A 72089-nucleotide genomic window follows, 5' to 3' on the forward strand; every position below is an offset into this window, starting at 1 on the left:
CTACTTTCTCCCACATACAAAATGTTACTCACACTGCTGAGAAAAGCACATCTAACATCATTAATATTTCAGTCATGGGAGACTAGTAGAAAGTTTAACAAGCTTTAATGACACAACAAATTAATTTGCGCGTATGACTCCATGATATGATGATGCTCTCCTGAGATGATGAGAGGGCGTCGTCAGTGAAGAATAGGATAGGAAATCCCCCATAGGGAATTCTTCAATCAGGAGTCATGACGATGGTGGTGGTCAGGGGAGGAGGTGGGGCGAAAACAACTGCTTCAGCGATGATGATCAGCAGCTGAGAATGACACATGGCACATACACAGCACATAGCAAACATGGACCCTGATATACTATGCTGATTAGGTGATTGGGATCAGCTGGAGAGGAATAGCTTGGGCTGATTGGTTATTGCCACATGTGTGGTAAACTGTGAATGGGTGAGGAGACAGCATCAGAGAAAGGGGGCGAGCCTAACAATGGGTTATACAACCTCAAAGAAAGGGGGCGTGCACTGTGATATGACGAGAACTGGGGGTTGGCTGTTAAGTAGTCTTCATTATTGAAAATAGTCCAAGACATTATTAGAAAAGCGCATCTACATCGTTAATATGATAGAAAAGCACACCTACATTCTTAATATTAGGGAAAATTGGTGGTTTAAGTGACACCACTGTGATGCCACTCAAACCAATCTTCAATAACCCCCCTCCTCACAACAGCTGTTGATTGATCATCATCATCGACCCCTATCTTCACTAAGACCTTTGGGACTTTATCAGAATAATGTGTGGAAAAAACGGTCTAGATTTGGCTTGGCTAGCGAGACCAAAAGACGCCCAGACGATCCAATATGTTGTTTTATCTGACTCTGTCCAGGCTGCAGCCACTGCCCCCACCACCGCATCAATCACCACATGTCTCCTATCAATATCAATTCAAATCATCCAATCTGATGAGGCTGTGGCTTATGATTTAGCAATCGACTGTCTGTGCAAACGATGCTGTGAAAGGTCATTGGTTTATTATTGCCAAGACTCGAGCAGCGAGCTGAGGGGATGAGTTGACTCTACAGTGTAATTTAAATTTAAATTGTAATTTAAAAGTATATATATATATATATATAGAGAGAGAGAGAGAGAGAGAGAGAGAGAGAGAGAGAGAGAGAGAGAGAGAGAGAGAGAGAGAGAGAGAGAGAGAGAGAGAGAGAGAGAGAGAGAGAGAGAGGACAACGGATGGAAATTAGCCTCGTGCTAAATCCGGCAATTTTTACACTTTTACTATGTTCCAGGTTTTATTAATTGTTCTATATATATATATATATATATATATATATAAAGATATATATAAAAAATAAAATAAAAGTGATTTACATTTTTGATGGCAGCACATTACCAATCAGTAACAGGGTTGGATGAATATTGAGCGTAACTTTGAAAATGTGTTGCGTGTCCCTGTCACTCTGAAAATGACTGTACATCTCTCAACATTCCTAGGTCATTATCAACCTTTCTGTCAAATCTGAGAATAATTGTTTTGCTTGTTATGATTTTGTCCAGAATTCCACTATCTCTATACTGTAGGAACAGATCTGTATACTGTAGGAACAGAACACCTGAGCCAGGGTATTACACCTGAAATGACCAATCTGTATACTGTAGGAACAGTGAAACTATGATCAAACCAACATTCTCTAACTGTCTTTCTTATAAACGAAGTAATGGTGAATTTTAACAAATCACATCGATTTGCTGGGGACCCCCTGGAACTCCCTGGAGGACCCCTGGACGGTCCCCGGACCCCATGTTGAGAACCAGTGCTAGGCTATTTAAGTGAGTCTGATTTGTGGCATTATTGGCAACATTTAACAAATCCCCTATTTCTGACTGGTTGAACAAATATTGTTGTAGTACAATCAATCATATTACACACACACTGTAATAAGGATATCTATCTCTCTCTCTCTCTCTCTCTCTCTCTCTGCTCTCTCTCTCTCTCTCTCTCTCTCTCTCATTTATTTATTTATTTTTGCACATACTCCTGATAGCCATCTGTATTTTATCAGAGGGTCAGAGAACAGTGACAGCTCATATAGGCAATAAACAGGGCTCAGTGTCTTATTAGAAGACACTTGAAGAAGAATGACACATCTGTTGTAGTTTAGATAATTTATAGGCCTATTACAAGAATAGAGAGAGTTTTGTTGTTTTGAGGCATTGAAAACTTCAAAACTCCAACCTGTACCTTTTACTACTTCACAAGGGAAGATAATTTCTGATGAATTACGGTAATACAAATGGCTTTTAGCTATAGGCCTATATGGATACTATACTTGTGAAGCTTGATCTTCTGCTTTATCACACAGACAGAAAATCCACACTTATAGCCAACACGATCACAATGAATGGTTGTCAATGAGCAGTGCATTGTTTGTGAGTGCCTTGTGTGATTTGCTCAAAGGCACTGCAGAAGCTAGTGGCGAGAGAGAGATAGAAAACAAACACTATATTCAATCACTCTCCTTATTGTTGTCACCTTATTTAACACTTAACCTGCAAGAAATATAAATACATGACTTGACTACAGAAAAAGACCTGATTTATTGAACATTACAGAACAGTTTAAGGGACATGGATCTTCAATCCAACAATCACAGCTTTATGCATATGGGATATTTTAATAGTGATACTAACTGGTGATGACCAACAATAATAATTATAATAGCTCGTTTATGCATCATTCTTTACTCAAAACAATATCACATTTTTTATGTCACTTTAGCCTATTGATGGAGTGTGTTGGCATGTATGCCCTCGTTAAAATTGAAATAAATAATTTCAGTGATCCGGCCTTATGAGAATAGATGAAAGTCCGCCGCGCCGCGCAAAGGCTAAATCATTTGTGTGCTCACGGTCTGCAGAAGTGACACTTGATTATTTTCTTGAACGCGCTTTGGAAGTCTTTGTTGAAGTATGCGTAAATGATGGGATTCAGTAAGGAGTTGGAGTAGCCCAGCCAGTTGATGACATCGTGGAGCCACGGGGGCATGTAGCAGGACTCCTGGCAGAAGGGCATCACCAGGGCGACGATAAAGAACGGCAGCCAGCACAATATGAATGTGCCCATAATGATGCCCAGTGTCTTCACCGTTTTGCGCTCCCGTGCCAGAGCAATCTTTCTCTTCGACGCCTCGTGTCTGCTCTCAAACAGCGGGACGGAGTTCGCTGTGTCAATAGGCAGCGCCAGGTGGTTTTTCGAGTTACTGTGAACTTCGATTATTTCCAGAGACTCGCCGTCCTCTGCGTGTTTCACCGCACCGTTTACGCACGGCAGCGGCGTGGGCTCCACGCTCCTTTTCCAACTTTTACCCGCGTCTCCGGTGGTCTTTTTGTGAATCAGGGCGGGCGACGGGGACAGAGCCAAGCAAGTCGAGTCGGACACTCGTTTCTCCGTTTTACGCACGGTTCTCCTGATCCGGAACCTGGCAGCTTTGAATATCCGCCCGTACAAAACCAGCATCAGAATCAACGGGATGTAGAAGGCGCAGAACGTGGAGTATATTGTGTACCAGGGGTCTTGATTGATCTGACATTGCTTGGGGTTTGCCTTGTCCTTGGCCACGCTGCTGGGCTGCGAGCGCATGATCAGCATGGGTGGAACTGAGATGGAGGTGCCGACGAGCCAAGTGACACTGATGAGGACCGCAGCCCTTCTCGGGGTCCTTTTCTTCATGTAGTCTATTGGCTCGGTTATTGCCCAGTACCTGTCCAGAGCGATGGCGCACAGGTGCAGGATGGAGGAGGTGCAGCACAGCACGTCTAGAGAGATGAAGATGTCGCAGGGGATTTGTCCGAGAGTCCAGCGGTTTAAGACTTGGTAAAGCGCCGCCATGGGGAGCACCAGCACCGACACCATCAGGTCGGTGACAGCTAGAGAGCCGATCAGGTAGTTGGCCACATTCTGGAGAGTCCTCTCCAAAGCTATGGCTGCGACGACGCACGCGTTCCCAAATATGGCACACAGGATGAGCGCGGCCAGGAGGAAGGATGTGACTATTTGAGAACTCAGTTTCACCGCCTCCTCTTCTGGTTTTGGAGTTTTGTTGGAAAGGTTGTCAAACTGAGACAAGGCGGCCGTCGTGTTGTTTGTCGCCTCCATGTCGGTAAACTCGTGTTTCAGTTGGCAAGAAGAGAGCCGGTGCGCAACACACCGCCAAACCCTGAAGAGCGCATAGCCGACTGTCAGCGCGGTGCCACTCTAGCAGCAGAGAATGGCCTTATGCCTCTCAGTCTGTGACGAAATATGATGCTGAATATATACTGGTGATCATGCGTCACTGGCTGCGAGTGTTGATCGAAGTCTGTCCGTGTCCGCGATCAGTTCGTTTCAGCTCACACGGTGAATATATCAGAATTTATTATTATTTATTTATAATAATAATAATACTAATAATAATACTAATAATAATAATAATAATAATAATAATAATAATAATAATAATAATAATAATAATAATAATATTCTTATTATTCTTATTATGTTCCATACAAGTCATTATTTGCAGTCTGAAAATCTTATTTTTCTTGCAACGAAATGACAAAAAAAAATGCCAGTGAGCTAAATTAATCGCGTTTTCTAATTCAAATAAACGTTTTTCGATAACTGCAGGACCTTTCCAGGAAAAAATCAGTAAGACCAATCTTACAATTTCAGCAGTAGGCTATACTCTTAATCAAAACGAACAAACTTAATCAGGACCACGGGCAGCGCACTATGGCGACAAGCAAGTAATATGATAGGCTACTGCCACCTGGGCGACTAGCTCTCGCATAACTATAATGTGATCATTCTACCCTTAGGGAACAGCTAGGGATTATCAGGATTTTATAAATAGCCTACGTGGATCACCACAATGCTTCTAAAACAAGCATCTCCTTTAAGACACCTCTTGAAGTTGTATGCAATTAATTTAATGATTATAACAATGTTTAATTTAGCCTTGTCCTCAGAGCTTACCAGTCTTCTAGACATTCTCGCCTAAACTAAAGGGGGATAGGCCTACTACTACTTACAGCTACACGTTATTATGCAACTGTCGTTTTTACAGCAATCTGACATGTAAGATACTACCAAACTGTAAACTTGATTTGCTTTTCTATGCTATAGTAAATAGCATAGAAAATAGTAAATGCATACACGTATATAATGCATTAAAGTTTGTTGCAAGTTTGTCTCCAATAATTTTGGCATCCCTGATTTCAGCCCATTTCCCAGCCAACCAGCCAACCAGCCAACCAGCAACCAGCCACCAGCGAGCAACGAGCACTTTTGGCCCATCTGCGTTTCCGTAGTTTTCCCACATTTCAGACGTCACACACAGCTGCACAACTTGTTCTGTTTCATTGTTTTTAAACAGCTTTTCTTTATTTTTTGCAAGTACCGAGGATCTTTCCAGCTAGCAGGTTGGTTATTTTATATCACGGAGGCATGGATGTGCCGACTGTCATTATCTGAAGTAATGCGTATGTTTTGCTCTCGTGTTGTTGTTAAACTGCTAACCTAGCATGCTAGTAGAAGTAGAGCAGGGAGAGCATTCCTGTCTGCTCTGTTTTGTCCGTCTCCTTTCCTGTCGGTGCTAATGTTGAAAAACAGAAATAATATCCATGTTGAAACCACGATAGCTAATAAGAAGTCATATTAAATAATATCCATGTTGAAACCACGATAGCTAATAAGAAGTCATATTAAATAATATCCATGTTGAAACCACGATAGCTAATAAGAATATAATAATATAATAATAAGAAGATAATAAGAAGTCATATTGTGGGTCGGTCTCCAGTGTTTGTGTCCATGCTATATGTTGTTATAATGGAATAGTGCCTATTATTAAACTATCTCTCTCTCTCTCTCTCTCTCTCTCTCTCTCTCTCTCTGCCTCTCTCTCTCTCCCTTTCTCTCTGTCTCTCTCTCTCTCTCTCTCTCTCTCTCTCTGCCTCTCTCTCTCTCCCTTTCTCTCTGTCTCTCTCCTCTCTCTCTCCTTTCTCTCCTCTCTCTCTCCTCTCTCTCCCTCTCTCTCTCTCCTCTCTCTCTCCTCTCTCCCTCTCTCTCCTCTCTCTCTCCCTTTCTCTCTCTCTCTCCCCCTCTCTCCCTCTCTCTCCCTCTCCTCTCTCTCTCTCTCCCTTTCTCTCTCTCTCTCTCCTCTCTCTCTCTCTCCCTTTCTCTCTCTCTCTCTCTCTCTCTCTCCCTTTCTCTCTCCTCTCTCTCTCTCTCCCTTTCTTTCTCCTCTCTCTCTCTCTCTCCCTTTCTCTCTCCCCTCTCTCTCTCTCTCTCTCTCTCTCTCTCCCCTCTCTCTCTCCTCTCTCTCTCTCTCCTCTCTCTCTCTCCTCTCTCTCTCTCTCTCCCTCTCTCTCCCTTTCTCTCTCTCTCTCCCTCCCCCCCTCTCTCTCTCTCTCTCTCTCTCTCTCTCTCTCCCCTCTCTCCTCTCTCTCTCTCCTCTCTCTCTCTCTCTCCCTCTCTCTCCCTTTCTCTCCTCTCTCTCTCTCCTCTCTCTCTCTCTCTCCCTCTCTCTCCCTTTCTCTCTCTCTCTCCTCTCTCTCTCTCTCTCCCTCTCTCTCCCTCTCTCTCTCTCTCTCTCTATGCACTGGCATGACTTCAACAAGTAGCTGATGTTACTTATATCACAGGCTCAATAAACCTGAGAGCTAAATTAAGACGCTGTTTTGTTTTTGCATAGCTCAATGGGAAGAAGAACGTGGGTCTGCTAACTAAGGTTAGAGATGCAGTTCCTTCTGGAGCCACTGAGGGCACTGACTGTGAGGACACCGAGGAGCTCTGGAAGTGCCCAACTAATGGCATGTGTGTGTGTCATATTTTATTATGACAGTATTATTAGACCTTATATATATATAAGCCTTTCTGCCAGTGTGCATGTTGCTGTATTTATGTTAAGCTACTTGACTGCGGTTGTCATCAACAGAATTGGACTGAAAAGGAATCCTTGGAGTCTGGAGAGCCCCAGAGGGATGAGCATGAGGGAGGGATGAGCCCCAGAGGGATGAGCATGCTGCTCCGCTGCAGGAGGTGTCGCAAAAGCTTTATGGACTCCACATGTTTGTATCCGGTGGGTGACCATTTTTCAGACATGCACACACACAAGTAAACAACTCCTGTTTCTTTGCTCTCTTTTTCTTATACCAACATATATACATTATGTACAGTATTCTTATACATTACTAGAAATTTACCTCGCCCGCAGCCTCACCTGCTCAACTGCCGTGCACTTTGTGCAGGCTCAGTCGAGCGGTTGTGTGCCATCCATGCGCATCGCTGCTCAGTTATATTACCGGTAGTAAGATTATATTTTTTTTTTTCCTGGCTTCCCTGACCAGTGACACTTGTAACAGGACGGGTTAGGTTGAGAGCATTGAGTTGTACAGTCATCAAACACACACATACAAAGTAGTGAGTTCTCCCCAGTTGAGTGGAGTCAGGTCTGGTTGTCCTTGCTCAGCTCTCTCTCCTCTGAGCCTCTTTGCTCTGCTGCTTCTCTTCTCAATGAGTGTGTCCCTCTGCACAAAGGCCCAATTCCAATCCGCCCCCTTACTGCCTCAAGCCCTTAGAGGCGCGTTCACGTGAAGGGAGTGAGGGTTTAGGGATGTCCCACAGTGAAATCGCAAAGTGAATGAGGGCTCAGAGTGAGCCCTTTCTGCCCCCTTACCGTAAGGGAGCAGCTATGGCCACTTACGGAAAGGGAATTGCCCACAATGCATAGCGTTGTGACGTATAAAACGGGGAAGGCTGCAAATATCTGTCAAAAAAATAAAACAACACGCGCGAAACGAACGGGGTGTTTGCGAGTGCGCTGGAATGCCTTAATTGACAATGAAACATTACATTAATAGGGGTTTCAGATTAGACAAACATATTATATCAGAGGAATGCAAGTAGTTATTTTACACAATCCTAGAATAATCATCGATCATTTCTATTACAATTGCAATCCACAACTTTTTTGATGAATGAGAAATAGTTTTACCGAATCTGTAGGCTATTGTACAGTATTGACATTGTGTATAATGTTGGGTGACATGTCATTATTATGCTTATTTTAATTATAATTACACATGTTGCAGATTGCAGATTTTGCAGTAGGCTACATTTATTTTTAAATGACACTCTGTAGAGCCAGAGCCTGGATGAGAACAGACTCATCAGGGAGTTTATCCCTCAAAGCGTCTTGACAATAAACAATATATAGCGAGCCCCAAACGTGCCAGAGTCAACATCATCTTGTCAAGTGCAAAGGGCTCTGCTGTCCCAATCCTCTTATTTAGCCAATGTGGATCCCTTCCACACTTGATGACTCAACCACTTTCAGATGGCGGCCATTAGAGGGACTGAGGGTTCAGGGCTTGAGTCTTTAGGGGGCGGATTGGAATTGGGCCTTAGGCCATGTCCACACGGAGACGGAAGCTATCTTTTTTTTTTTCGTTTCAGAAAAGTTTTCCATAAACATGGAAACGTTTCAAGAAATGTGTGTATCCACATGAAACCACTGAAACCGCTGTAGAATAACAGAGAAAGACAATCTCGTCAATAATGGCATACAACCTCTAGGGGCGCACAGTCTATAATGTGTATCTCACTGTAGCAGCAGCTTAAACCCTTGGCTTTGCGGGGAGGTTTGGTTTGCCATGTCGATGAATAAAATGATGAAACCTACAGTATACAGGCAAATGCAGAGCTGTTCAGCAGGGCTGATGGTCTCCCTGTAGCCTACAATATAAAACGTTAACTATGGTGACATTCCTGATATCATCCACTTCCATGATCTTTAGACATGTTGCAAACACATCCCAGCGTATTGGCCGCTCCTGCACATCACAGCACAGGCTAAATGATGCAACATAAATATACATTATATAAACTCATGGCATAAATGTGTTTTTATTGGAAAAAGTCGCGTCAAGTAAGCTAAAGTCTTGTTGAAGTGGACACGAGCGGATATCACAGACATCACAGTGCAACCGCGTGTTCCTCAAACCTCTCACTTCCCTATTCACGTTGTATTTATGAGGGCTATATATAGGGCAAGAGAGTATGTTGGTTACACTCAGGGTTTAGATTTTACTTCATTTCATTTTGTCCAATATTAAAATATTCCAGAATTGCATGTTGTATTAAAAATAAATATAATTTCTATCTAACACGTTAAGCCTGATTTTGTTTGTGTTATTGTAAAAATGTAGCCGCCGCTAAGCCTTCTGGGAAATATCCGATGAAGGGAGGGGAGGGGTGGATGGGAAGAGTCAGCTGTGTGGAGCCCTGAGGATGTTGTAGGCTACACGCTGTTCTCCGTGTCCACTTGTTGCTGACGGTGGTAATAGAGGAGCATTATATTTTGCTGCAAGATCCCCACTGCTGTAGCACGAACGCTACTGCCATGATTGTTGCTGGTGGAGAGAGGTGGGGCTATGGCGTCATCGTTTCAGGAAAGATGCGTATGGGTTGTAAACACGGAAATGCAAGGGTGGCGTCTTCAGATTTAATCACTCTGGGACCCGTTTTGAAAAATTAGCGTATACGGCCAGAACGTATAGTCCCAGAACGCGGTTCCATCTGGACGAAACGGCTATATGACAAAAAACTTTAGCGGATACACCTAAAGTCGTCTCCGTGTGGACATGGCCTTAGTCTCCTCTGGGCCTAATCAGGTGGATGGGGACAGCTGGGTGAGTTTGGTCAGGTACACCATCCTCCTGAGACCACATGATGGAGCCAACGGGCAGGGACATAGCAACCCTCAATCACCATGCCCATCATCCCCTTACACACTTAGGAATATCACCATGCCCATCAGCCCCTTACACACTTAGGAATATCACCATGCCCATCATCCCCTTACACACTTAGGAATATCACCATGCCCATCAGCCCCTTACACACTTAGGAATATCACCATGCCCATCAGCCCCTTACACACTTAGGAATATCACCATGCCCATCATCCCCTTACACACTTAGGAATATCACCATGCCCATCATCCCCTTACACACTTAGGAATATCACCATGCCCATCAGCCCCTTACACACTTAGGAATATCACCATGCCCATCATCCCCTTACACACTTAGGAATATCACCATGCCCATCAGCCCCTTACACACTTAGGAATATCACCATGCCCATCATCCCCTTACACACTTAGGAATATCACCATGCCCATCAGCCCCTTACACACTTAGGAATATCACCATGCCCATCATCCCCTTACATACTTAGGAATATCACCATGCCCATCAGCCCCTTACATACTTAGGAATATCACCATGCCCATCATCCCCTTACACACTTAGGAATATCACCATGCCCATCAGCCCCTTACATACTTAGGAATATCACCATGCCCATCAGCCCCTTACATACTTAGGAATATCACCATGCCCATCATCCCCTTACACACTTAGGAATATCACCATGCCCATCAGCCCCTTACATACTTAGGAATATCACCATGCCCATCATCCCCTTACACACTTAGGAATATCACCATGCCCATCAGCCCCTTACATACTTAGGAATATCACCATGCCCATCAGCCCCTTACATACTTAGGAATATCACCATGCCCATCAGCCCCTTACACACTTAGGAATATCACCATGCCCATCATCCCCTTACATACTTAGGGATATCACCATGCCCATCAGCCCCTTACACACTTAGGAATATCACCATGCCCATCAGCCCCTTACACACTTAGGAATATCACCATGCCCATCAGCCCCTTACACACTTAGGAATATCACCATGCCCATCAGCCCCTTACACACTTAGGAATATCACCATGCCCATCAGCCCCTTACACACTTAGGAATATCACCATGCCCATCAGCCCCTTACACACTTAGGAATATCACCATGCCCATCAGCCCCTTACACACTTAGGAATATCACCATGCCCATCAGCCCCTTACACACTTAGGAATATCACCATGCCCATCAGCCCCTTACACACTTAGGAATATCACCATGCCCATCAGCCCCTTACACACTTAGGAATATCACCATGCCCATCAGCCCCTTACACACTTAGGAATATCACCATGCCCATCAGCCCCTTACACACTTAGGAATATCACCATGCCCATCAGCCCCTTACACACTTAGGAATATCACCATGCCCATCAGCCCCTTACACACTTAGGAATATCACCATGCCCATCAGCCCCTTACACACTTAGGAATATCACCATGCCCATCAGCCCCTTACACACTTAGGAATATCACCATGCCCATCAGCCCCTTACACACTTAGGAATATCACCATGCCCATCAGCCCCTTACACACTTAGGAATATCACCATGCCCATCAGCCCCTTACACACTTAGGAATATCACCATGCCCATCAGCCCCTTACACACTTAGGAATATCACCATGCCCATCAGCCCCTTACACACTTAGGAATATCACCATGCCCATCAGCCCCTTACACACTTAGGAATATCACCATGCCCATCAGCCCCTTACACACTTAGGAATATCACCATGCCCATCAGCCCCTTACACACTTAGGAATATCACCATGCCCATCAGCCCCTTACACACTTAGGAATATCACCATGCCCATCAGCCCCTTACACACTTAGGAATATCACCATGCCCATCAGCCCCTTACACACTTAGGAATATCACCATGCCCATCAGCCCCTTACACACTTAGGAATATCACCATGCCCATCAGCCCCTTACACACTTAGGAATATCACCATGCCCATCAGCCCCTTACACACTTAGGAATATCACCATGCCCATCAGCCCCTTACACACTTAGGAATATCACCATGCCCATCAGCCCCTTACACACTTAGGAATATCACCATGCCCATCAGCCCCTTACACACTTAGGAATATCACCATGCCCATCAGCCCCTTACACACTTAGGAATATCACCATGCCCATCAGCCCCTTACACACTTAGGAATATCACCATGCCCATCAGCCCCTTACACACTTAGGAATATCACCATGCCCATCAGCCCCTTACACACTTAGGAATATCACCATGCCCATCAGCCCCTTACACACTTAGGAATATCACCATGCCCATCAGCCCCTTACACACTTAGGAATATCACCATGCCCATCAGCCCCTTACACACTTAGGAATATCACCATGCCCATCAGCCCCTTACACACTTAGGAATATCACCATGCCCATCAGCCCCTTACACACTTAGGAATAGACTAGGTGACAACCAGGTATAGATTGGTGACAAGCTGGAGAGACAGGCCTCTGGATGCCTTTGCCCCGGGAGGGCCTGGTGAGACGAAGGAGGTGAGCGGCCGGGAGACAACCCATAACGCCTTAGAGCCTCCATGCACCAAAGGGTCTTGCTATGCTGCGATGCAGCACTAGCTCTATTGCAGCGGATTGGGCGTGATCAACCCTTCCGCGGGCAACGTTGCAGACAGAGTAGGAGGGCTGATCCGTGAGCGGCTGCTTCTGGGACGCGGGTCGGGGTCTTAATCGGCCTCGGCTGGGTCTACTGGGCGAGGGTGTATGATGTGTGACAGACCCGAAACACCTTACGCCCCCAGTTAACATCACTGATGACGCGTCCCAGCGCATGCTGAAGTATGTATTTGTAACAACATTTTAGTTCAGCAAATTCATGATGTTCCCAAAGTCAACAAGTAATCATGTTAAATAATTGTGATCTCAATATTGATCAAAATAATCTTGATTATCATTTTGATCCTACTCATGCAGATGCAGCCCTAACTTAAAACACTACATTTTTTAAATCCTTACTTAGTAACATTTGTGTCATGAATGATCTCTCCACCCACTAGACTCTGACAGAGACACTGGTGAACTCATCTGAACACATGATAGATTACAAAGTGCTTAGAGGACAACAGTGGTGGGAAAAAGATAGCAGCACATGTTGTAAGTAACAGTCACAAATGCCTAGATCCTCTGTTTTGGGAACATTATTGGGTTGCAATTACATGTTGGTCCACTGTGTGGCGCTCCTTGTTATTGTATTGGCTTTACGGGCAAACAACTTATTTTACGTTACTTCCTTCTCAGTCTGCCTCCATGCGAGACGCAAGTCAAACCCTTTTCTCTCTGTGACAACTTGGTGTGTGCGAACTACTCTGTATTGAGCTTCTACATGTGTGTAGAGAATTAGTGCCGTAGAGACTAGGGCTGGGCGATATGACGATATATTTCGTCTGGACGATAGAAAATGTATTTCGTATGATATGATGCTCTATCGTTTATATCGTTGTGTTGCAAATCACTCTTTACGGCAATATTGTCCGTCACGCTGTGCTTTCTTCATTCTGTTTCCTTTTTTACTCACGTCCACAGTCCACACAAGCACCAGACTCTGTGTCAACAAGCCCATTGTGTCCCTTTATAATTGGCACAAATCAGCCGTGAGTAGGCTAAAGAGCAGGGAGATGTTACCTCCACTCCGTCCGCCTAGCCTACCCAGGCATTTGCGCTGTGTTAAGTCCGTGTTTGATCCATATTTGCGTGTGTCCTCCTAACGTTAAACCTGGCAAAACATCTCCTCTCATCATCCCAAGGAAATCACTTGAGGGCTGACAACAAAACGTCTGTCGTTAGCTTTAGCTTTTAGCTTTCCCAGTGTGAGTTGTGAAGTTAACGTTGTTCTTCTTCTTCTACCGTTTTATTCTTCTTCTACTGAACATGTAGGTATTTTGCCGTTGACTAAAGAAATACTGCCGCCTAGTGTCCGCTTTTAGATATGATTCCAAATTAGTGCTTAAATCAAACACATCAAATGCTAGTGTCCTCTTTGAAAATCGAACTGGTGGCATGGTTCAGTTTGTGTTACATTCTACTGCCCTGCAACTAATTATTATTATTTGTGTTGTAAAGAATAGCCATGCTTATCTGTATTCTGAATGCATGTATCCTTTGTGAGGTTTGACAACATTTTAACTGGTTCAACTGCTACATAAATAAATGGCCATGTGGTCATTTTATATAAACTATAAATAGAATTTACAGAAAATATGCTATATCGTGATATATATCGGTATCGGGATATGAAATGACTTATATCGGGATATGAGATTTTGGTCATATCGCCCAGCCCTAGTAGAGACCAGGGCCCAGTTGCACAAAGCACCTTAGGTTAAGATTTTGCTTAGCGTCAGAGTTAAGGTGTCCATAAAATAGAATCGGCTGCACAAAACACCTATAAATCTTGTGCTTATGTTTTCCTTAAAATGTTTAACTTTATGGAGAAGATTTTAAGGGTGTTTTGTGCAGCCGATTCTATTTTATGGACACAATAAACTCTGACTCTGAGGGAAATCTTAACCTAAGGTGCTTTGTGCAACTGGGCCCAGGCTTCATATGGTCAACATCTTAGTTAGCAATGAATAAACAGTCTCTGTGCAATCCCACAACTGCCGTGGCTTTGAGTGAGTCATGACGTTAGCTGGCTATCCAGGAGGCAGAAGCTACACAATGAGTCATGACGTTAGCTGGCTATCCAGGAGGCTAACAGAAGCTACACAACACCACCAAACTTGTTACAATGTCTGTGTAGAACAAGACAGAGATTTGCTGCTGGCGTCAGCAGCATTGGGAAACTGGCTCTGGCAGGGATTATTTGCCCTGGCTGTGTTTTTCCTGTATGTTGAAGCAGATTGCTGACATGGATGATATATCAGGGACTCCAGATGGAAAGTAGCTTATGGCTAAATCTGTTGCAAAGCATCTCTTCCCCTATGGGGTTTAATGTTTCTTGTATATGTCCCTGCCAAATAAACTAATAAAATAAATAAATGTTTTCTTTTATGTTGAAGCAGATTGCTGACACAGATGAGAGCACAGCTGCTCTCTGCAATATTTGGCACGTCAATGTTGACACACTGCCGGAGTGGATACTGACCTCAGTCAATCAGGTGTGCGTGTGTGAGTGTGTGTGTGTGTGTGTGTGTGTGTGTGTGTGTGTGAGTGTGTGTTTTACTTTACTTTTAATCTCTTTTGACTTCCTTCCAGTTTTTATTTTCATTGTAGCGTACAAACAATAGTTATTTTGTTTTATCTAAGGTTTTAGTTTTTCAACTCTTGTACCTGTATGGAGTGTGTCGCTAAAGAAACCTGGCAGATAATTTTGCTTGGATGGCCATCGTTGATCTAGGGCTGTGTTCAGTATTAAGATTATTCTCTCCCCTTCACTTACTTTATGTACATATTTTAGAGATTAGTACTTTTTATTTGAATGTAAATCAAATCAAATTGAATTTAGTTGTTTATTTTTATTTTACATTGGTAAAGTAGGCTGTGTTTTCATACCTGTCTTTTTTCTTTATTAACTAACAATCTTGCTTATAATACTAATAATAATATAATAATGTAGGGTTTATGTAAATATTGGATTCATAAACATTTAGTTTGCGTGCAAATAATGAAATCATGCTTTTTCAGTGAATATTGCTTTTTCTCTGCACTCCTCATACATCACCGTCGTGGTACTATTTGCATTGCACATCCTGGACCCATTACTATTTGTTAATTCACTGTGGATCTGAAACAGACCAATGAAATGTCTTGTACATATTTGTTTATACAAACCAATCAAAGTTGTTGTCATTTGTTCTGTTGGTTTCTTTCTAGGCCCAGTGGACTGTAGGGAAACTGAACTGCCAGAACTGCGGTGCTCGTTTGGGCGGCTTCAACTTCATTAACCACGGCAGGTGTCCCTGCGGCCAGGACATCACCGTCCACCTCAGCAGAAGCCGCGTGGATCATGACCACAAATGCTCCGTTCACATGGTCCAGGCCCGGAGGACGAGGCCTGAGACGGGACCGGGGACAAGGCCTGAGACGGGACAGGGGACGAGGCCTGAGACGGGACAGGGGGGTGTGCAGAGTGGGACAGAAGGCTCCCAGAATGAAGAGGAAAGTCCTGGACTCAACAGGGACACACCTGATGGTTTGCAGGTGAACCGTGCTGCCACGTCCCACATGGAGCCTGAGACACACACAGGCCCCGCCCATCAGCTGACTAACAGTGAAGCCACGCAGCCGTTTCATCTCAAGCCTCTGTACAGCGTCTCTCATCCCAAAAGGTACAGTTTAGGAGATGATGCCGCCAGTAGTAGTCTTTGCCCAGCAAGCCCTATGGACGAGTCACGTGTGGAGGTGATGAGGACAGGGACCGATGAGTCTGAACACCTTGCCACTGATGTTGGAGCTCCAGCCAACAGCCTCGCCTGCCATTCATCTGTTTCTAGAGAGAGGCGGTCGATGCTGGATCAGCAGCAGCCTCCTACTGTGGAGGGCCTTGCTTCTTCACCTGACCACCAGGAGGTTCCTGACTCGCTCATGTTCCTCAGAGGGAGAGCCATCTCTGACAGCATTGCAGAGCAGGATGAGGTAATGAGGGTATGAGGCTCCTCCTTACAGCGAATTAGAAACCAATAATACCTTCAAAAGTGGTTTATTCAGCCATGATTTGATCTGAGATGGTCTTCATCTGGCATGTGACAAAATCGAAATGAAAACAGAGACGCACATCCAAAACATAGGTGCTGTATCAAAGAAAATACGATACGATACGATCGATACAATATGATAATACGAAAAAACTTCTTTCTCTCTCTCTCTAAAAAATAAAATAAATAAATAAATAAAAAATACTAACCTAAACTAAACTTGTACCACTGTTCCTTCAGAATTTGTAGTTGTCATAGACTGTGCTCCATAGTTGATTGCTCTATTGCTGACAAAAATGTGTTATTGTAAGTCGCTTTGGATAAAAGCGTCTGCCAAATGACGTAATGTAATGTAATGTAAAATACAGAGTGAATTCTGAGCTTGAATTGTATTCCTGCATTTGTTTTAGTTATTTATTTAGCACATCAAGAAGGAAAACAAACAATCAAAATACAGAAAGCAGTGGATAGTGCTGAGAGAGAAGGGAAACTTTCATGATTGTCACTTTGCAACAGGTGTGTTTGGTCACGTGACTTCCTGCTAGGGTTTATGGGTATTTAGGATGGCAACTTGACAAGTCTCTATAGTAAGTTTGAGGAAGAGCTACTTGCTCAAACATCACTACTTTATTACATTTGCATTTTTGTTTGCAGATCTTCTGTTGTAGTTCAATTCATCTGGCATATATCTCAGGCTTGATGAAGCAGTTCGGCCTACATAAATCATGATTACCATTTGCATAAGCCACCTGGCGAGCATTAGGCCTTGGCCACACTGATCCGTCAGAAAATGGACAGAATTATTGAACGGACAGATGTCTGTCCGAAAGCGCCGGGGCTGCTCCGCGGCCGGCGAGCCTGCCTGCGCAGCCTGCGTGCAGCTCCTTGGAAATGTGACTCGATGCAAATGACATGAACAGCGCGAGTATAATATAATGTAGATCATGTGCAGATAACCGGAAAGAAGTATATGCACCTACATTCTCCCCTTGGACTAACTTCTAGTCACTGAAATCCTAGTGAAATCACACAATTCTACTCATTTTGCTGGGGAATCCCTTATAGCCTCCTTCACCGCCTCGGCCGCCATCTTCTTTGAAAAGTTGAAACAAATCTCGGAACGCCTCCTCTCGAGACCTCGACTCTGATTGGCTAAACGGACAGTGACTATCCGACCATCCGATACGTCCGTCCAGAAAAAGTTCATCCCTCTTCAACTTTCTGTCCCATCAAAACGTATGCAAATCTTCTGGATACGTACGCTTCTGAGTGCTCCACGGACAGTCGGACAGCTGTCATTGAAAATGAATGGAAGTGAACAGAGAAATGAACGCACACGGACAGACACCACGGATCAGTGTGGCCAAGGCCTTACTGTAATCTAGCTCGCAGTCGTCTTTTCCTTTTCGTCCTTTCACCTTTTGTATCGGTGATCTGGTTCAGGATGAATGACGTGCCTAACCTCCTCGCTCGCCCTGCCTAACCTCCACACTCGCCCTGCCTAACCTCCACACTCGCCCTGCCTAACCTCCTCGCTCGCCCTGCCTAACCTCCACACTCGCCCTGCCTAACCTCCACACTCGCCCTGCCTAACCTCCTCGCTCGCCCTGCCTAACCTCCACACTCGCCCTGCCTAACCTCCTCGCTCGCCCTGCCTAACCTCCACACTCGCCCTGCCTAACCTCCTCGCTCGCCCTGCCTAACCTCCTCGCTCGCCCTGCCTAACCTCCACACTCGCCCTGCCTAACCTCCTCGCTCGCCCTGCCTAACCTCCACACTCGCCCTGCCTAACCTCCTCGCTCGCCCTGCCTAACCTCCTCGCTCGCCCTGCCTAACCTCCACACTCGCCCTGCCTAACCTCCACACTCGCCCTGCCTAACCTCCACACTCGCCCTGCCTAACCTCCACACTCACCCTGCCTAACCTCCACACTCGCCCTGCCTAACCTCCTCACTCGCCCTGCCTAACCTCCTCGTTCGCCCTGCCTAACCTCCACACTCGCCCTGCCTAACCTCCTCCCTCCACACTCGCCCTGCCTAACCTCCTCACTCGCCCTGCCTAACCTCCTCGCTCGCCCTGCCTAACCTCCACACTCGCCCTGCCTAACCTCCTCGCTCGCCCTGCCTAACCTCCTCGCTCGCCCTGCCTAACCTCCACACTCGCCCTGCCTAACCTCCACGCTCGCCCTGCCTAACATCCTCGCTCGCCCTGCCTAACCTCCTCGCTCGCCCTGCCTAACCTCCACACTCGCTCTGCCCTAACCTCCTCGCTCGCCCTGCCTAACGCTTCGTTCACACAGACAACCTACGCCTTGCCTTGCCTCAACCCACGCCTACGCCGAGCTGGGCGTGAACCTGTTACACGCTTTTGCGATCACACCGCACGCCTTTTGCACGCCGAACCTGGAGCCGAGTCACAAGCGCCTCTGCTCTCTCCCGACTGTATTTTTTAACGTGTTGTCCAGAATTGTCATGGGTAGCCTCTACTCTAGGTAAAATAAATCGGATATATTTAATGTTCTATTGATGCTGGATATGTATAACCAGGTCTGACTATAGTCGGACATTTTAGAGAGGTGATCTTGCAAGAATATGTGCTGGCACAACAACATTGTCCATCTTGCTTCTTCGGTCGCTATTCTCTCTCATGAAGATTTGTTTGCCGACGGGGAGAAAGCCCCACGTGATAGCTACCCGTCAATCTCTCTGTCTCTCTGCTCAACATGTTGTAGTAACTCCATTTTATTTTGAAATTCAGTTGACTTTGCCAGTTCCCACGGATATTGTCGCGTTTTTCTTTCATGGCTTGACAGAAAAGCCTGCCTGCACGCGCCTTGTCGGCTTCAAAATAGAACTCACGCCTATTCGATAAAATCGGCAAGGCACAGGCAAGGCGTGGGTACACGCAGGGTTCACGCTCAGGCGTCCGGTGTACACAGCCTCGTTGACTAAAACGGACGCCTATTAAAAAGCGTGGGTAAAGGCAAGGCATAGGCAAGGCTTGGGTCGCCGGTGTGAATTCAGCCTAACCTCCTCGCTCCCCCTCACACCACCAGGCCACCACCACCTCTCCGGCCTCAAACAGACGGAGCAGGAGGGAGAAGAACCGTCTGAAGAGTCACAGGAGGAAACAGAGGAGGCGAGAGCGCTGGATCCACACTCAGCTGGAGCAGCAACAGGTGAGAGAACTAGCATCACGTCTATGAGTCACTGCACACAGGTGGGGTTAGGGTTAGCATAGGCACTAACACTGGCAATGTCAGGGTCAAATACCAAATTGCTATCACCAAATACAAGACCACATGCTTCTACGCAGGCCTGTAAAGCCGGGAAAAATCTGGAAAATCATTTTAAGACCCTTTAGTGCAAGGCAAGGCAAACATTATTTACCGTATAATTAGTACATTTCATACAAAAAAAACAAAAAAAACATCATTTGTCAGGTAAATGACATTATCAACTCATAAAAAGATAAAGAAAAAAACGTATAAAGAGAAGAAAGAAAGCCAGTTTCTATTGACTCCTTTTGTATCTGTGAATCTCCCCTGCCTGATTCAATGCAGGGTTGCTGGCCTGTAGCTCAGTGCTTCCCAGCCATTTCATTGGCTTATCTTGGTAAAAAAAAAAAAGTATTAAAGGGGAGTCATTCAAATAATTTCCATTCAATAATCAGATGTGTTAGAGATGCCTATAAAAGTGTAATATGTAATAATTTAGAACAAATTTAGGAGAATCATCGACACTGCTGTAGCTGACCCCCTGCACTCTGACCTCCCACAAAACAAATAGTGTCGTCATTCAATCACAGCAAATACAGTGACATTATAGAATAGATGAAGAGAAGAGCGCTGCGTGGACTTAAAAATATGAGAGCCAGGTGCACGTGGATGCGTTAACTTAAAGTAATTGATAGAAAAATAAAGTTTGTCTTTAGCTTAGCTGCTATAAGCTTTTAGTAGCTTCTTTGGAGACCTGGCACTCCACACATTTGTATCTTGGTGTTGATTGAACATGTTAATTGTTTGTGTGTGTGGGGGGCGAAATAAAATCTGAATCTGAATCTGAATGTCTCCCGCAAGAAAAAACCTTTGGTGGAGAGTGGAAGCGAGCAAACCTTAAAAAAATCCCACAGCAACACTGGTCTTTTTAGTAGAAAATGTTAAAAAGCCTTTATTTTAAACATGGCAATAGATTAAAAAACACCAACATGTTTCTGCTCACACAGGAGCCTTCATCAGGGAGTAAGAGGACATGTGAATTTAAGACAGCCCTTATGTAGACAATCAGCAAGATTACATCATTGGATGGCCATCCAATCAGAATTCCACAATTATGCAAATAGGGAAAGAGAAAATGCAGTCATCTTGGTGCTTAAAGGTACAACAACCAAATGCAGGCCAAGAACCATATAGAAAAGACCACATGAAAGTTTAAATAGGAATTGCAACAACATTTACAGCTGGCATCGACTTATACCAGAAATAACTAAAGCATCAGCACACATCATGCAGAGAAGAACCCATGAAAACACTGATGTGACAATGTTTGCGTGCGTGCGCGTGCGTGCGTGTGTGTGCGTGCGTGTGTGTGTGTGTGTGTGTGTGTGTGCGCGCGTGCGCGTGTGTGTGTGTGTGCGTGCGTGCGTGTGTGCGCGTGCGTGTGTGTGTGTGTGTGTGTGCGTGCGTGCGTGTGTGCGCGTGCGCGTGTGTGTGTGTGTGTGTGTGCGTGCGTGCGTGCGTGTGCGTGCACAGGCTCTGGGTGTGAGCAGCTCATTGACAGACAGCGAGGAGGACAACAGAGAGGGGTACACCTGTGCTGTGTGTCTGGACGTGTACTACAGCCCGTACAGCTGTCAGCCCTGTGGCCATGTGTTCTGCGAGCCGTGCCTCCGCACCTTGGCTAAGAACCAGCATAGCAACACCCCCTGCCCCCTCTGCCGCACCCTCATCTCACACACACTCTTCCAGAAAGGTGAGCTTCTGACTGACACTCCAACTGTCACACCTGTCACACCTGTCAGTGTCACACCTGTCACACCTGACTTTGCACCACACTCGCACGGCATGCAAATTCAATGCAGGCCACCCGCTGCCTCACTGTCATTGATCAAGCTGCAGTAATTAGGAAAAGAGGGCATATCCAACAATCTAATTCAAATTTGGTCTTTAAAGTTATAATCTCAAAGATTTTCACGTCAATAAATGTGAAGTCACTATCTATCACAGACTGAGTTAACACAATGCTGCTGATTGAGCCTATGGCCCATTGATGGAAGCCTTTGCATTTTCAGTATTGTGTCTGTGGTGACACCCCTTGAGAGGGTAGGCGGAGCTAACGCAGTAGACTCTTCAACTGCCGTGTAGGTTCCCGACAACTGTTGCGTGAAGTAGGATAACAAGTGACTTTTCTCCAGTCTCTGCTAGGCTAGCATTGCATTGCGAGTGGTTACTATGGCCGAACAAACTGACTATGCACATTATGCAACACTGTTTGGATCTCACCTGCAATTGCCGCTCATCGCCATAGGTGTCGCCAAAGAGAACGAAACGGAAATCCTCGAGGTTGTCTGAAACCTACACGGTAGTTGAAGAGCGACACACAGTTCATGCAGTAAATGCTGCTCAATCTGAGATAGATAGTGACTTAACAGACATTTATTTACATGAAAATCTTTGAGATTATAACTTTAAGTACGCAGCAATTTATCCTTTACTGTAAGTATTGTTTACATTCCCTTTCAGAGCTCAACCACACAGCAAAGACCTTCTTCCCTAAGGTCTACCACACCCGCAAGCAGAACTTCCAGAAAGCCACTTGTGCAAAATGGCCTCTTCCCAACTGTCGCAAACGCTTTCGCATCTTCTGGGGTGAGATGTGTTTCTTGTGTCATGGTCTAAATCAGGGGTGCCCAAATTCTTTCCCATGAAGGGCCAAAACTCAATCTGGGTGGAGGGCCGAGGGCCAAAAACAAACGTTGTGGAATTACATTATTTAAAAAAACATCTGCATTTGTGGGGAGCTTAAACATTTAATCAGTAAACACCCCGTTAAAAACAGTTGTATTTTCCACCTTTGTAATCAAGAGAGAAATTTGACTTAATTCACAACTTGAAAAATCCTCAAGGTACTTTGAAAATCAGCTTTATTGTCCATCTGTTGTAAACAATTTGCCATGACAATTTGACAAAAACATGCAATATCCTGGTTGCTAATAACCTCCCACGTGCTACGTGTCCTACCGGTGAAGCTTCCCCTGTCAGGTGAAAAGAAGCGGCTGGCTAACTGCCCATGTCTCGGAGGAAGCATGGAGCCAATTTCGGCTCTCCTCAGATCGGCAGAGGGTGGAGTAGCAACCAGGATAAATAAATTAAGTTAGCACTAATGGGGGATAAAAAATGGGATAAAAAAATCGGGGGGGAATATATATATATATATATATTTTTCCCCCTCCCAAATCCGTGGCGGGCCAAAACAAACAGAGCGTGGGCCAAACTTGGCCCGCGGGCCCCAAATTGGTCACCACTGGTCTAAATCTTCTGGGGTGATCTGATACTCACCACCCTTTCCTCTATCATTCAAGCCAGCGTTCAAGATAAGCACTCATCTCATCCTAGTTTTATGATAGGAAAGTGACATCAGATCTTGTTTATTGGTTAAAAAATGATCTACCAAGGCCCCCATGCTAAAAATACATTAATGCATGGACCCTCCACATGACAATACATTTCAATAGATTTCAGGCTGTTTTATGGTTATTAGAGTTCCTACATTATTACCGTATTGGTCTGAATATAGGACGACCCTGTTTCAGGACTCATTTTTTGAAAAATGACTTTTTGAAGGCCAAACCTTGTTTTTTATAAAGAATATAAACAATTTTATTTGAAAATTGTAATAAAACACATTGAATAAGAAGGTTTAACAAAAACAACAACAAAAACATTAGCAGAGTAGAAACAGTGTAAAAAGTGTGTCGTTGCAGTGCACACTTGCAGTGTGTAGCTGGCCATCCTAACCTTGTGCCTTCCTGTTGAACATCTGGGGGGCCACATTATAGAAACTCCCTATCTTATGTCTTAATTTAGGATAGGACTAGTTTAAGATAGGATTTTTTCTGATTTGGTATTACAGAAGCAAATCCTAACTAACTTTAGGAATCCTATCTTATCTTGCTAAATCCTATCTTATGTCTTGTTAGGAAATCCTAAATACTCATCCAGCATCGGTTATCAACTTTTCTGTCTGTTACCCTAGCAACCACTAGCAACAGACACCTCCTCCTTTCTCAACTTGCGGGGGAAGTAGGAGCGCTAGTAGCCTGCTATTAGCTAGTAGGCTAACGATGTGTGTTGTTGTTGTCGAACATTTTTGAGATTGTGGGGCAATGGACCAAAAACGAAGGGCATTTAACTTCAAGGCAGATGAGTTGGAGGTCTTAGTGACCGCCGTAGAAAAGGTTAAAGACGTGCTTTTCTGAACATTTTCAGCCACCCTCACGCGGGAGGTGAAAGAGAGGGAATGGGCTAAAATAGCAGAAACCGTCCCTGCCGCATCAGGCATTCCTCCCCCCTTGGAAACTATATGTACCGAGGAGCCAAATTGCTGATGGCTGTTGCTACCTCAGTGCATTTGTAAGTTGTACTACAACCGGCAGAGCCCCGTGTCACCTAGTCGGTCTCTCCAACACAGGTCTCAGCTCCTCGGCTAGCTGCAGTATCATGTCCCGGGGCAGTCTGTATCGATTAACGAGCGTTCTGTCATCAAAATGCAAAACGTCATTCGGGTCCCGCACAAGCCTTTCGGCAAATACATTGCGCCTGTTGACATTTTGTTGGTTTTGCAAATGTAATAACAGCGCAGCCATAACGTAGGTAGGTAGGCTATAAATAGGCTATAAATTATAACCAGATGGCTGTTGTTCCAGTTGAAAATAGCGTAAATTAGTTAGGACAGCATAGCTGGCATCTTAAAGTTTAGAGCTTTTTTAAGATTTTGGGGAGTTGGGAAGCTTCTGTAATACGCTTTTCCCATTTTAAATTAGGATGAGAATATTGACTTAGGAACTGTTGTTCTGTAATGGGTGTTTTCCTAAATCAAGTCCTAACTCTAATTACCATGGTTACCAATCATTTAGGATAGGATTTGGAATTTAGGAAGTTTCTGTAATGTCGCCCCAGGATACCAGAGGCAGGCAGCGACAGCGGGGAGAGGCTGGCACCTGGCCCCTGCAGGCTTCACCCTGGATGCTCTGGACCTGGCTGACATGCGCGGCTGGCTCTTTGACATCGACCTGGTCATCATCTACATCCACTCTGTCAACTGGATCCTTGCTCTGCTCCTCCTCTGTTTCCTCGTCTACTTCTTCTTCTGTTGAGACCGCTGTGTTCAACAGCTAAAGACGCTGCAATGCTGCTTTGTTTGGTCTGCTTCTTCTTAAGGAGAGTGGGCCTTTTTTGATCAGTTTAGAGAGAGAACACAGTACATAGAAGTCAAACATGTACACAGTAAACACATGTACACATGTAAACAGAGAACACAGTACATAGAAGTCAAACATGTACACAGTAAACACATGTAAACAGAGAACACAGTACATAGAAGTCAAACATGTACACAGTAAACACCAGTACACATGTAAACAGAGAACACAGTACATAGAAGTCAAACATGTACACAGTAAACACATGTAAACAGAGAACACAGTACATAGAAGTCAAACATGTACACAGTAAACACATGTACACATGTAAACAGAGAACACAGTACATAGAATTCAAACATGTACACAGTAAACACATGTACACATGTAAACAGAGAACACAGTACATAGAAGTCAAACATGTACACAGTAAACACATGTACACATGTAAACAGAGAACACAGTACATAGAAGTCAAACATGTACACAGTAAACACATGTAAACAGAGAACACAGTACATAGAAGTCAAACATGTACACAGTAAACACCAGTACACATGTAAACAGAGAACACAGTACATAGAAGTCAAACATGTACACAGTAAACACATGTAAACAGAGAACACAGTACATAGAAGTCAAACATGTACACAGTAAACACATGTACACATGTAAACAGAGAACACAGTACATAGAAGTCAAACATGTACACAGTAAACACATGTACACATGTAAACAGAGAACACAGTACATAGAAGTCAAACATGTACACAGTAAACACATGTACACATGTAAACAGAGAACACAGTACATAGAAGTCAAACATGTACACAGTAAACACATGTACACATGTAAACAGAGAACACAGTACATAGAAGTCAAACATGTACACAGTAAACACATGTAAACAGAGTACACAGTACATAGAAGTCAAACATGTACACAGTAAACACATGTACACATGTAAACAGAGAACACAGTACATAGAAGTCAAACATGTACACAGTAAACACATGTACACATGTAAACAGAGTACACAGTACATAGAAGTCAAACTTGTGATGATGAAGTTAAAATATTGTAAAGAACCAGAGTAGAGCCAAGACATGGGGGTCTGGAGGGGGCATGGTGGAGCAGTGGTAAGCGATGTCGCCTCACAGCTAGAAGGTCCTGGGTTCGATTCCCACCTGGGACGCTGTGAGCGCTGAAGGAGTGCGTGCCCGTCCGCATGTCCTCGAGTGCCCACCGCCCGGGTGGGGTCGTCAAAAGGGCCTTTCTGTGTGGAGTTTGCATGTTCTCCCCGTGCCTCCCGGGGGTTTCCTTCATATAGGAACCCCTTCACTAAAACATGCAATATCCTGGTCACTGAAGTGGTGCCTCCTCTGGTCGTTAGGGGCGCCTGTTCGGAGAGAGGTGAACTCATTGGAATAGCGTGATCCTTCCATGTGCTATGTCCTACCGGTGAAGCTTCCCCTGTCAGGTGAAAAGAAGCGGCTGGCTAACTGCCCATGTCTCGGAGGAAGCATAGAGCCAGTTTCGGATCTCTCCAGTAGCCTGTACTACGAAGCTGTCTTAACAGACCCGCGATCTGTCACTTTGATCTGGTTTGACTGAACAGGATCAAAGCTATCTAGTTTAACGATACTACGACGCTGGTTTTCTACTCGATAACTGAAGCTGGCTTTATCTGGGATCTGCCTGTGCACGCGCACGTTTTTCGCTCGTGCACAGGCGCGCGTCCACGCGAAAGAGGTGCGCTAGCCAATCACATTATGAACAGCTGAGTTGATCCACGCCCACACCCATTTCCTCATTCAATGAAAGCGCAGTGCGTGATCAGAGTTTTAGCGGATATTTAATGTAACCTATGTCAGAATGAAAATCCGCGTTGGATATAATCTGCTGAAGGACTGCTAAAGCTGCCGCTTGTATTCACATCAGTCATTTGATTTACTTTGATCAGCGATTTCTGTCCCCTAAATGTGTAATCTCAGCCTATAAATTTCCACAATCTGTAAACCTAAATTTTAGACCATAGATTTAGAAACGCATGCTCAATGAATAATGATCTCTATCACTCATTATGTGTGTAGTTGCACTGATCGAATAATTAATATATAAAATAATGATAATGCTGATGCCTAATATAAAAGAGAAAACTGCTGAACTGAATTGAGACGATGCGGGCATAGTTTTCATTGATAAAAACTAGCCTATTTTTGCTCATATATTGGCATACAGCCTACAGGACACAGTTCCAGCTGAAACATGCAAGAGCCTGCATATTTAGTAGCCTATTGGGGCTATCCCATATTTATCCCATATCTATATTATATGTAGGTATAGGCTTTTCTGGCATGTAGGAGAATATCACCCTCACTCCATTTGAGGCTCCGTGTATGATATGCGCTGCGTGATTAATAGTGATCATATTTCTCCACGCATCGTTGAGCTGTTAAGACATAAAGTGGTAAGTAGGCTTAATTTAATTATGTAGCCTACAGAGCCACAAATGTTTTTCTTGTTCTATTCTCAGTTGACTGCAATCTATTTTTCATATGGCGATCTTATATGAATGGTGAGTGACTCCAGAGAGCCGATTATATGGGTCTGTCATGGATTTTGATCTTATCCTCTGAAGCTAACCTGGTCGGGACCAGGTTAGCTTTGCAGCATGAGTTGCCATGGTGATTAGAAGTTAACTTGCTTTGTAGTACGGCTAAACCAGGGTTAAACCTGAAGTTACCTCGCTAAACCACTAATCTTGCTTTGTAGTACAGGCTACAGATCGGCAGAGGGTGGAGCAGCAACCAGGATAAATAAATTAAATTAGCACTAATGGGGCATAAAAATGGGATAAAAAATCTGGAAATAAGACATGGGGGTCTGGTGCAGGACGGTCTGGAAGACAATTTGATCATCGTGTGTGTGTATGTGTGCGTGTGTGATATATATATATATGTATATATATATGTATATATATGTGTATGTATGTATGTACTGTATATATGTATGTGTATATATATATATATACAGTATATATATATACACACACACACACACACACACACACACACACACACACACACAGTAATAGAATGATAGAGAGTAATATGGCCTAATTTGAAGGTCACTTTCCCTTTCCATGTTACTGCATACAGAGCGGAATGTTCCATCAAAAAATAACGTTTAGGTGAAAAAGTCTGGCTGGCTGTTATGTCTGTGTAATCTGTTTAGTTTGTAGCCTACATGGCTGTTATGTCTGTGTAATCTGTTTAGTTTGTAGCCTACATCAAGTTCACCACTAGGTGGCAGTGTAGACAAGTGAGGTCAGAAGTGGTAGGTGAAATCTATATCACACTTTACAGGTCTCCAATCATGTATGGGTGACGAGGAGGTGTCAGTTTGTAGCGCTGGCATGTCAGAAAGCCATCACATCATCTAGCATTTCAGCTGTTTCATAGATTCAGTTGGTCAAGTAGAGTCTAGTTCAGAGGTGCTCATATTCTTTCCTATGAAGAAATTATCTGGATGGTGGACCATGCACGTGGGCCAAAAATAAATGTAGATGTTATGTGAAATTACATTATATTAAAATGTATTTTATTTTATAGACCGTTTACATTGTAAATCTAAAATACTTTTTCAAACAACACTACTACTTTTGCATCTGTTAGTAATTAAAAACGGTAAGTAAAAGCCCTCATCATCATCAGTGATGATGTCATCACAGATGTTGCTCGAGCAATTGTGACATCATCAGTCATCAGATGTCGTTGATTACTGACCATAACTTTGCCTTCAATGGTTATATTTTTCAGCGTTGTCATATCTGCTGTGTACTGTCTCCAGCTGTAGTCTCTGGCTACTGTCATTAACCCATTGATACCTGATGCAGCATTTGCGTGTAGATCCCTCATTTGTGTGTGTATCCCTTTAGGTCTTAAAGGGATACACACACAAATGCTGCATCAGGTATCAATGGGTTAAATGAGCAGGACCAGCTGATGCTAATCATGCTAATTCACCTGAATGACATCTATGATGACGACCAGTCCTGCATTTAGTTTGTTTTGCCTACAGGGTTTTCTGATGTTCAGAGCACAATGAGTTAGTTATACGTAGACAATCACCTTAAAATTTGTTTTCATTTGAGCATGAAGCCTTTGAACTATGGGTTCATATATTGCTTTTTGGTCTTTCAGACAAGACAGTGAAATTATTCAGTAAAGAACCTATGATGGTTATATGAGGAAAAATTTCATTGATATTTTTTCTTTTTTTTATGTAGCGTATTCTTCTACTACAGTCTTGAAGTTGGGATGGAAATGAACTGAGTGCCTCAACAGAAACATGTCATTGTGTAAACAATTTGTCTCTTTGTTTACCATTGTCTTATGACTATGAAAAGTAATAAACATGTCACAAAAAGGATTTGAGTTTTGTTTATTTTTGAAGATTTATCTAGACTGAAAAAAATCATTGAAAGTTGATAAGCTTATCTGACCTCTACATTTCTAATATCATGCACACACACACACACACACACACACACACACACACACACACCACACACACACACACACACACACACACACACACACACACACACACACACACACACACTATATATGATTGCTTGATTTTCTTTATTTAAGTGTCTACTTCCAATGAAGCCCCGCCCATATGCGCTTACAGGACACTTTTACTGTTCATCATTTAAACAAACAATGATCAAACATAAAACCAACAGAAACACCCAAAATACATACAGGGAAGCAGCATGAAAAGCACCACCTAAACCTACTTAAAGAGCTGTGCTTGCCTTCTATTCTAGTCCTTAGAAATAAATTAGCAGTCTAGTCTATAGACACCAGTGACCTCATTTACAACTTCTTATTTTTTTCATTTTATTTTATGGATTTCAAGGTATTTTTTCTTAATAAACAATAACATCCAAAAACCATCCATGCATTAAGCACACAATACAGAAAGATACCTAACAGAGTCCCCAAAAAACAAAACAAAAAAATACACTTCAAACAAAATAGATAAAACAAAAGGTATAAACATTAGAGATATGACACAAAGTCAGTCCCAGTCTGGAGGAGTTGACAGGAGTTTGGGGGTGGGGGGGGGGGGCATTGAGTCAGACTGGTACATTGGGAGAAGGGGGGGGGGGGCATTGAGTCAGACTGGTACATAATTGGGAGAAGGGGGGGGGGGGGGGCATTGAGTCAGACTGGTACATATAATTGGGAGAAGGGGGCTTCCCTTTGAGAACAACCCGGTTAAGAAAAGGTTGTCAGGTCTTATGAGCTGTTGACTCACACAAGGTGTAGCTAAAACATCTGCAATCCACCGTGTGTGGGACAGGGGGCGAGTCTCCCAATCAAGAAGGATCCTCCACCTAATCAACACTACATCATTTACAACTTCTAATGTAATTTATCACTTCAGATTCATACAATCACATCAAAGAACATGATAACAAAAAACTAATTTCAGCCCCCCAATAAATCAACATTTTGTCAAAATGTGTGCATAGGAAAATGTGTTTAAGAATGAAGTCCCAGCCCTGCATTAGTGATGATCAGCATGCATGTCAGACTGCACCAAAACAAACAGCACATTCAGGCCCGTAGCCAGGCTTTGAGAAATACCGAGGTAATTTTAGCGCGGCGTGTGGGGCCCAGGGGGGGCTATGCCCCCCCGGATAATTTTTTTGTCCATTTTAAAGTAAAATGCTTCAATCTGGTGCACTTTGAGAGCAAAATGAAGAGGCTAGATCTATAAAGAACTACATACATCATGTTAGATTAATATCCTCTTTACTGCTGTTGCTTTAAAATGATCCAAAAAATAAATGCCTCCCCATATGATATAATTTATATTCTGCATACAGGTCACATGGCAGAATACTGCTCAATTAAATACAATGGCCCATCTACACAAACATCACTTACAGGGGAGTTACTTACCCATTCACTTCAATAGAACTGTCCCCAAAGTCTAGCCCCAATCTAGCCTCAATGCAAAATCTGAATGTTGTGAGTTATCTCTCTTCCTTCTATAGCACACAGAGAGGAAGCAAATTGTTGCATTTCCGATCAACTGTCGCATTAAAACATCAATGACAGATTAATAGATCTGGGGACCAGGGCTATTTTTCAAAAAAAAAAATTGGTGTGGAAAATACCGAGGTCATGACCTCGGTGTCCTCAATGGTAGCTACGGGCCTGAGCACATTGTCTACATTTAAACAGAATGTTTTCACCAAAGCTAAACTGCAAATGTGATTTAAAAAAATGCCTACATACAGACATTCCATAGAACCACAGCAGTTATAGAGAAATGTACCTTCATAGTGTGTCCCTCACAGATGGGCCTTTTCACCTGGTCTTTAATGCTGTAAAACTCAGGGTCATTTAGCCAGCAGATTGACAGACTCAACAGCACCCTGAGTCTGTGCTATGCTATGGTGTCATAATTACATCATCACAAGGGACACTAAGCACCAGTTCAGTTTGCTCTGTCCTTCCAGCTGCAGGGAGGTTTCTCACAGGAATCAACACCCGTCCTGTTGAAATCAGGGTAAGACGGCTATTATTGCAGGTGTAAATGTATAACACTTTTACTTAAGCTCCCACCTTTGATCAATCTATACTACTATTTGTATAATATTATATTATATTATATTATATTATATTATATTATAATATTACTATATTATATTAAATGTATATGTTTTAAATGAAGTCTTTACCTTTCTTGTTGTAGATCAATCCAGCGCTCACAAAGACAAAACCAAGTAGCAGACCAAACCCTCCCACAACTAATTGATTCCTCTCTGATGCAGGAAGGGAAGTGTCTAAAATAATGATAAAAATAAGCTTTCATAAACATCATAGTGACAGTTTGCTGACCCTACATACACATACATCAACACACTGGCACACTGAACCCACCCCAGACTTGAAGCAGTGGTTCAGAGAGGCTGTAGTGTTCTACCATGCAGGCGATGTTCTCTCCTGGAGTGACGGTGTACTCCAGGTAGGAGTGAATCTGGTAGTAGAAATCCCCATCAGGCCATACTTCAGAGAAACGGACGTCTGAGGTCACTTCCTGTCCGTCCCTCAACCATGTCACTCTGATTGGTTTTGGGTAAAAGCCATACGCACTGCACACAAGCATGGAGGGGTGTCGACCATGAGGCAAAGTGACTGAATTCAGCTTGACATTGGGCGTGGCTGTTAAGTAATCTGAAATAAACAAGTTAAGGTTTATATTATGATTATACTGTGAAAAGGCTTCCCAAAAGCCCACAGCCCAACTCAATAGAGTGACCCGGTTGTAACCAGTTGGCCACATCCTAAATACTAGACCCAAGGATGGCCGTATCTACCATTGAGGAAATTTATTTTTATTTTTTTAAGAAAAATAGCCCTGGCCCCCAGATCTATTCATCTGTCAGTCATGTTTTAAAGCCCTCAAAAATAACATGATATATGACATAGTTGAAATGCAACAATTTGCTTCCTCTCTGTCAGTGTGCAAGTAGAAGGAAGAGATCACTCTCATCACAGAGACAAGGAACCTATCCACCTTATTTCTAGCTGCCATGATGCCTGATGGGTGCTTCTTCCGCCTCCGGTGTAATAGACTGTTTTACAGTCTATGGTTTTAACTTGACAAAAAAAAAGTCTATGAGGATTTTACAGCAGAGCCATTCTGCTCTACAGCCGTGACGTTCGGGTGCTGGGATAACGTAATGCATTGTGGGTAGTCGGCTACAGTGGCTAATGCTAGCGGCTAGCGTAATAGTTACTTTACATGGCAGTAAAACGCCACTGAATGACCAAATTGATTTAACTTTGAACCATTTCAAGTAACACTGTTTCCATACGGACCCCCAGCGTTGGTTAGTTGTTTATAACGTGACTATATAACTTTTATAACGTACTCCAGTTTCCGGTTTATGATTCGGGTCTGCAGCCAAAGAGTATAACAAAGGAAATGGCAAGCTGCAACAATAAGTCACGTTAAAACCGGACCTTGTACCCACAATTATTTCTTAGAGTGGGGCATTCAAAAATAAGGTGGCTAGAGAAGGAAGAGATTACTCTCACCACAGACAGCGTTCACATTTTGCATTGGGGCTAGATTTTGGGGACAGTTCTATTGAAATGAATGGGACAGGCATGGGAAATGGAAAGTCCCACTATAAACCATCACAGAGTGGTACAGAGTATCTGTGTTGTTTCACCTTTGATTGAAAAATGCTTAATTGCTTCGTAACCCTGGGTAGATTTACAGGCATAATTGCAGACGCTCCCTAAACGTTTTTTTCTTTGTTAGTACTTGGGAGACACTCCCTAGAATCACCATGGAGGTGTGGTGTAAGACGTTCTTTCTCTTCTGCTCTGGCCACGGGGTCATCCCTATGTTCCCCGGGTCCTATGTTCCCCGTTTTTGTGGGACCGGGGAACATAGAACACTTTCTATGAAAAAGGGTCCTATGTTCCCCGCTTTTCCCAAATAGGGTCCTATGTTCCCCGCTATGTTCCCGGGTCCGATGTGTCTCCCGAAATGCCAAAAACAGCCTACCTCATATGATTGCTTTGCCGACCACCCGCAATGCCGACCTTAGGTTTAGGCGTGAGGGGTGGGAGAGGTTAGGTTTTGGGTTAGGGTCTGGGGGAGGTTAGGTTTGGCGTGGGGGCTGGGAGAGGTTAGCTCCAGGCAGCGGTCCACCGACACGCTGCACACCGCCTCGCTCATGAGCTGGTTCTGCTTGTGGGCTATCGGCATTGTGGCCTGTCGGCACATAGACGCGGCACCACATTTGGAAAGGGCCTGCCGACTAGGTCATTTTTTTGGCATTTCGGGAGAAACATCGGACCAGGGAACATAGCGGGGAACATAGGACCCTATTTGGGAAAAGCGGGGAACATAGGACCCTTTTTCATAGAAAGGGTTCTATGTTCCCCGGTCCCACAAAAACGGGGAACATAGGACCCGGGGAACATAGGTACGCTCCCCTGGCCACACACTGCCAACACAGCAGAGTGGGCTCCGTCTATATAGATCTACAGTAGCCTCTTAATTTTGCTCTCAAAGTGCACCAGATTGAAGCATTTTACTTTCAAATGTAAAAAAGAAATATTCGCCACCACATTAAAATGACCTTGGTATTTATAAAACCCTGCATACGGCCCTAGGCCCAAGCCATCCTAACTCCTGTTTCACCACTAGACCTGGAAGACATGGCCACGCCATTGTCTGCTCTCCAACCATAATTGCCTTTCAAATGTGCAGGAGACGGTTTTGACAGAATTGTGTTTGGAGCTGATTTCCTGTCAGTTGTTGTACTAACAAACACTGCATCAGGAAGTAACCTGGGGGACATTTTGAATGTTTGTTGTCGAGTTGCAATGTTGATGTATGTTTTCTTCTTCTTCTTTCTTTCCTTTCTTTTCCTGTGTCTGAGCCTGTTTGTCTTGTTCGTATATTGTTCTCTAAAAATAGAAAATTAAATATATAAAAAAAATTAAAAACAAAAAAAACTGGGTAAATGTCTCTTCTGGTGGCCTCATCTCTAGATTCAAGATTCAAGATTTTTATTGTCACTCCATGGTACAAGTATCACGTGTGAAATTCTTGTGCTGTGGACTCCGTTTACGACATAGTATAAATAGGCAACAAGCAATGAGCAATAGGCAATAAGAAATAGGCATCAATAAGCAATACTAAGCAGCAATAGGCAATAAGGCAGAATAGCGATAAGACAAGTCAGTGGCTTATTCATCTACCAACCCTGTCATCTTCTAACCATAGCCAGCAACAGCCCTAACCAGTTACGTCACAAACTCAAGAAAATATATTTTTACATTTACCCAATGCGTCCATGTTGGATGTGTTGCACGTGAGCAACTTCTCAAGTGCTCTTTGGGATTGGTCATAAGGATTATTAGTCCATATTTTTGCCAGATCCACTCCCCAGGCTGTGAATCCTGTCCAATTGCCTCTTGTGCTGTTGTATTGCACCATTACGTTCTTGTTAAAACGATGCAGTAAGGTATACTCAGTATCTTTTAAGCCTGGACCTTTTAAAGTACAGCATCCAGTGGACTGCACATAATCTCCATCTGAGAAAACTGGACACAAAAGTATTGATGTGAAATTAATAATTATATAAATAAATGACAATAAATAATTAGCACAACTTACTCAAAGAAAGAAATTAGTATCAATAACGTTACTTCAAGTAGAAAGTGATGTAACTCACTCAAACTGAGAAGAGAGAAAACAATACAACAAAGAAAATTCCCATATACATGTTTTCACAAAAATCTACAGGAACAAAGTGTCTGTCCTGAGGCATTTATGAGTCTACGGGTTCAGGACAGCAAAGAAACAGGGAAATAGATGCTGGCACACTGATAATGTCAGTATGCGTCCAATGATATAACAATAATACAGAATGGCACAACCCGTAAAAATACGATAATCCGAGGAACACATGAACATGACATCACTGAAGATGTCACTGATGATGTCACGATTTGCATCACAAATCACTGATGATGTCATGTGAACCCCGCCTGCCCAGGCAATTTTAATGATGATGATAATGATGATAGCAATCTCGCATGCTCGATTTCTGGGGTAGAGAATGGGCGCAACATGTTGTGGGATTTATGACATGCCTGACAATGTAACAATTTGCATCACAAATCACTAGGGCTGGGTATTGGTTAAAATTTCAAGAATCGATTCGATTCCGATTCACAAGGTTTCAAATCGATTAATCCCGATTCGATTCGATTAATTTCAATATCGATTTTGTTAGTGATACTAAAACATGTTTTTTGAGCTGTAACTTGAATTACATGACTGTCCAGTTATGTAACACAGGGGTTCCCAAAAATGTTTGCGCCAAGGACCGGTAGATACATGGGAAAAAAAGTTGCGGACCGGTTGCCGTGTCGAGGCGAATCATTTTGGCCTCAATCCTTTTAATTACTCGAGTTATTCGAGGTACTCGAGGAATCGTGACAGCTCTATTGTCAATTTTAATGGTTTTAGTTACCCATATATTTACTCACCAGGTGGTGACAAAGGGTAAATAACAGACTTTTCATCTGTCAATAAAGACACTTTCACAATTATGCACAGTGATTTGATTTCAGCCTATATAATTTCTAAAAGTAGATATTAATGATCAAACATTTCCATTTATGTAGCCTACAGTATTTGTTTTTGTTTAAATTACAAACATAAATAAACGTCAACTTGAAACTATGTTTTAACTACCACACACAGCCTATAATATTATAGCCTATGTTTATAAAAAATTTTTTTATCGATCTCTGGACATATGAATTGATATCATTGGATTAAAATAAAAATCGATTAAAAATCGGAGAATCGAGTTTTTTAACCCAGCCCTACAGCCCTGCACTGATGATGTCACTGATGACTAACACCGCACAATCGGGGTCTACCCGCAGTGCCGACAGTCCGCAATGCCGACGTTAGGTTTAGGCGTGGGGGGTGGGAGAGGTTAGGTTTAGGGTTAGGGTCTGGGGGAGGTTGGGTTTAGGCATGGGGGGTGGGAGAGGTTAGCTCCAGCCGGTCCACCGACACGCTGCACGCCGCCTCGCTCAGCTGGTTCTGCTTTTGGGCTATCGGCATTGCGGCCTGTCGGCACTGCGGCCTGTCGGCACATAGACGGGGCACCGCACAATCATGACTAACACTGCAGAATTGTGAGTAACACCGCCAGGTAGGTGCCCATGATCTGAGGTAGGAAGATTAAAAATAAATAAATCACAGAGGAGCAGTAATAAGGAAAACTGTCGCTTACTTACTTGCTGCAGAGATGCAAACAGCTCCAGAGAAAAGAAGAATAATTTTGAAGTGCATGGTCAACAACTTAAAGTGTGCTGCAGTAATAACACTTCTCTATATGGTTTGAGAAGGAGAAATCTATTCACTGCTGTGAAGTGAACCAACTTGTTTTCATCACATTAAAGTCAGCTGTTCCTTCATCAGCCTACACACCCAGTTCTGAGGTGAGGTGATGATGTGTGTGTGTGTGTGTGTGTGTGTGTGTGTGTGTGTGTGTGTGTGTGTGTGTGTGTGTGTGTGTGTGTGTGTGTGTGTGTGTGTGTGTGTGTGTGTGAGAGAGAGAGAGAGTGTGTGTGTGTGTGTGTGTGTGTGTGTTTGTGTGTGTGTGTGTGTGTGTGTGTGTGCCAAATGCATCAAATTGTTCATAGTTCCTCATACCTCAGTGTTCAGAGATGTGAAGGCATGATCAAAGAACTTAATGTGAAACACCTCCAAAAAACACAACATCTTTGTCTTTTGACTATTGTTACACATACTGTAGGTGGCAGTGATTGTGTGTCGGCCGTAGCTTTGCTTTTAACTTTGGTAGGGACACATCTCGAGGCGTTTTGCATTTATGATAGACTTCCGACCGCCACTTCACATCATCTAGAGCAGTGATACTCAACTTGCGGCCCGCGATGGAATTGCAAAATAATTTTTTTTGTTTTTTTTATTCTTTTTTTTACAGTGCACCTGAATGCAACACGCAAGATACCCGCTGAATAAGTGTCCAAATGTTCATGTCATTCTGGCCAATACTCCACTTCTGTTATAGCATTTCAGTCTGGAATATGGAATATATTTCAATAATCTATGATTTAGCTGCTAAATTGTCAAATACTGACGTCTGCTCGCTACCCAGGCACTTATGTATGTACTTAACCTAACTAACTTAACCTAAGTAACTATCTGGTGTGCACAACATTGTCAGACTAAACTCCGGCTGACACCCCAAAAACCTACAATCCGCGACAGAAAACGTTAGGGTTGTGCTACAACCCGGGTTTTACGAGTGAGAACGAGAGCTCTCACTAGTGCCTAGTTCGCTGCGCACGCAGCACTATGGAAGACTGTCATTTTTGCTCCAAAAATTACTTTACATTAAAACCTGACCACACCCCTTTAGGTGACGTGGTGCCCCCCTGGGGCTGACTGGGCCACCCACCTCACCCCGTGACTACGTCACGGCCAGTCAGCCCAGGGTCCGCCACTCATTTCTTCCAGCCAGCTGAGATCCGACGCACCCAGAGACGCATCGACGCAGCAAGGCTGGGTAGTGAGAGCTCTCGTTCTCACTCGTAAAACCCGGGTTGTAGCACAACCCTAACGTTTTACTTCGTTTCGAACTCAAGCTCTCACTAGTGCCTCAATTCAACCGACCTTGCTGCCGGGAGCACCCACAGGGCGACCCGAAAGGCACCGGTGAACCACGGCTATATGGCAACGTTTATGCCTAACCGAATGACATATTAGAGTGGCAACGATACTACTTTCTTGCCACCGACAGCACCGCGTGCGCGAACTGCGAACCGGACACGTCGAGACTGTAGTACCTGACAAAAGTGTGATGAGAGGACCATGAGGCCGCGGCACACATGTCCTCCACCGACACACCACGCAACAACGCAGAGGATGTCGCAACACCTCGCGTAGAATGCGCCTTGATACCCTCCGGGGGAACCTTGCCCACGGCAGAGTATGCCAACGCGATCGCCTCCACTATCCAGTGTGATAAGCGATCCTTGGAAAGGGGTCCGCCCTGGGCCCTTTGCCCAAAGCAGACCAACAGCTGATCTGTAATGCGTAATGAGCGCGTCCTGGCCACATAGGCCGAGAGCGCCCTTACGGGGCACAGCATGTGCAAACGTCTCTCCTCACCCGAACTGAACGGCGGGGGACAGAATGCCGATAAGTCTATAACCATAGACCTATAGCTGGCATTAATATTATTGGGCTGGTACGCCGGGTTAGGTCGCAACGTAACCCTGCGCCCATCGTCCCCAAAAACCATACAGGCCTGCTGCACCGAGAGGGCAATCAGGTCACCAACTCTCTTTCCTGACAACAAGGCCAGCAGCAGCGCGGTCTTTAAGGACAGAAACTTCAAATCGGCGGAGTCCAAGGGCTCAAACGGATGACCCGTTAGCCCGTCCAGCACCGTAACCAGGTCCCATTTGGGAAAAACGCACCGCACCGGCGGGCAAGGTTTACGCGCCCCCTTCATGAAGCGCGAGACCAAAGGGCACACCCCCACGGGGGTCCCTTCAATCCCCATGTGGCAAGCCGAAATCGCGGCTACGTACACCTTCAGCGACTGCGGGGACTGGCCCGCGTCAAGCAGGCTTTGAAGGAAACAGAGAACTGGACGCACGCTGCAGTTCACTGGATCCACACCCTTACTTGTGCACCATCGCGAAAAAACCCGCCACTTGTACTCGTACTGAGTGCGGGTCGAAGCAGCCCTAGCAGTCTGAATAGTGCGCACCACATTGTCGGGCAAGCCCCGTGCTAGCAACTGGTCCCGTTCAGGAGCCAGACTGCTAACTTCCACCTGCCTGGGGAGGGGTGGAACACCTCCCCCTCCGCCTGGGATAGGAGATCGGCCCGCACCGGCAATGCCCAAGGCGGGCCCTGCGCCAGGGAGACCAGGTCCGCAAACCACGTCTGCCTGGGCCAGAACGGAGCCACTAGAACGAGCCGGAGACGCTGTTCCTTCACCCTGTCCAACACCTGATGGATCAGGGGGATCGGTGGAAACGCATAAAGCCCCTCCCGTGGCCACGCGTTCGCCAACGCGTCGTGTCCCAACGGGGGGCTGTCCTCCTGGATCGAGAACCACAATGGGCAGTGCGTCGCGCGCCGCGATGCGAAGAGATCGACGCGGGCACGACCGAACCTGGCCCAAATCTGTTCCCCCACCTGAGGGTGGAGGCACCACTCCGTATGACGGGGGTAGCCTCGAGACAGCAGGTCGGCGCCGTAATTCAGCCATCCCGGCAGATAGACTGCCGACACTGACAGGAGACGGGGATACGCCCACAGGTGAATCTCCGCCGCTAACCGGTTCAAAGTCTTCGACCGCACACCGCCCTGTTTGTTCAGGTGGGCGATCGCCGCCATATTGTCCGAGCGAATCAGCACATGGCGTCCATGTATGACTCGCTGGAAATGAAGCAGAGCGAGGCGGATCGCCTCCAGCTCCAAGACGTTTATGTGGCGATGCTCCTGAGCCTCCCACCGGCCGTTCGCCGACAGAAGCCCGCACACCGCACCCCAACCCCAGAGGGAGGCGTCGGTGCGAATCACTAGCCTGAGCGGGACCGGGCCCAATCGAGTGCCCCTCGATAGGTAACGGGGGTCTGCCCATATGGCCAAAGCCAGGCGGGCCTGACCTGTCATAGGCACCCTGCGATGACGGTCCCTGGCTGGATCCAAGCGCAACGCAAGGAACCAGATATGGAACGGACGCATGTGTAGCCTCCCCAGGGGGAGCACATGCAGTGCCAAGGCCATCAGGCCCAACATGACTGTGCACTGAAGCACTGACACCGAGGAGCATCGACTTAATGCCCTCGCTGTCCGCACCGTGCGCGCCTGTCGCTCCCGCGAAAGGCGGGCTCGCATGGCCCGGGAGTTCAACTCGAGCCCCAGGAAGATCGCCGTCTGCTCTGGGGCGAGGCAGCTCTTTTTCCAGTTCACCAGGAACCCTAAGGTTTGTAGGTGATCGGTCACCACCTTGGTATCCCAGCTGGCACACAACGTCATTAGACGTTGATCTTTGGTTGGATGGAGGTCGTGACGTCCGTGACCATAATCCAATGTCAGTCCAACGTCTAATGTCAACGTCAGGTTGACGGTTAATACTGACGACATCTGACGTTGATATTATGTTGGTTTTAAGTTGTGTTTTTAAATAACCAAAATCCAACGTCTGGTAAACGTTGTAATATTAACATCCACACAACGTTAAATTCTAACATCATCAGACGTTGATATTTAGTCGATTTTAAGTTGTGTTATAAAGTAACTAAAATCCAACGTCTTCTAAACATCCCAATATTAACGTCATTATAACGTAAAATCCCAACATCATTAGACGTTGAGATTATGTTGATTTTAAGTTGTGTTATAAAGTACCTAAAATCCAACGTCTTTTAAACATCCCAATATTAACGTCAATATAACGTAAAATCCCAACATCATTAGACGTTGATATTATGTTGGTTTCAAGTTGTGTTTTTAAATAACCAAAATCCAACGTCTGTTAAACGTTGTAATATTAACATCCACACAACGTCAAATTCTAACATCATCAGACGTTGATATTTAGTCGATTTTAAGTTATGTTATAAAGTAACTAAAATCCAACGTCTTCTAAACATCCCAATATTAACGTCATTATAACGTAAAATCCCAACATCATTAGACGTTGATAATATGTTGGTTTTAAGTTGTGTTTTTAAATAACAAAAATCTAACGTCTGTTAAACGTTGTAATATTAACGTCCCCACAACGTTAAATTCTAACATCATCAGACGTGGATATTTAGTCGATTTTTAGTTATGTTATAAAGTAACTAAAATCCAACGTCTTCTAAACATCCCGATATTAACGTCATTATAACGTAAAATTCCAACATCATTAGACGTTGAGATTATGTTGATTTTAAGTTGTGTTATAAAGTAACTAAAATCCAACGTTTTCTAAACATCCCAATATTAACGTCAATATAACGTAAAATCCCAACATCATTAGACGTTGATATTATGTTGGTTTTAAGTTGTGTTTTTAAATAACAAAAATCTAACGTCTGTTAAACGTTGTAATATTAACGTCCCCACAACGTTAAATTCTAACATCATCAGACGTGGATATTTAGTCGATTTTAAGTTGTGTTTTAAAGAAACTGAAATCCTACGTCTTTAAACGTTCCAATATTAACATCAATATAACGTAAAAACCCAACATCATTAGACGTTTATATTATGTTGGTTTTACGTTGTGTTTTTAAGTAACCAAAATCCAACGTCTGGTAAACGTTGTAATGTTACTGTCCACACAACGTTAAATTCTAACATCATCAGACGTTGACATTTAGTCGATTTTAAGTTGTGTTATAAAGAAACTAAAATCCAACGTCTTCTAAACGTTCCAATATTAACGTCAATATAACGTAAAATCCCAACATCATTAGACGTTGATATTTTATTGGTTTTAAGTTGTGTTTTTAATTAACCAAAATCCAACGTCTGTTAAACATTGTAATATTAACATCCACACAACGTTAAATTCGAACATCATCAGACGTTGATATTTAGTCGATTTTAAGTTGTGTTTTAAAGAAACTAAAATCCAACGTCTTCTAAACGTCCCAATATTAACGTCAATATAACATAAAATCCCAACATCATTAGACGTTGAAATTCTGATGGTTTTAAGTTGTGATTTTAAGTAACCAAAAATCCAACGTCTGTTAAACTTTGTAATATTACCGTCCACACAACGTTAAATTAGAACATCATCAGACGTTGATATTTAGTCGATTTTAAGTTGTGTTATAAAGTAACTAAAATCCAACGTCTTCTAAACATCCCAATATTAATGTCAATATAACGTAAAATCCAAACATCATTAGACGTTGAGATTATGTTGATTTTAAGTTGTGTTTTTAAGTAACCAAAATCCAACGTTTGTTAAACGTTTTAACATTAACGTCCACATAACGTTAAATTCTAACATCATTAGACGTTGATATTTAGTTGATTTTAAGTTGTGTTTTAAAGAAACTAAAATCCAACGTCTTCTAAACGTCCCAGTATTAACGTCAATATAACGTAAAATCCCAACATCATTAGACGTTCATATTTTGTTGGTTTTAAGATATGTTTTTAAGTAACCAAAATCCTACGTTTGTTAAACATTGCAATATTAACGTCCACACAACGTTAAATTCTAACATCATCAGACGTTGATATTTAGTCGATTTTAAGTTGTGTTATAAAGTAACTAAAATCCAACGTCTTCTAAACATCCCAATATAAATGTCAATATAACGTAAAATCCCAACATCATTAGACGTTGAGATTATGTTGATTTTAAGCTGTGTTGTTAAGTAACCAAAATCCAACGTTTGTTAAATGTTTTAACATTAACGTCCACATAACGTTAAATTCTAACATCATTAGACGTTGATATATAGTTGATTTTAAGTTGTGTTTTAAAGAAACTAAAATCCAACGTCTTTTAAACATCCCAGTATTAACGTCAATATAACGTAAGATCCCAACATCATTAGACGTTTATATTTTGTTGGTTTTAAAATATGTTTTTAAGTAACCACAATCCTACGTCTGTTAAACATTGCAATATTAACGTCCACACAACGTTAAATTCTAACATCATCAGACGTTGATATTTAGTCGATTTTAAGTTGTGTTATAAAATAACTAAAATCCAACGTCTTCTAAACATCCCAATGTTAATGTCAATATGACGTAAAATCCAAACATCATGAGATGTTGAGATTATGTTAATTTTATGTTGTGTTGTTAAGTAACCAAAATCCAACGTTTGTTAAACGTTTTAACATTAACGTCCACACAATGTTAAATTCTAATATCATTAGACATTGATATTTAGTTGATTTTAAGTTGTGTTGTAAAGGCTCTCTGCGTGCGATAGGTCTGCTCTGGGCAAATTGCCGGCGAGACGATGAGGGAGACGGCCGCCCTGTGAAGCATCTGGGGCTCCTGCCTCACCGTCCGCAAAGGCATGTCCTCTGGCTGGCCTGTAAGGGCCAGCTGCTGTGCTGCTGGATGTAGGAGCACGGTCCACTCTGAGCGGTCGTCCATTATGGCGTATGTGTCCAGCCTCTGGTCCCCATGCTGGGTCACCACTTTGCAGACCTTACGGAGGGCATGACGGTTTCCCCATGGAGGTTTCCCAGTGTAGTCGCCCCCCCCCCCGGTTCCCCCTGGGGGAGCAGGGTGGCTTGATCCGTCAGGGGGAGCCGGGTGGCCGCTTCTTTCTGGGGGAACGGGCTTGGGGCCCGTTCTTGGCTTCCTCTGCTCGGACTTCTTGGCATCCCTAGAGGCCTTGGCTGGAGTTGTCTCCATGAGCCCGGGCAGGGCCAGGAGGTGAATTCCGGGAATAGGTAATCGTGATGGCTGGTCCCGCCCTCTGGGGGGGTCCCAGCTGTCGTGTCCGGCTATCTTGTGGGAATGGTTGACGCCGGCCGGCTGACTGTGCCCCGTGCTGTTGGTCCCAACGTTCGCCATGCCTACCTGAGTGTGGTGTATCCCAGTGGCGGGCTCGGCGGAGCCGTGCCCGTTGCACTCTATTGCATGCTCAGGGTCGGCGACCTTTGTTGGCGGACGTGTCCTGGGTGCGGGTGTTGGTGGCATTGGCAATGGCCGTTGCCCTTGTCTGGGCAGTGGAACCGGGGGTTGCGTAGTTTGGGTCATTGGCTCTGGGGCTGCCGTGCTGACCTGACCCTGGTCGTGGGAGGTGCGAGGCACGGGTGAAATGTTGAGCCGGGGTGCGGGCACCGGTAAAGTGGGTGGCGCCCTCCGGGGTGCTAACCCTGAGGCCGGTACGCACGCCGGCTCGAAGGACCAGTTTGTAAGGAAGTTTATGTGCTTGCCTTGTGTGAAGTGTGAAGTTGCTGGATCTTAGGTAAGGGCTCACGGGCAGTGGTCGATTAGAACCACAGAGATGTCTTTTCAGGCTTTAATGAAATATCAGGCAGATAGGAGCAAGGCAGAAGCCACGTATAGAGCTTACAGATTGCAGAAAGGGGAATAGGACCAAGAAGCATATCATAACAGAACAACACCTTTTTATACCCCCCCACATTCAGGGTATGACACCGTTGGTGATGTCACAACGTCCGGGGAGGTATGACATCATCGGTGACCTCATAAAGTCACGTCTGCCATCACAGTCAGCCTAGACCGTCTGCCATCGCTGATGACCTCACAGGTGAACTCTGACATCATCATCGCTGATGTCACGGCGGTGTCATCATCATTACGTTGTTGGCTCTGGAGCTGCCGTGCTGACCTGACCCCGGTCATGGGAGGTGCGAGGCACGGGTGAAATGTTGAGCCGGGGTGCGGGCACCGGTGAAGTGGGTGGCGCCCTCCGGGGTGCTAACCCTGAGGCCGGGACGCACGCCTGCCTCTGGTCTTGGGAGGCGGGAGGCAAAGGTGGAACTGCCTGCTAGCCTGAGTCGTTTTTGAGATATAAGCTTTTACATATTACATGATAAAGCATGCGCGGTGTACACCAACATATGCAGGGTGAACACGGCTGTTTCTCAAGAGAGGTGAGGGCTAGAAGGCTGATCTTTTGGTATGTTTGTGGCACCCCCTGCTACTCTACGACCACCAAGTGTCAGCCTTCTAGCCCACACACAGCCCGCCCACATGCCACCAGGGCTACTTACTATCTAAATTGATCTCAGAAGGGTGGGGGGTGACGCCCCTTGGCCTCGCCCACTTCCATTTAAGGTTATCATTGTAGTTCAGGACCTCCGGCTGAACAGACGTGCAAAGAATTTAGTCATTCTATCCATCCGTTGCAATGCTATGGCAAATTAGCTGTTCCCCGGCCTTCTGAGCGACCCTGATTGGCTCTCATCTTGGCATGGCTTAACGGAATGAAGCGATATTCGCTACACCAGTTCAGGACCTCCGGCTGAACACACGTGCAAACATTTTAGTCATTCTATCCATCCGCTGCAATGTTATGGCAAATTAGCTGTTCCCCGGCCTTCTGAGCGACCCTGATTGGCTCGCATCTTGGCATGGCTTAACGGAATGAGGCGATATTCGCTACACTAGTTCAGGACCTCCGGCTGAACACACGTGCAAAAAATTTAGTCATTCTATCCATCCGCTGCAATGTTATGGCAAATTAGCTGTTCCCCGGCCTTCTGAGCGACCCTGATTGGCTCTCATCTTGGCATGGCTTAACGGAATGAGGCGATATTCGCTACACTAGTTCAAGACCTCCAGCTGAACACACGTGCAAAAAATTTAGTCATTCTTTCCATCCGCTGCAATGTTATGGCAAATTAGCTGTTCCCCAGCCTTCTGAGCGACCCTGATTGGCTCTCATCTTGGCATGGCTTAACGGAATGAGGCGATATTCGCTACACTAGTTCAGGACCTCCGGCTGAGCACACGTGCAAAAAATTTAGTCATTCTATCCATCCGCTGCAATGTTATTGCAAATTAGCTGTTCCCCGGCCTTCTGAGCGACCCTGATTGGCTCTCATCTTGGCATGGCTTAACGGAATGAGGCGATATTCTCTACACTAGTTCAGGACCTCCCCCTGAACACACATGCAAAAAATTTAGTCATTCTATCCATCCGTTGCAATGCTATGGCAAATTAGCTGTTCCCCGGCCTTCTGAGCGACCCTGATTGGCTCTCATCTTGGCATGGCTTAACGGAATGAGGCGATATTCGCTACACTAGTTCAGGACCTCCGGCTGAACACACGTGCAAAAAATTTAGTCATTCTTTCCATCCGCTGCAATGTTATGGCAAATTAGCTGTTCCCCAGCCTTCTGAGCGACCCTGATTGGCTCTCATCTTGGCATGGCTTAACGGAATGAGGCGATATTCGCTACACTAGTTCAGGACCTCCGGCTGAGCACACGTGCAAAAAATTTAGTCATTCTATCCATCCGCTGCAATGTTATTGCAAATTAGCTGTTCCCCGGCCTTCTGAGCGACCCTGATTGGCTCTCATCTTGGCATGGCTTAACGGAATGAGGCGATATTCGCTACACCAGTTCAGGACCTCCGGCTGAACACACGTGCAAAAATTTTAGTCATTCTATCCATCCGCTGCAATGTTATGGCAAATTAGCTGTTCCCCGGCCTTCTGAGCGACCCTGATTGGCTCTCATCTTGGCATGGCTTAACGGAATGAGGCGATATTCGCTACACTAGTTCAGGACCTCCGGCTGAACACACGTGCAAAAAATTTAGTCATACTCTCCATCCGCTGCAATGTTATGGCAAATTAGCTGTTCCCCGGCCTTCTGAGCGACCCTGATTGGCTCTCATCTTGGCATGGCTTAACGGAATGAAGCGATATTCGCTACACCAGTTCAGGACCTCCGGCTGAACACACGTGCAAAAAATGTAGTCATTCTATCCATCCGCTGCAATGTTATGGCAAATTAGCTGTTCCCCGGCCTTCTGAGCGACCCTGATTGGCTCTCATCTTGTCATGGCTTAACGGAATGAGGCGATATTCGCTACACTAGTTCAAGACCTCCAGCTGAACACACGTGCAAAAAATTTAGTCATACTCTCCATCCGCTGCAATGTTATGGCAAATTAGCTGTTCCCCAGCCTTCTGAGCGACCCTGATTGGCTCTCATCTTGGCATGGCTTAACGGAATGAGGCGATATTCTCTACACTAGTTCAGGACCTCCCCCTGAACACACGTGCAAAAAATGTAGTCATTCTATCCATCCGTTGCAATGCTATGGCAAATTAGCTGTTCCCCGGCCTTCTGAGCGACCCTGATTGGATCTCATCTTGGCATGGCTTAACGGAATGAGGCGATATTCGCTACACTAGTTCAGGACCTCCGGCTGAACACACGTGCAAAAAATTTAGTCATTCTTTCCATCCGCTGCAATGTTATGGCAAATTAGCTGTTCCCCAGCCTTCTGAGCGACCCTGATTGGCTCTCATCTTGTGCATCTAGTCTTGTAGCGAAGCTTGTGGGCTTGCCTCGTGAAGTGTGCTGGATCGAAGTTGAGGGCTCACGGGCAGTGGTCGATCAGAACCACAGAGATGTCGGTCCTCGGATGCGGTTGAAGGAATACCACTCGTGACCTGGCTGGTTGTAGGCAGTCGGTCACCAGGGCCTGGCTGGTTGTAAGACAGCCAGGGTTCAGCTCGGGTTCGGATTTGGTCGTGGTAAGGGTAGACATTATGAAGTAGAAAAGAAGTATATAAGAAGTAAGTATACCGGATACAGCGTCACAGAACACCTTGTATATATATGTTATGTCTGACATCGCCGATGACCTCACAGGTGAACTCTATGCTATGACATCATCGGTGACCCCGTAAAGTCCCGTCTGCCATCACAGTCAGCCTAGACCGCCTGACGTCGCCGATGACCTCACAGGTGACCTCTGACGTCATCATTGATGATGTCACGGCAGTGTCATCGTCATTACATCATTGGCGCGCCGGTTCGCGAGCATCGACTGCCCCAAGAACAGGCCTAACGGTGGGCCATTATGGACCCTTTTCTACAAGTCTATTGAGGGTAATCTTCAGCCACATCAATCACATGGTTTCCTCCCGGTGTGCAGGGACCATATTTTCCATTGGGTAATGTGGGACGTGCACACGGTGACCTTGGAACTTTGACCCCACATGCCTGTCACTCTACTGAGGGATGGTACGCTCATGTGTATATTACAAGTCTTTGGTGTCTAAACATGATTATGAAACAATAAACTCCCCAAGTCCTTCAGGAAAAAAAGTTCCTTTGATCAACCTCTGCCCTGGGGGCCTGACAGCCCTTATGCCGCTGAGTCCAATGTTAGCAAAACGTTCTCTGAACATGGTAGCACTCCAATCTTTTAATATGTTGTATATGGGTCCCATATGAGTAGATTTGTGTTGTTTGGTGCCAATCGCTTTTCTCGTTTCAAGATTGCGGGCGCTGGAACATACACAGTCGTGCCAAAATGAAATGGCCGCCATTCAACCAAAAATGGATGAAACGACTTGAAACTTGACATAACACCTCATTTCTATGGGTGAAGTAAACCGCAGGACAACACACTGCGGCCCCCACGGACCCCGCCCGCAGCAAAGCACCCCCGACGTTCACTTCACATCAAAGATGCCTTGCCACAAGCAGAAACCGCAGGAGCTACGACATGCCGCCCCCACGGCGGTATTCCTTGGTGAGAGTGTGGCCAGAGCACTCACACCGTTGGAAACCCTTCTACATCCTCAGCAGGTATCTCAGGGTCACCAGCGTTTCGCCCCCCCCCAGCCTGTACGCCTCGCCTGAGTGGGGCTGCGAAGATTAATCTTCGTCTGTAGAAGGGCTCCAACTGCGAGCTCTAGTCAGCCACACCCATCTTGCACCCCTTCTTCTTGTGCTCTGAGCAGGTTGAGCAAAGAGGTCCAGGGCACTGTGGTTTAACTCCTGACCCCGGTCCTCCGCCGACTAACAAGCAGTACTAATAAACCCAGAGATAACTCTCTGGATAGTATCAGGTGCTTTGCGTTGCTGTAGCTGCTCTTTGCACTTGGTCTTGTACTTGTAGCTAGCTTGCGCAGTGCCTCAGGGTGCCAGCCCTAACACTGTTGCGTGCCGTCTTTCCGAGCTGTCATCCGTTCTTTCACAGATGTCCGTGGGTCTTCCCCCACCGCCAATCTATACATATATTATGAATATATACTATAGTCAGATTTACATTCAAACATAAGTTGCTGCTATTTGGGCTACTTGGTGTTGGTGTGTGCTGTCTGGGCTACTTAATAATATATAATAATAATCATAAAAAAGGTATTCTGAACAAAGTAGCGCTCCGCCCTTTTAACCCACATTTTTTCTTCAAACGACACGAAACGTCAGCATCTGCATCGTTAGACTGTCCTACACAAAAGTATCAAACAGCTTTTCGATTGGTCAAAAATTGAGCCCACAGTGCATCAAAATGCACTGCCTAAACAGCATCTTAATTAACCTAATTACCTAGGGTAATTAGGTTGTATTTGTGATGTCATCAGTCACTCGAGCAATTGTGATGCCATCAGTGATGTCACTCGAGCAATTGTGATGTCATAAATCCTTCCTGGCTCACCCTATATAAGTGGAAGCAGTGTGTCCATCCTGGCTCACCCTATATAAGTGGAAGCAATGTGTGTTTTTACATGCAAGCATCCAGTCCCATAAAACACCACTATTATGTTTAGGTAGAGGCTAAATAATCACACCATGTTGCTTGTTTCATGCTCTTTACTTCCCTGCCGTAAACCCACGCTTTTACAACAATGCCGTACATCGGGTGCAGTAACTCTTAAAGGCACAGTAACATGTACCTAAGTTAACAAGGCCAACCAGGCCGTAACATAACGTTATCAGACAACATTTTCTCCCCCCACCCCCCTTTTAAAGAACATAACATTCAGTCCACAACCCCCTGTGTCCCTTATCACCCAGTCACATAGTCTCCATGCCAGGCGGGCGGGACCCTCACTCTGAGGGCGCGCAGGCTGGGGAACAGCCTCTGGCTGTGGCGGTAGGTTACCCCCCACCCGATTTGCTCCTGGTCTGGGCTGCCAGCCGAGCGCCGTCGCTGCAGACAGGGGTGGTGCAGGTGCTGTTGGAGCTGCGACTCTGTGCAGGCGGTTTGCGTGCCAGCGGCTCCCGTTGTCCAGTCTGTACGTGGCCGGACCCAGCTGCTGAGTCACCTGGAGGGGTTCAGACCAGAATGACTTCAGCTTGTTCTGGCGGTGGGGATGTTTAATCCTGACCCAGTCCCCTGCAGACAGTGTGGGGGTCTGTACTCTGCGAGAGGCATCAAACCTCCTTTTCATCTGGGCCTGTGAACCTTGGACCCGGGCTCTGACTTTCTGGAGCCCTGGCCTCTCTTGTGCAGGAGCTGGCTCAGCTCTCAAACAGTCCAGTGGTTGCTTTAGCTCGCGCCCGATCATGAGCAGTGCAGGTGACACCCCCGTGGTGGAGTGCTTGGATGCCCGGATGGTCAGGAGAGTTTGGTTGAGTGCGGCACTGAAGGTTTTCCCTTCCTCCAGGCAGGCTCGGATTCCATTTTTGAGGGTTTTATTTAGTCTTTCCACCCCCCCATTACACTCCGGGTGATACACTGCTGTCCTGATGTGTCTGATGGACCGCAGTGCCAGGAACTCTGATAACTCTGCTGATGCAAATTGGGGCCCATTGTCCGTTGTGATGACACTGGGTAGGCCCCATCGCCCAAACAGGTTGGTGAGGCGGTCGATGACTGTGTGTGTGGTGATGGAGCTCAGTTCGACAGCCTCCGGCCACTTCAAATGCAGGTCATGCACCACCAGCAGGTAGCGCGCATGTGCGGGCGCCCCATGGAGCTCCCCACAGAGGTCAACCTGGATATGTTCCCATGGTGCAGATGGCCAAGGGATTGGAGTGAGGGGTGCTGTAGCCGGCTGGCCTGTCTTCCCGCTCAGAAGGCAGCAGGCGCAGTTACGCACCAGCTCCTCTATGTCAGAGTCTATATGGGGCCACCACACTGTATCTCTGCAACGTTGCTTCACCTTGACCACCCCCAGATGCCCCTCGTGCGCCATGTGCAGTATTCCGGCCCTCAGAGTCTCCGGTACAATGGTGCGGTGGCCGTGAGCGAGGCACACAGCCCCCCAGCAGGAGAGCTCATCACGGACCCGGTGGTAGGGAAGCAGATTGTCGTCCACCGTGGCAGGCCAGCCATCTTGGACATAAGCCCGGAGGGTTTTGAGAGTCTCGTCTTCAGCTGAGGCCTGCTGCAGCTCTGCCAGGGTGACTACCGTGCTGAGGGGCCCATGCAGAATGTTGACCCAGTCTTCGTCGTCCTCCAAATCGGGTGTCACCCCACCCGTCTCCTTCGTCACGGAGACCGCTCTGGATAGGAGGTCAGCCGCTGTATTAGCACGCCCCGGCACAAACTTAAGGCTGAAGTTGTACTGATTCAGCCTATCAGCCCACCTCAGCAGTCTGATGGGCCTGTGCCCCGAGCCCCGGGTTGCCAGCAGTGCCGTCAGCGCCTGATGGTCCGTGCGGATGGTGAAGGTACAGGGCGTTCCACCCCCTCCTGGACCTGGGAGAGCACCGCACCAAGCGCCACCCCAGAAGCATCACAGGTGACCAAGGTGGGCGCGCTCAGACTGAAATGCGTCAATGTGGGTGGGGACGTAAGCTGCTGCTTGATGGCATGCACGGCCTCATGGCAGGCAGGGGTCCACTCCCACACAGCATCCTTTCTGAGCAGCTGGCGCAGGGGGGCAGTTGAGTCAGAGTAGTGTGGTATGAACCGCAGATAGTAGGTGGCCATCCCCAGGAAAGAGGAGAGATGGGATGGCGACTGCGGGTCTGGCAGGGACAGAATGGCTTCAGTGTGGGACATGATCGGGGCAATACCGTCCTTGGAGAGCCTGAAGCCGAGGAACTCGACCTCCGCAACTCCAAACACGCACTTTTCAGCATTAAGTGTGACCCCCTGCTGTTCAAAACGTTGAAAAACCTGCTCCAGGCGAGCATCGTGCAGCGCGGTGGAGGGTGCGTGTACCACTACGTCGTCCAGGTAGATGGAGACCCCCTGGATTCCGGCCAGGATGAGTGACATCTTCTGAAAGCAACTTGGGGCCGATGACAGTCCAAACGCCATGCGTTTATATCTGAAAACCCCCACGTGCGTGACAAACGCTGTGAGGCTCATGCTGGCAGGTGCCAGGCGAGTCTGCAGGTAGCCGTGACGTAAATCCATCTTACTGAAGACAATGGAGCCGTGGAAATGACTAGTAAGCTCCTCTGCCGTGGGTAGAGGGTACTTATCCGGGATGATGGCTTTGTTTACATCCGTCAGGTCGACACAGAGGCGCAGCCCGCCCCCCCGTTTCTTGGCTATCACCAAGTTGGACACCCACGGTGATGCGTTGATTGGTTCAATGACATCCCCCTCCACCAGGCAGCGTAGCTCCGCCTCCACTGCATCACGGAGGGCGAGGGGAATGCACAGCAGAGGCTGGATAACGGGGCGGACAGACAGGTCAACAGTAGGCCGGTGAACAAATCCAGACATGCAGCCCAGCCCTTTAAACAGATGTGGGAAACGGTCGGGCCAGGAAATGGCGACCTGCAGGACATGCAGGCCCCTCGCATCAGTCATAGTAAAGCCCAGGGCGAGGAACAGATCAAGACCCATGATGTTGGCTCCCCTCTGTGTGATGTAGAACTTGGTGTCAGGGGCAAATTGTTGGTCATATCTGACAGGAAGGTGGGCCACACCCAAAGTGGAGATGGGGGAGTGGCCATAACCCGACAGAGCGTTACCTGCTGCTTCCAAAGGCACGTGTTTGAAGAGTCAATCATACGTGCATTTGTTCAGTATTGACACTTTTGCCCCCGTGTCCACCAGGAGCGGTACGCTTGCTCCACCCACACGACATGTGCAATGCTTGAGTGAGGTCTGTGGGCTCTGTATTGTGTTGATTGGAACAACAGCTGTATCTGAGTGGGCAGGAGGGGAGCGACAGCAGCGTGCAAAATGATTCATCATGTTGCAGTTACGACAGCGCTTGCCCACAGCAGGGCATGACTGATCTCTGGTTGCATGTCTAGAGGAGCCACAGTTATTACAGCACTTGGGCCCGCCCTCTCTAAGGCCTCTGTCCACTCTCTGTACATCCCAACTGTCACTCACCACGTCTGCAGCAGCGGTCCCTGCCGTCTCCTGAGCCACAGTCTGAACTGACGGGGCGAATGACGTCACAGGCTCGTGCACAGCGCGGCCCAACTTGCGCACCTCCGATAGAGCCGTTTCCAACTGCTTCCCAATCACTAACGCATCCGCCAGTGTCATGGAGTCTGGCTCCAGTAACAGCCTCTCTCTCAGCTGGTTACAGGACGTTTTCTCTATCAGTTGGTCCACTATAAGTCCATTCTCTAAAACCCCAAAGTCACAAAGCCTAGCCAGCTCGCGCAAGGCAGACACAAAGTGCGCGACCATCTCACCCGGCTTCTGAGCCCTCTGACGAAACTCAAAGCGGTGCATGCGTCGGCTCCTTCCCGTGCTGAAGTGAGACTTTAGGGCCGCGGTAGCTGTAGCATACGAGCCATCCGTTAACGTGAGTGTGGCGAAGATCCGCTGTCCCTCCTGGCCGAGGCAGTGGCGGAGGAGCGCGCACTTCCTATCCTCTTCCAAATCGAGTGCCCCAAAGCCAGCAAATAATCCTCAAACGACCTCTGCCATCGATCCCAGGGAACAGCTGGGTCACTGGGGACGGGTAAAAAAGGTGGCGGCGGCGGCAAAATCAAGTCAGCCATCCTCGCTAAATAGGCTAAATAATCACACCATGTTGCTTGTTTCATGCTCTTTACTTCCCTGCCGTAAACCCACGCTTTTACAACAATGCCGTACATCGGGTGCAGTAACTCTTAAAGGCACAGTAACATGTACCTAAGTTAACAAGGCCAACCAGGCCGTAACATAACGTTATCAGACATAACAACCACCACCAAGCATCCAGTCAGCAATGGGTCGTGCCCGGCCACAACCCATTGCTGCGCAGCAGCTATAATTTTAATTATATTTTATTGGGGATACTGTAATCCTTTAAGGGACCACTCTCATTTGTTTTGAAACCATGCAGTAGCTATAGTAAAGATAAATTAAAATGTGCAATGTGTATACAGTGTTCCTGGCCATGGCATAAGGGGTTATCATACCAGTTTTTTATAAAGCAGGCTCTGGTAATGTTATACCTTCAAGGATTTTAGTAACCACATACTACTACTGATGTTGTAGAGGTTTTAAAGGCAGCCGTGGGGGACCAGTTCCCACCATCAGCTGTCTCTCTCAAGGGCCTGGCTCAGGTCTTGAAGCTTGCGTTGACACGGGTGTGTCTGCCAGGACACGGTCTAATAATCTCTGAGTACTTCTAATTATCCCGTCCTGTTCCGGACTGCTATTGGCTTCGTCTCCTGAATCACTCTGCATGGGGCGTGGTGTTCGTGGCATAGTTAAGAAGAGCTCATTCTACTTGATGTCATACATCGTCGGCAGGGGCATCACATCTGTCATGATGTCACAGGGCAGCATTGTGATGTCATGGATGGACTCAGGGATGTCATGTGATGGACTCAGAAGGCCCAGAATGTGCCCTGGGAGCTGGCCGGCCCCTGGTGTTGATGCGAAGTCTCCGAAACAACTGACATAATTATTGTTATTGTTATTATTATTGTTATTATTATTGTTATGATTGCTATTATTGTGATTACTATTATTATTATTATTAGTATTATTATTATTATTAGTATAATAATAATAATAATAATAATAATAATAATAATAAAGTCTGACATTTAGTCATTTCTGGTCATATCAAAATCAAGACTGAGCAATTACAACATTTTGATCAAACACAAATATAAGTAAAATGAATAACAAAAAAGAAGTCAGAGGTCTAATCATAAATCAAAATCTGATTGATTGTCTGTACTACCAACAGGAAAGACAGATCCTCAAGAACAGATTGGAGAGCAATCGAATCAAGCTGGAGTTAAAATAAATATTGCAGTTGAATTCAGGGAATGTGGGGTATAGGGATATATTTTTTTTTAGAGGAAACTGGACGAAATAGAAGAATATAGTCAGGATAGTGTTTTAGAAGTCCGTTCTGATCCACACTCCATTTCAGAAGGTGGCGGTAATGCACCATAAGTTGTTTGCCAACCGCCATAAAACACTACTAGAAGAAGAAGAAGCTGGCCTGAGTTTGAAGTTCCTGCGCGGGTTAAAGCATGAAGATGTTCACTTTTTGGCTCTCATCGGATGGTCTCATGGGATTAGCAGTATATTCAACTAAAGTAAGCAGGAAAGGTAAGTCCACTACTAGTAACAAATGAGGTTAGACCAGCCAAATCTGTGTTTTTAAGTCGCGCAAAGTGACGCTAATGGCGTTAGCATTAACGTTAGCATTGAGCTAACGCTAATGTTATGGGCTACGATTGCAACTCCCCAGCAAGCTGTTGTTACTCTTAGCCTACATTACTAACGTGATTATAGGTACAGGACACACTGGGCTGATGTACCACAGCCTGCCAGTTAACTTTCAGACCATGTCCGGCTAATTTGAATGAGTTTAGACTTATTTTAGTTTAAAGTGTGTTGTTACTAGTTAGCTTGCTAGCTAGGAGTTCTCTTCACAATGCATGGCTTGCAGAAATGGAAATTCTGGGCCAAACTCAATTTATTTGGTGCAGGGTAATTGATAGCACAACTTAGTTGTGTCTTCTGATTTACTTCTCAACATGTGCTCATTAGCTCAGTGTCTATCAAAGTGTTTGTATGCAAAATGAGAATGTAGTGGGTAGCTTCAGCAGCACACATTGCTGTGTATTAATGTGTAAATGTATTCTTGTTAAGTTAGCTAAGAAAGCAGTATGATGAAACAGTATGAGATTTTGGTTGATTAAATTGATTGAGGACAAGGATGTTTGTACTCTATAGACCAGGAAATAACTGGGAGCCTGTAAGATGTTTCCCACCTGCTGCTGCAGTGTCCTCCCTGAAATCCATCCACAGCTTTCCCCCACCTGGATTTCATCTGTCTCCCTCTGCCTCTATGCTTCAGGTAAAATCTATTAGACTTCTGAGTACAAACTTGCTTGAATGATTCATAATTCACTGTATGAGAGAGTGACTGAGACGCTTTTATAGAAATGTCAGAGAAACCTGTATGTAAGTCATGCCTTTGCATATCTTTGCCAACAGCTACAGTGTGTCTAGCCACATATGTTCCGCTGTTCTCTGTTCCTCTGTGATCCACTCTGAACTCGCGTCACACAGCATAGCATAAGGAAATTGGGGAGTCAAGTGTTCAAAACTCTCTGCTACCAGTCTCCGACGTCCAATCACAGATCCAAAGATATAATAATATGCCTATGGAAGCCAGTAGTTTAGGCGGCGGTTTTAATGATATTCCTGCATGAAACAACCTTTAAAAAGCAGTCTTTCCACAGCCTGTGCTGAATTTACAGCAGGGTGTTTGATCTCACTATCATGGTGCATGCGTCTGAGCAAACATACAACATTGCAGTCACACGGATACGGCAGCACATTGATCAAATCATCAAATCAAGTGTTGAACTTGAATGATTTGTGTCTTGTAAGGACATACAGGCTAGGCACCACAAATATGGTGCATGACAGAAATAAAACTGATCTATCTAGTATCTATCCAGTGCACCTGGGAAGTAAAACTTCATGAAATATTATTATATCTTTGGATCCGCGATTGGACGTCGGAGACGGGTAGGAGAGCGTTTTGAACACTCTACTTCCCCAATTTCCTTATGCTACGCTGTGTGATGCTAGTTGAGAGTGGACCACAGAGGAACGGAGAACAGTCAGGCTGGGGACCTTCAACCTGCCTCTCGTCTCAACATGATGGAGCCCAGCAGATACAGGTAGAGCTGTTGTGTGGTGTGTTTCATTTCATGTTCACATGGATGACCAACAGAAGTTTGATGACCACTATTGACAAAGGCGCATTATCTCACAACACTACTATAGACGGTTTTCACAGAATGGCCAGTCCTCCACTTTAATGATTTTTTTAATGCAACAGGAAGTGAGCTGGGGTTCAATTTAGAATGTTTTTGTTGTCAAGTTAAAACCATTTATAATAAGGCATTATGACTGCATACAACCACACATAACATTACACTGCGTCATTGTATGGTAACACACTTGTCTGCTATCTTGTCTCTTGTGTCTGCTTCCAGGGCCAACCAAGTGATGCATCTGCCTCCCCCTCTGTCCAGCCAATGGACACGTCCACTGCCATCCACTCCAACTCCTCACACCTCTTCTGCCCAGTCTGAGGACAACAGCCCATGCTGGACCCAAGTAAGAAAACATCTGCATCTCACACTGGATATGCAGTACAAGCAACTTAAAAAAAAAATCTACTCCAAATTACAGGATTATTATTAACTTGTTGGATTAAATGTGGATGCAGGGGAATGTGATTGGCTCATTGTTGTTATACAATCTCTTTACTTCCACGGTGATAGACAGCTTGAAGTCTGGCATTGTAAGCGTGTATCTAACTTCTGTATCATGATGTACTTACTGCCGGGCACATTATAGAGAGCCAAAGTGAACGTCACTTCCTGCCTTTCTCTCGGTACGAGCATCTGGAAAAATATGAATGGGGGTGAATGGTGAGAGACAATACTTTTTTGATCCCGTTTGAATTCTGCCACGGGGTACACATGTACATTTGTCAATTTAAAAGATAACTTTGCAAGTCAAGAAAGTCGCAGTTTGTTCTGAAACTGAAACGTAAGGTTTAGTTTTGTCAATCAACTACATCTCTCGTGTCTCACAATACGTGAGACACGAGAGATGTCTCACGAGAGATGTCCAACCCAACCAAATTATGAAAATATCGCGGGTGCGGGCGGGGCAGGCTCAGAACGTGACAAAGCAACATTATTAAATAATTTAGAGCAATGAAACACGCAGAGTAATTAACCTTAAAGACGTTAACTCTCTCTCGCATGTAGGTACACACAATCAGACAGACTCCTGCTGCACTCTCTATAGCCTACATGGAGTAAAGAAACGCTTCAATGAGGTAGCCTATGTGCTCTCAAAACAAACACTTTGGAAGGATTATTCGCTGTAATTATTATTTGAAGTGTCCATATAATGCCACCGCAGATTTTCTGTTGTGGACTCGACTGTGATCTATTTGTCAACTTTACTGCAACGTGAGTAGGCTGTGAACAATTGAGTGCGCATGAGGTAATTAAAAGAAATCAGACAGCGAGTCTGGCCGTATCTGCAAGCCGTGTGCGCTCCTGCTGCACTACTACGTTTAGCCTACTACTGCAACAATTGAGAGCGCATGAGGTAATTAAAAGAAATGGGGAAGAATAAGAACTGTTTCTGTAGCCTGCCTAGTGCCTACCTCTATACCTGCTACCTCCATTTGAAACACTGCGCGGTCACGCCATCCGCACTTTGGGGAAGCGTAGTCGGTCGTGCTATCTGAAGACCATGGATTAATTGAAGAAAGACCGACATGAAAGCAGCAGTGCAACTCATCCAGAGCAGGCCTAGGCTACAACTGTTGTCGCGCAGGGCAGCATGTGAGTGTCTGTGTGTGTGTGTGTGTCTGTGTGAGAGAGAGAGAGGGGGGAGAGAGACAGAGTTATTAGCTGCTTTGCACACCTTGGAAGCTCTGCTGTGCTCCTCCTGCGTCCGGAGACATATTACATTAAATTGGCCGTTGCGGGCTGCTGGGTTGGGCTGGGTTCGGAATTTTCAGATATTTTAACGGGGCGGGCGGGGCGGGCTGGCTCCGATGACGGGTTGGGTTGGGGCGGGCCTTAAAAAAACCTGACCCGCGCATCACTAGAAAGTAGACATCATTATTGTAGTAAGCTAAATTATTCCATTTTCGATTTGGGTCTTTTGAGAGGGGGGTGGGTCGTTCTCGCGTGGGATCCTTACGTCACCTGACAACTTGGTTTTCACTTTGAAAAACATGTCAAAGAAGCTGTCTGAGAGAGCCAAGTCATTAAAAAAATCGATCCTAACCCCTAAACTAAAAAGATTATTGCTCCTAAGGGACCCTAAAGCTGCGTTCACACCGACCTATTAAAGTTTTTCGCTGGCATCGAAAATACGCTCTCCGCCCGGGATGAAATATCCCAGCTCGAGCTAAATTACGCTGGCATCAGTCGCTCCCTGTTCAACGCTGATTGGCTGCCGTGTGAGAGTGTGTCAAATATCACACTGGCTTGGAACAAACCGCTGGTTATTGTGTGGCAACAAACCGCATTGACAGCTGACATGAAGGCTACGTTCACACAGCCAGCCTTAGTGCTTGAATCTAATCTTTTCCCACCTAAGTGACTCAGGTCAGTCTTTTTTATGACTGTGTGAACAGTACAAGTCACATTGAAAGTTACTTTTTTAAAGACGACCTGGGCTACTTTCAAATGTGGAAAAACATCAGATTTGAATCTGATGTTTTGGAATGTGACTCCGGTGTGAACAGACATCTTGCCCATATCTGACTTAATGCTTCAATGTGACTTTTACGTCATTCCAGAGCGACATTCGTCACTATTCTGCACTGGCGGGAGGAGGGAGGACCAGATTGTGATTACAAACATGGAGGACAGCTGCGAGGGAGGTAATCAGTGGAGGAACAGTGAGGTTTTAGACCTCATAAGTATTAGCAAGAAGTAGCAGCTATTGCTCCACAGAAAGCCATTATTAAAAAAAAATCTAAAGGCTCTCTTTCTCCTCTTCCTCGCTATCATCTGCACCTATATGACGGCACGGTGGCTCAGTGGTTAACACTGTTGCCTCACAGCAAGAAGGTCCCGGGTTCGAACCCCGGTCCGTCCCAGGTCCTTTCTGTGTGGAGTTTGCATGTTCTCCCCGTGTCCGTGTGGGTTTTCTCCGGGTGCTCCGGTTTCCTCCCACCATCAAAGAAAGACATGTATGTTAGGGTTAATACTCCTGGCTGTCAGTGCCCCTGACCAAGGTACTGGCAAAATAACTGGAGTTGGTCCCCGGGCGCTGCACAGTGGCTGCCCACTGCTCCTAGTTCTAGGAAGGTTCCTAGTAGAGGATGGGTCAAATGCAGAGGATGGATTTCCCCAAGGGGATAAATAAAGGATAACTTAACTTAACTTAACTATATTCCCTGTCTTCCACTGCACAATAACTTGTAAATTGAACCGTAAACAACAGATGAAACAACATCGTCAGCTACCGCCATGTTTACTGCTGTCTTCTTCTGGGTTTATGTAGAACAGCAGTGTGCTGCACATGCGGGTCACTTCAGGTCCGCGACCTGTTCACACTGGAGTCTGATATGGGCCACTTTTAAAAAGTCTGTGTGAACAGCCACACAAAAAATCAGATGTGAGCAACAAGTCAGATTCAAGCACTAATGTTTGCTGTGTGAACATAGCCGAAATGAAGTCTGTACTAGCTCACGTTAGGAGCACGCTGATAGGCTTAGCTTGTAAACAACTACAGTGGCTCGTAGTGGACAAATATCATGACATTGCGTAACGTTATAGCCCCCAGATGTCCGTCAATTATTGTGCCTGTTGACGAGCGATTTAAACAGAGCGACAGAGTGATTCCATAGGGTTGAATCAAGCGACAGAGAGAAAAATAAATATCTCGGTGTGAACACAGCTTTAGGAGCAAGAAATAAATGAGCACAGAATGATTAAAAAATAAGGAGGCTCTAGTTAGTCTCAAGAGATCAGAATGAGCAACAGATTTTTTTGCTATGGTTAGATGGATAACAGTGAAACTATGATCAATATACGGTAGTATTTTTTCTATGTTCTCCAATTGTGTTAACTATTAACTACTACTAACTTAACTACTTTATTCAGAATTGACATCACAACATACGTTTACTTGCATTTCACTTATGGTTATCCGCTTGTGTAAAGTAAAGTAAAGGTAAAGTCCCACTGATTGTCACACACCTGAGTGTGCGAAATTTGTTCTCCGCATTTGACCCATCCCCTGGGGGAGCGGTGAGCGGCAGCAGCACCGCGCTCGGGAATCATATGGTGATCTAACCCCCCAATTCCAACGCTTTGATGCTGAGTGCCAAGCAGGCAGGCAAATGGGTCCCATTTTTATAGTCTTTGGTATGACTCGGCCGGGGATCGAACTCACAACCTCCCAGTCTCAGGGCGGACACTCAAACCACAAGGCCACTGAGCTGGTGTAAGCACACAAATTGAAATATATCATGAAACGACAATGGTTTAAGCAAGTGTACTCAAACTTTTGACTGAGTAATGGCTAACTTAAGTTCTGGCCAAGGGACAACAGTTGGAAATTAGCCATCTGGCTAACACTGTCACATTGACAGTGATGTTATGTGCACTGTAGTGCGAAAGCATGTGAACTAAGCACAAGGCCAAAACACATGCTGTGTGGCACTAAAAATCATTTTCCAAGGTTGGCAGGTCTGCTGTAGCAAGAGTGAGCAAAATCTCAGAACACTGGCAATTGTACAGGAAAGAGGAAATGTCACAATTAAAAAAAAAAAAGATAGTGGAATATCCTCAACTGTTATGTACACAAGGCTGAATTAATTCAGTGATAAGCTCAGTGTCTTCTTGCCCCTAACTGTAACTTCTGTTCCAGCTACTAATGTTGGAGAAGACTTGCTGCACTCACTCTCCCGGGATGAAATCAACAATCTTTTTCCCGGTCCTGAAAACTTCCTGAGGCTGTATGGCACCTTGTGATGTGAGACAAAAGGGTCAGTGCAGGGAGCACGTCAGTGCAACACCAGCCCCCTGCAGGAAGCACCAGCACCCCAGTGCAACACCAAGATCACAGTGATAACATGTATGTGGTATTGCATTTAATATACTGTATGCATCTGTGAGTCTTTGGATGAAAACGTTAGGCCACGCAACAGCTTTAGTGTCTGTCCAGGGATCTTAGTATTCCATTCATTTGTAAGTGTTTGGAAACCTAATATTTCCCAATACTTTTTTCTTCTGATGTAACCTGCAGCCAGCACCCAAGTGCCATGCCGATCTGAAACCAGCAATGCCAGTCACCTGCAATGAGCACCGCAGAGCAACGCCAGGATAGCAGTGATGAAACATGTATGTATTTTTTAATACTCTGTATGCAATATTGCAACAATACATTAGCCCACAGTCCACATACCTTTTGTTTTTGGGTCATGGTTTCACTACGCATTTTATGCATAAGGAGAAAAAAATGCTTCCATTTCTAAAATGGAAGCATGGAAAATGGAAATGCTTATTAGCAAAAAATCTATTTCTGGTCTATAATATGAAAGTATAAAAAAACACTTGCAAATGTAAAAGTGCTTCTTAGTAGGGCTGAACGATTTGGGTAAAAAATCTAATTGCGATTTTTCTGACCGATATTGCGATTTCGATTTAATTTCGATTTTTTTTTAAATCAAGTTTCAGTGCAATATTAACTGTAATAAATGTAAAACACAATGGAGCATTTGCCTACCACATTCAAACATCACAATCAACAAACTGCTCTATATTATAATGCAAGGATGAGAACTTGGATAAGAATTCCTTCCAGCAACATTTATTTGCTTTTAAACAACAGCTGCAATTCTCTCTGTGTCTCAGTCTTTAACAATACAAACAAAACAAAAAGCACCAGCATCGCTGCAGCTCTTGAAGTAACTGCCCAAGGATCGCTTGGCCTTTTTTGCAGCCGATGGCCTGGCTCCTTCCTGTGCTGCACTTTGAGGCACAGCAGCAGCATCTGGGGGTGATGGCAGCCCTCTTCTCCTGCAAAACACAGACACAACTGTTAAGTTTCACATTAATGCAATTCACAGCACACACATTCATTCACACATCAAATACGGGGCACAGGGCAGGCTATATACACAAGCAGTGTTTCAGTGAAGCCCTATTTTGCAAGGAAAGCCAGGGGAGAGAGGGGGAGGATAAGGAGAGAGGAGTGGGAGAGGAGAGAATTAATGCAAGTTACCTTTAGTGCCACCTGCACTTGTTCCATCTCTCTCTTCACCCGGGCCTTGATTTGTGGGACATTCTCTGCACTTATGTAGCTTGTTCGCAACTTTTCTGAAAAACAAAATAATTAACCAAATTATTCTATAAGTACTACATGGCTGTATTGCATTTTTAAGATTGGAACTAATTATAGATGATGTAGGAGGGAGAGAAAGTAGGGAGGAGAGATGGGGAGGGAGAGAGCAGAACGCTGGGAGAGAGGACATTAGCTACTACAGAATCATTCCATTTCCCAGACTGACAATATATTGGCTATATAATATATTGGGGGAGGTGAAGAGGGGCATTTAGACATTACTGTAGGCTTACCAAGCTAACGTTACAATACAAGTAGCCTACTGCATTCAGGCAGAGTCAGACTGATAATGTTAAGTGAGAGGGGAAGAGGACATGTAACGTGAGCTAGCCAGTTAGGGCTAGCAAGCTAACTTTACTAGCTAAATGAGCTATCTCCTTAGGGAGAGAGCTAGCGTTAGTAAAGTTAACTTGCTACGTTGCTAGCCCTAGCTGCTAGGCTAAATAACGTACCGATGGCGAGGTGTAGTCTGTGGTGAAGCACTGGAGTCTGGTCCATCTGTTGATTTCCATAGCTTTTATGACGTTTGAAGCGTTGTCGGCACCGCGCTTGCTTAACACTGTCTAACTAACCGATGCTCTAAATCCAAAGTAGTTCCAGCCTTTCTTCGGTGCTAAATCATCCGGCGGCCGCTTCTTGTTCTTGTTCGGCTGAAGCTATTACACTTCCGAGTCTTGTTAGATAGCTGCCCTTCCATTGTAGAGAATCCAGTCAGTGGCGCACTATTAAAAATCCAGTCAGAGTGAATAATGTGTCAACTTTTGTAAAGTTCGCTAATCGGCTCGCTAGCTATATTCTGCAGACTGCTGCAGCCATGGGGCTGCAGCTAGGTTTCTCCTCCTCCATCCAGGCACGTTTGATGCTGGTGCTGCTGCGTAAACATACGTCCGTCTACTACGGCGTGCTGCTGCTGCGTAACGACGTCACGTAACGTGTACCTACATGCAGTCATGTCACATGTTAAATCGAAGCCTTTGCGATTAATCTAATTGCGTTGTTTCAAATCTCGGTTTCGATTTAAATTCGATTAATCGTTCAGCCCTACTTCTTAGCCATGACTACTTGTAGGATAACCTAGGTAATAACATTACGAGACATTGTACATTTTATTTTCGAAGCAAATAGATAGCCGGAGCTACTTTCCTGATAAAACAGGAAATGTCAGGAAAGTAGTCTCTTATGGGGTTGTGTTTCTGTGGCTTTCTCTTTAAAGCTGGAGTGAGTACATTTACAATTGCTGGAGTGAGTACATTTACAATTTGTTTATATAAACAAATGTCCATTACGTTCAAGGCATTGCCAAACAAGTTCCCACAATGCTGTATTTCTCAATATACCAGAGTTTTCAATCCGACACAGTCGTGCCCGACAGGTAGAATACTCAGGTATACTGAGAAATGCACAGAGAGAGTTATGTGGTGCAGATAGGCTTAATCAGCATTGTGTGAAGTCGTTTTGCAATAGCTGAATATGTGCATAACATAAACATTCGTTTATGTTATGCACTCCAGCTTTAAGCAGCGAGGCCCAGTTCCATGTCTTTACGGTGAGACTTGTGCAGTATATTGGATACTGCATGCCTACATTATGTTTTGTACTTTGTCATTTTCACAATGACATAAGGAGAAGTGTTCACACTGTGATTTTTGTTTTAAGAGTCGCTTTATTGAAACTTGGTTTCAGTATCTGGTCAGCAAAAAAATTATACAAAATCTTTTTCTCCGATTTGATGTATAATGATTGTTTTAACTGTGATGGTTTTTCTAATTGGTAGTTTTCTAATCTTTTACATTGACTTTTGTCATCTAGGTTTCAGAAGACCCAAACGGTTTCCTGCGCCAACAACCTCTATCATCTCCAGTTGTGGTCATCAGTGAGGAAAACTGCATGATCGCCATGGGAGCATGCCAGTGGCGACCTTCGAAAGAGATCGGTTGAAAGAGGGACTTGTCTACCCGATGGCATATTATTATGTCCTACACCTCACTTACTCCAAGTGTGACTCAACAGTGCTCTCAGTACTGCAAGCTGAGATCCACCATGATGCCATCCGTGATGGACATTCAACCCCTTCCTACAAAAAGCCTATGGCGAATGGAAGGCCTTCATGAGTGAGGTGAGTGTGAGAGAGTGAGGGACAGGCAAATGGAAGGCCTTCATGAGTGTTCTTTTTTTGGAGGAAAAATATATATTGGTCTGCCATCACTGTAGAAATGTCTTAAAACCTTGTCAATTGTTGTCTGAGCTTCAGTTCTGTATTGTAACAGTCATGTTCTGCCATTTCACATTCAAGACCTTTTAAATGTGTTATTTTTTCGATGTGAATATATATGTTCTCAATCATGATGTTCATTTACGCTGAGTTAAAAATAATTTGCGTGCTTTTAAAAGAAATAATTTTATGTTACATGCATGTGACATTGTGTCCATGTGGGGGTGTGCGAAGAGTGCTCCAAGTGGTGCTCTGCTTTAACTCCCTGTCGTGGGCGTCCCCCCCCCCTCCTCTCTTTCACTCATTCAGAGCTTCAACACAACAAACATGGCTGCTGTGAGCACATACGGTCTTGTCTTGGACATGGACAGAGCGAAATATGGGATTATTTTGCTTACGTTACATTGCTGACAGTGACAGGGACTGACACTACATAGCCCGTCAGTAAACAATGTTTAAAAGTGCGGAGGCGAACTGGCGAAGGGAGCTGACCAAACGCCGACAAACATCCCGACTTAAAAGAGCAACAGGTTAGCGAATGTGATCGATAACCTAATTACATTCCCTCAAATAAGTTTTTTATTTTGTGACGAGCAAACATTTTTCACCGTCAGTTTGACGAGGAAATGTGCTCAGTACGAGCGACCCTCTGCCAAGTAACATTATTGAGTCATGACGCTGTTTATTTAACACATTGAATGCCAGCCATGTTTTCATTCCTGTAGGTAAGTTGTGCCAGGGGTGTTTTTGACGATTCTGGCTCATTTTAGAAGAGCCGAGGATTCTTTTCTGTTAAGAATTCATGAACACCAATCATCTAAAAATAACTAATAGAATGTGTGCTTTCTCTGTCTAAAAGAGTTAGTTTGCAGAGTTAGTAGTTATGTAGATATTAGCCGTTGAGTACAGCATGGTTTCAGCGTCTGGAAATTTATTCAGAGATAAATGGCTTTTTGTGAAACAGTCACTTTAACCATTCATTTTTGGCATCAGTAAGACCGTCAGACATTCTAAACAATAGTTTTGAACAGTAATTTCCTCCATAACAACAGGAAACACCCCTCTCATTCAAACTCCTCCCTCCGTGTGTCTTCTCCTCCTTCCTCCTGGCTCTAACAGCGGGCGTGTCAGAAGCGCGTTGCTGCTGCCTGCCTGCCTGTCTGCCTGTCGGGCAAGACGAGTCTGAAATGGATTACTGTAAAATCGCGTCGCAATTTCCTTGAATGGCTTGCTCCCGCGGTGTGTGTGTGTGTGTGTGTGTGTGTGTGTGTGTGTGTGTGTGTGTTCGCGCGTTGCTGCGCGACTCTGGGGGGAAGGGATCTCTGTCCGTTCTGTGTGTGTGTGTCCGGGCTTCTGACTGTAAAATCGCCAAGCCATTTCCGCGGGAGGCGGCTGCTTTTGTGGCTTTTGGGTCCCGTGGCTGTGACTTCTCTCGGTCTCTGTCGCCACTTAGTGGTCGGTAAAATAGATTACACACATGCTCTTGCTCCAAATAGTTATCTCGAAGATGTAAAAGGGGTTGATTGATGTCCCACCGTCAAAAAAAAAAAATGTTTATGTAAGACGAGTTAGTCCGTCCTTGGCACTTAAGCGCTGGATTATGTAAGACGAGTTAGGTCGTCTATGGCACTTAATGAGTTAATAGGGTGATCTGGTTGTAAAAATAAAACATTTACATCAGAAAGACATTGAAAGCAGTGATTGATAAATGAAATCCAATGTTTTTCTACAAATTGCATCATTGGGAGGTTGATTCTGGCACTCAATATTAAGGGTGGGCAATATATCGATTTTATATCAATATTGTGATATGAGACTATACATGGCAAGGCTGTCCAAACCCTTTTGAATGGGGGCCAGATTTGATAATGTGAAAATACCTGGGGGCCAGCTACTTTCTGTTGTATCTGAATTCTGTTGAATTGATACAGTACATAGAAGTTATGGCAAACTTAGTCTCGACGCCAGACCCATGAGAGTTCTTACGCTGATACACTAGGTTACTGCATGCTGCAGAGCTCTCTCTGGGTCTGGGACACTTTCCCTCAGAGGGCTGGTTATGGGAGGGAACCGTTCACTTGGCCAGTCATATGCCAGTGATGGCTTCAGTCCTCTCCAATCAGTAACGACTTTGCGATCAGACAACACGGGAGGCGCAGCCCATTTGCTCTCTCATCGGTGCTACGACCTGTCACTCATTCAATTTCAACCCGCCTTCAAAACCAGCAGTGGCTGTTAACTGGCACAGACTCACTTATGTAGTATACGGAGCGCAGCGATTCAACGTAATATTTGAGTCTGGGGAGAGACTATGGCAAACTAAGACAGATGGAATTGAATGCTTATGGGAGAGGAGAGTGACTGCTGTGAGGAAGATGTTGAAGATGATGATGGCTAAGACACATCCTTGTTTTACTCCTACTTTGACGTAGAAGGGTCAGACTGTTGTCCACTTATTTGAACGTGGGCTTGCATGCCGTCATGAAATAGCTTTAGAATGGAGAGGAATTTGGGTGGGACTCCAAATCGACTGAGTAGGTCCCAGAGTAGCTTTTGATTTACTGTGTCGAATGCCTTCGAGAGATCATTGAAAGCCATATACAGGTCTTGCTTATGTTCTCTGCACTTCTCCTGGATCCAGGCAGTGGTGGCCGATACAAATTGGCACTGACCTCAAACTATCCAATCAGACAAAAGTTGACATTTTCTCGGAAACGGAAGGTCAGATCGAGATGCCTATAAAGGACTATAATATATTTTCTCACCCCAAATCCATCCATGAGTCTCTACGAGTTACAGTTGCAGAGATACGTCCGCCCTGCATGCAGGACTACAGGAGAGACATAGAGGACAGCGAAGTTGGGGGTTTAAGTCACTGATCAAACACTCGATTTCAGTGATTGCTGTCAGAATATAGAGCCATTTAACACTTATTTTAACACAAAAACATTGCTGAATGTACCTTTAATGTGATAATCTAATTTCTTACGTTCTGAAAATAAATCCTGTTTTCTAAAATTCTGTATTCAATGTTGATTTTTTTCTTTTTGTGATACGAAAGTTTTGACATCAACCAGATTTAAATTTCTACCCATGTCTAGCCAACATTGGAGGCTGATGCCTAGCCAACGTTGGAGGCTGATGTCTAGCCAACGTTGGGTTTTGATGTCAACCCCAACCAAAATTCTGTGTCTATATAACGTTGGAGGCTGATGCCTAGCCAACGTTGGAGGTTGATGTCTACTCAACATGGGGTTTTGACGTCAACCCCAACCAAAATTCTATGTCTATCCAATGTTTGAGGCTGTCTATCCAACGTTGGAGGCTGATGTCTAGCCAACGTTGGAGGCTGATGTCAGCCCAAAGTTGGGTTTTGACATCAACCCAATTTTCATTCTCAACCAAACTTCTACATCTATCCAACGTTGGAGGCTGATGTTTATACAACGTTGGGGGCTGATGTCTGCCCAACGTTGGGATTTGATGTCAACCCGATTTTAATTTCCAACCAAAATTCTACATCTATCCAATGTTGGATGCTGATGTCTAACCAACGTCAGAGGCTGATGTCTATCCAACGTTGGAGGCTGATGTCTTGCAAACGTTAGGTTTTGACGTCAACCAGATTTTCATTCTCAACCAAAATTCTACATCTATCCAACGTTGGAGGCTGATGTCTATACAACGTTGGGGGCTGATGTCAGCCCAACGTTGGGATTTGATGTCAACCCGATTTTCATTTCCAACCAAAATTCTACATATATCCAACGTTGGATGCTGATGTGTAACCAACGTCAGAGGCTGATGTCTATCCAACGTTGGAGGCTGATGTCTTGCCAACGTTGGGTTTTGACGTCAACCAGATTTTCATTCTCAACCAAAATTCTACATCTATCCAACGTTGGAGGCTGACGTCTATACAACGTTGGGGGCTGATGTCTGCCCAACGTTGGGATTTGATGTCAACCCGATTTTCATTTCCAACCAAAATTCTACATATATCCAACGTTGGATGCTGATGTCTAACCAACGTCAGAGGCTGATGTCTATCCAACGTTGGAGGCTGATGTCTTGCCAACGTTGGGTTTTGACGTCAACCAGATTTTCATTCTAAACCAAAATCCTACATCTATCCAACGTTGGAGACTGACGTCTATACAACGTTGGGGGCTGATGTCTGCCCAACGTTGGGATTTGATGTCAACCCGATTTTCATTCCCAACCAAAATTCCACATCTATCCAATGTTGGATGCTGATGTCTAACCAACGTCAGAGGCTGATGTCTATCTAACGTTGGACGCTGATGTCTTGCCAACGTTGTGTTTTGACGTCAACCCGATTTTCATTCTCAACCAAAATCCAACGTCAGTTCAACGTTGGAGTCCAACGTCGATATGACGTTAAACTGACGTCCCGTGCCAGCTGGGATGTTTCATGGCATCGATCCTCGAGCCGGCCACAATAAGAGCGTCGTCGAGGTAAAGGAAGATGCGAACCCCTCTCGCGCGGAGGGGGGCCAAGGCCGTCTCCACGCAAGCCGTGAAGGTTCGCGGGCTCAAAGACATGCCGAAAGGCAAGACACAGAACTCGTAAGCCTTCCCCAGGAAGGAGAACCTCAGGTATTTCCTGTGTCTCTTGACCACGTGGACATGGAAGAACGCATCTTTCAGGTCCACGGAAGTAAAGAAATCCCCCTGTCTCAACGCGTTGAAGAGGTGGGGAAAAGAGAGCATTCGGAACGGGAGCTTCCTCAGCGTCTTGTTGAGGCGCCGGAGGTCCAGAATTGGACGCATGGAGCCGTCCTTTTTGGGCACGACGAAGTACCTGTGGTAGAAGCCCGAGCGCACCTCTGCCTTGGGGACCGAGCGGATCGCCCCCTTGGCGAGGAGCGAAATGACCTCCTTGTGGAGTATGTCCATGGACTCCCCTTCCACGGCCGTATCGTGGGTCCCGTCGAACCTGGGTGGGGCCCTGGCAAATTGCAGGGCGTAACCCTTCCGAAGGGTGCGCCGCAGCCACGGGGATGGGGAACACAGACGCTCCCAGGCCTCGAGCCTGTCGGGCAACGATGGTCTGAGTATATTGTTGGGCACCGGGGGACCCGGTGCTTTGGTTGGGGAAGAAAAAGGGGGGGGGCGGGACCAAAGAGGCTAAGCCCCCCTGCCGGTTTCTTACGCGGGCTCCGCCTACTGACGTGCCCTGTGAGCGTGTTGAACCGGCGAAACCCCCCAGCCGTGCAGCTTTCGCCGGCTGGGGGGAGTAAGGAGGCAAGACTCTCTTTTGACCGCCGGATGCGGACTCGTCCGCTCGTGCGGTCCCCAGGAGAGCTCCCGACCAACGATGGGCCCATGGCACCATCGATGGTGGGCTTGTCCCGGGGGCCTCCTGACGGCGGATAAGCGATTCTGGGAGAGCTCCCGACCGAACTCGGGCGCTGGGCACCGAGGACGGTGGGCTTGTCCCTAAAGCTACAAGCCGAAGGCTGGCCCTGAAGCCAAGCCCCGGTGAGCTGGGTTGGGTAGGCCCCTGCTGAGTCCCAGACCGAAGTTGAGCGCTGAGCTCCAACCACGGTGGGCTCATAGCCCCCCCCACTTCCCCAGGGAGGTGACTAAGTACGGGACTGGTTACCCGCTCCCCGCGCACCCCCTCGTTTTGGGGGGCGGGGGCCGCGTACCCTGGCCTGCCGTGGGACCCATGATGGGCCCACCGCGGCTGGGTGGGGCGCATCCATTGGGGGCGCCCTAGCCGGTGAGACTCGTACCCGCTGGCGCGGGGCGGCCCGCTTGGGCATTAGGGTGCTGACCGCCGCCGAGTCCCTCTGACTCCAACCGCTGGGCCCAGTTTTCCACGGAAGGGCCGAACAGGCCCTCCGGGGAGATCTGAGCCCCCAGCAACCTCTTCTTATCCTGCTCAAGGAGCTGGGTAAGGTTCAGCCACAGGTGGCGGTGGGTGAGAACGGAGAAGGCCATGACCTTCCCACTGTTCTGCGCCAGGCAGTCTACCATACGCATGGCGTAATCTGTGGCCATCCTGAGCTCTGTAAACAGCTCGGGGGCAGGGTCACCTTGCATCTCCCGCAGGAGCACCGCCTGGTAGCCCTGTAAAATGGCCAGGTTATTGGTCATGGCGGCGGACTGCCCCGCCGCCAAGTACGCCTTTTCGGCCAACTTGGCTGTAAGTTGGCACGCCTTAGAGGGCAAAGCGGGCTTCGCGGGGTTAGGGGCCAGGTGTCTGGCCACCATATCCTCGAGGGGAGGCATCGCGGTTAACGCGAGTTTATCCGCCCCCTCTAAGGCCGACCACGGAGCCATGCCCGCGCAGAACGGCTTGGTCTCCTGAGGCCTTTCCCATCCTGACTGCACCGCACGAACCAGTGATGCCGAGCTTCGCCGCAGCCCTAAACATTACCCCCAAAAACTGCTTCTGATAGGGCTCGTTGAGGCTAGCCTCCGAACGGGTCCCCACCAGAGAGGTGACCGTGGTAGCGCGGTCCCATTCCTCCCCGCCAGACAGCTCCCCTTGGGGGGCATCCTAGGGGGGAATAATGGGGTCGTAGGGGAAGAGCCCCCCCTGTTGTAACACAGGGTCGATGGGCTCGTCCCCCCAGTTTAAAACCTGC

The 72089-nt window shown here is 45.6% G+C and overlaps 2 protein-coding genes and 1 long non-coding RNA gene across 3 annotated transcripts; 1 reads left to right on the forward strand and 2 right to left on the reverse strand.

Annotated features, from left to right (window-relative positions):
• Positions 1 to 2913: 2913 nt before the first annotated feature.
• htr1ab (5-hydroxytryptamine (serotonin) receptor 1A b) lies at positions 2914 to 4164 on the reverse strand (the record flags this gene model as incomplete). Its single annotated transcript, XM_083657609.1, has 1 exon — positions 2914 to 4164. The coding sequence occupies one exon, from the start codon at positions 4162 to 4164 to the stop codon at positions 2914 to 2916; it is 1251 nt and encodes a 416-aa protein (XP_083513735.1).
• Positions 4165 to 7030: 2866 nt separating this feature from the next.
• Positions 7031 to 25122, forward strand: rnf180b (ring finger protein 180b). Its single transcript, XM_083657305.1, has 7 exons — positions 7031 to 7129; positions 14873 to 14968; positions 15684 to 16445; positions 19560 to 19682; positions 21255 to 21474; positions 22245 to 22370; positions 24681 to 25122. Exons 1-7 carry the CDS (start codon positions 7049 to 7051, stop codon positions 24875 to 24877), a joined length of 1605 nt encoding a protein of 534 aa, XP_083513431.1. The 5' UTR covers positions 7031 to 7048; the 3' UTR covers positions 24878 to 25122.
• Positions 25123 to 29528: 4406 nt separating this feature from the next.
• Positions 29529 to 36913, reverse strand: LOC310795769. Its single transcript, XR_014553641.1, has 5 exons — positions 36796 to 36913; positions 34819 to 35079; positions 31891 to 32184; positions 31689 to 31793; positions 29529 to 31502 (listed from the first exon to the last, which is right to left on the reverse strand). It is a non-coding gene; the product is annotated as an uncharacterized lncRNA (long non-coding RNA).
• Between the last annotated feature and the right edge of the window lie 35176 nt (positions 36914 to 72089).

The sequence above is a fragment of the Poromitra crassiceps genome (genome assembly GCF_964638095.1).
Source record: "Poromitra crassiceps genome assembly, chromosome: 21".
NCBI lineage: Eukaryota > Metazoa > Chordata > Actinopteri > Beryciformes > Melamphaidae > Poromitra > Poromitra crassiceps.

Coding starts and splice junctions, on each gene's coding strand:
- rnf180b (XM_083657305.1), top strand. CDS start 7,049: ATGAGCCCCAGAGGGATGAGCATGCTGCTCCGCTGCAGGAGGTGTCGC. Junction 14,969..15,683: donor TACTGACCTCAGTCAATCAG/GTGTGCGTGTGT, acceptor GTTTCTTTCTAG/GCCCAGTGGACTGTAGGGAA. Junction 19,683..21,254: donor CTCAGCTGGAGCAGCAACAG/GTGAGAGAACTA, acceptor GTGCGTGCACAG/GCTCTGGGTGTGAGCAGCTC.